Raw genomic sequence first — 72,089 nt, 5'->3', positions numbered from 1 at the left:
GAGAAGATTGGCTCCATGACATGAGGTGACACCTGCCCAGACCCACAATGGCGACCAGAAAAGCTGGAGAAGACAGCAGATTGAGGGCAAGTGTGCCCAAGTGTAGGAGGAGTCGGAAACTGGGCTGCAGAAGAAGATTGGTGGGGGGGATTTAAACCCAGACACGGCAGCCATTGAGGGTGAACCACGCGGCCTGGACAGAGTGGGGACTCTCCCTTCCTGCAGCCCTGAGAGAGAGTACCACGCAGCCTTGACAGAGTGGAGACCCTCGTGGCCCTGGGAGAGAGGACCACATGCCTTTGCCAGAGTGGGGACCCCCCTGCAGCTTTAGAAGGGGGAACCACCACCCGGTTTTAGCAGAGATCCCGGTGACTCAGCTGAGGGTGCCAGGAGCCCAGGGAAGTCTCCCAGTCGAGAGGGATTACTAACTGGGAAGAACTAGAGGACTGCCTGAGCCATGGACTTCTATTTCCTTTCCTGAGATATGGTACTCTGGACTGGGCAAAGGGGGAAGGAAGGAAGGACTGTGTGTTTGTGGGTGTTTTTAGGGACTTTAGGATTTTTGATAAAGACATGAGGTCACTACTTTAAGTTTGTATAGCATTAAATAAACATTTCCTTTCCTTTTCACAAATCTCTGGCATTGAGAGACGCCTTTCCTAGGGTGGCGGACATAACAGACCCAGGGCCTTCTTTCAATAATAGTATATTGTCCCAGGCACCCCGCCCCCCTTGTGTGTTCTGTAACAGGTTGACTTGATGAAAGAGATAGAGCCCTCTTCAAGGAAATACAGTAGACCCTTGATGAACATGGATTTGAACTGCATGGCCCACTTACATGCAGATTTAAAAATCCACTTGTAAGTGGACAAACACAACTCAAACCATGTTGTTGAAGGGTCAACTATATACATGGCCTAACCCTTGAGGGGGCTGAAGGGGAGACCTGATGAATGGTAGAGAAGCTTCAGACCTAGCTGCTACCCCACACCAGCAATGGAAATTAGCATATTAACAAAAATTAGGCATAGTTATGATGGTAACTAAATGCTACCTAGCCTTTACTTCACTGCCTCCCAAATCCCATGCCAGTTTCCTTGTGGTCAGTCCTGCTGATTCAGAACCATACAGAAAGGTGATTCTGAAATATGTGCTTCCAGATTAGGCAGGTTACATAGTGCAAAAATGTAGCAATAATAGCATTTCCTGACTCTCTTAGATAGTAATATTTGAAGGTCTAAAAAAAGTGAACACAGGCAACTCAAAGCAAAAGTGAAAATAAAAAGAACTGGTAATGATTACTTTGATCACATGAATGTAATAGCATAACTGAAAAGTCTAAAACAGCATTCTATATACAAAATGTAAATTTTGCATATATATAAATAAGTAATAATAAGTTTAGCCACATAAGGAAATTTTAATAAGCTCTCTTTTCAGTATAATAAAGTGCATCAACACACATAAAATGTATGCAAAGTTGAAATCATCTAAGTGTGTGATCCATACCCTTAGTACATTTGAAATGGTGTGTGTGTGTGTGTGTGTGTGTGTGTGAGAGAGAGAGAGAGAGAGAGAGAATGGGTGGATTTGGGGAATTGATGACCTTATCCTGTGTTAAGAATTAATGTTATGTTAGTCAGGGGTTGTGGCAGTCTTCCTTCTGGAATTCACTCTTAATCCTTCCCTCCATTATCTGAGTGACTCTTTTCCTTCCAGCCTTCACTTGAACATTTTTCCCACTAGTGTTCATTCCACCAAACCTCTTGATTCTAGTTTATAATTTATTTTGTAAATGACATTATTTTAGTTTGTATTCAATATCATTATTGTTATTTTCACCATGGAAAGTAGCAATTGGTCTGCTATAGTCTGTCATTGTGGTTTCAAACAAAGAGGTGTACAGTTGCAAGGCATCTTCATTTTGAATAGATATAATTATATGTAGTGTTAAAAACAACAATAGTATTTTGAATACTCAAAGAGCATTCTGTAGTCTATGAATAGTTCTAAGTGTTTTTGAGTATGCCTTTAAAAACACAGAAGATCAAGGTATTCCATTTTCCTTACAGGTCAAAGTGGGGTTTACAATAGTTTAAACTAAACTTGATATGTTCTTCAGCCTTAGTTATTCTTCATTTTCCTTCAAACAGTCCAATCAACGAAAACAAAAATGCTTTTAAACTCCACAAAATGATCTGAGGATGATGTAGAAGAAAGAATGGTTAATGCCTTTTTTAATTTAATCTACTAAAGGCAAAACACATATTTTCACTTTCAAAAAACTAACGTTTATGTCAGGAATATGTACCTTGATACCTTATTGTGTCCAGTTTATTGCTGTTTTTCCCTGACTATTCACACTGCATGTTACTCCTGGAATACTTATTGTGATTAGTTCTGGTGATTCTAGACACCCCAGAACTTTCTGTTTATGTTAAGACAAGATACTGAACAAAAGAGATTTGTTTGAATTGCTGCTATGATAGATAAGGACAGTGAAATAGGGATTTGAAAGTTCAGGAGGTTATTAAGAGAAACTTGAGTTTGGAGGGTAGTAATAAATGAGATTTAGATGCAGGTGACCTATTTAAAGATTCAATGAGGAACTCTTTGAGCATACTTATGTAAATTTCAGGAAATGGTGGTATTTACCTATTCATCAATTTACAGTAGTAGTTTTATGCTTCACAGACATTTACCAAAACAATAACGACAACAAAATCAACTAGTTTTTGACAGCTAGTATTACATATTATTTGCATGTTCTTTTAAAACCTTTGTATTATGGATAAACTTTTAGAAGAAAAATTTTTCTCTGCCCAATTAAGACCATTTAAATTTCTCCTATTAATTAAACATTAAAGTTTCCCCATAGTTCATCTAATTAATTCTTGAAATATGAAAATCACCATGAAGAAGACAATTTATGTAATAATTTACATAATTTAAGTCTATGCTATGGTGATCAAGATAAAGGATACATGAAAATTAAATACCAGTGGGAGGGGAGAATAGATGTTTATTTTCATATACACTTAGCACAAAATGATGGACAATCAGACTGATCATACTTTTTCCTGTTAAGTATTAAAATCCTTAACTTGTATGTATCAACTTGACAATATAAATTTGAATTAGTCATTTTATCGATGTAATAAATTGAATACTTCTTGAAAGAAATTATATTCAATATGAAGTCAAGCTAAATAGACTTTAAAAATTTTAGACACTTTAAAAAGAATAATAACACTTTGACTATTTTCATTTTCATGAGGTTCCTTTATTACCATTTACCAAATAACAAAGAAAAGAAGTTAAGAAACTGCTGAGTCTCTCCAGTTAGTGGGTTTTCTCATTGATAGTAGATCCCCAAACTAGACATGACTGGTGAAGTAGGTTGCCAGGGAGCTAGCCATCAGGGGCCATTTAGGACAGATAAACCACAGTTAATACCTTTTGTTTGCCTTAAATACTAGTGTTATACAGAAAGAATCAGCCTAACAGTCACTTTGTAAGTGTATTCAAGCGGCAAATAATTTACAATGGAAATTGAATGAAAGGTGGAGATGAACTCTATACACTTTGCCTTGGGGATATTTCCACCAGTTGCCAAGTCAACATCTCTCTTTGTTCACTTTTTTTCAGCACAGGTCATTGAAAGCTGGTGATGGACTACTGGTCTGAACTGACCAATTAAAATATGTTTTTTGCTTGTTGTAAAGCCTAGGAAGTGGTAGCATTGCTCTTGTTGGCTCATGGGATTTATCATCAGCAATCTGACTGAAGATTTGATACACAGTGTGGCAGAATGAAATCATCTGGGTCAGAGCTAGAAGCCAATTGGGAGATCAATGCTGATGATGTTAATATAGAAAGCAATATAAATTATTTCTCACCCTCAAGTCTGTCCTGGCCAACACAAGTATCATTTGTGCATTCTACTAACAATGGGGTAAATTGAGCAAAATATCATAGGGCTTTAGGGAAAATGTGAAGGAAGGGAAAAAGCAAGTTAATTTTTTAGCCATGGTTAGATGTTTGGACAATTAGGTATGTTACTTGCATGCTGGCTTATGAAGCAGACCAAAATTAGAATTGGTCATTGTTTATATATAACTGGTTCATGAGAAATCTGAGAAGTGTGGATCTGTTCTGCCTTTAATATAAGCATAGAAAAAAATATCACTCCTTGTTTGTGGTTATAATCAGAAAAAATGCAGGAGCCAAGAAAGCAGGTAATAGGAAATGAGGAGGGAAGAGTGAAAAGTATAGTTGGGCTCAGAGAATATGGGCTAAGGAGCCTTAGGTCTGATATGGTGAAAACAACTAGGACATAAGAGGCAGATTTAAAAACAGTTATGCATGGAAATCACATAGGAAGAGTTTAAATGTATTCCATCCTTCTGTCTGAAACAATGAAGGAACAGAGGTGACAGGACAAAGTAGATGTAATAACTGAGATATAATAACTAAGTAGATATAATAACTAAGTAGATATAATAACTAAGGGACCTCCACCAATGCTTGAAGAACAAATATAGGGTAAGAAATATGCTATATTCTATAGTCTTTGTTAATCCAAGCCACTTGTACTGTCTCTTATACACAAAACCTCTGAAAAAATATGGGTAGAATGATGAATAATAGATTCTCAAGTTGTTATCATTGTTAATAAGGATAACTTACATTTGTATAATGCTTAATGGCTTCCAAACTACTTTCATATAAATTAAGTTATATGATTTTACAATCCATGTGAGATATGCAGGACAGATATAATTTTACTAACCTTATAGGTAAAGAAATTGAAATGATTTACAAATGGTAATTGTCTTATGTTCCATTACCACAGTCTGCAAACAGCTGAACTGGCACCCAGATCCTGATTTTCTGATTAGGAATTCAGACATCTTATTTGAAATACATATATTTGATAAAAAATATGTATAAATTTTATAAAATATAAATGTTTGATTATACCTCTGTGTGTGTGTATATATATATATACTTTGAAAATAATAGTATAATAGAATATAGTATATAGTAGAAGATAGTTACATTATGTTTTTGGTGTTATTCTGTCAGGGCCAGAACTTGGTCTGGAGAAAATTTTTGTCTAATTCAACATGATTTCTGATTTTCGCATGAGGAGGTTGAGAAGAGAAATAAAAGTATAAGTAGGTCAACCTGGGAACCTAGTGAAATAAGATTATAGTCAAGCAGGAGGGCCCTGGTGCTCCAAACAACTTAAAAGCACATCCTGGCATGGGATGGAATCTTGGCCCTTCAAAATCTCTTAATTCTAGCCCTGGCTGGCGTAGCTCAGTGGATTGAGCGCGGGCTGTGAACCAAAGTGTCGCAGGTTCGATTCCCAGTCAGGGTACATGCCTGGGTTGCAGGCCATGACCCCCAGCAACCGCATATTGATGTTTCTCTCTCTCTCTCTATCTCTCTCTCTTCCCTCTCTAAAAAAATAAATAAATAAAATCTTAAAAAAAAAAATCTCTTAATTCTTAAAAACTGAAGTCACAGAGCTGAATAAGATCCTTTCAAGAAATAAAGCTTTGGGAGATCTGTAGGACTTCTGAACATGCTTCTGAATGAGACTGTATGAATTTTTCCAACCATGGCCAGAGACAATATAGGCTACTAGGTGAATATGGCAGGGCAGAACTCAAGACCTAGCATTGCTATTTACTGCATGTCACAATTTTGCTAATGCTCAAGTTTAACATCTCATTGAGGCAAGGACAGAAACTTCAGAGAAATTCTGTATACAATACACACAGCTCTTTAGTTTTCCTTTTATTGTAGGCCTGCTGGATAGATTTTCTGGGCTGGACAAGTTGACAGCCACTAGTGAGCGGGGGACATAGAAGCAGCAGGTGCTGTTGCAGCTGCAGAAAGTTGCTGACACAGGACTCAGTTGGGAAAGCACTGAATGGAGAGCAGTAATTTGGTGGAAAAAGGCAAAGAGAAGGCAGAGTAGTACACAGTGAAGAATGACTCAGAGAGTTTTCCCTACCCAGAACTTTATTGTGCTGGAGTTCTCTTTAACATTTTTGTTGTTGAAAATTGGAGGCTTGGGATCAGCAAGAGACCTAAAAGTGTTTCTGATGAACCTCCAGATGGAGATGTTTTGTTTTAAAGAGTTGAAATAGAGAAGGGTACTTGCATACCAAAAAGAGGAACAAAAAGTAGATGGGCATCTCTTCATAAAAGAGGTTGCTAAGTGACTACAGAGATAGTAGCACCACTCAGTATCCCCATGGATGATCTTAAAAAAATGGTTCAGAAAAAGAAAGAAAAGCAAAAGACCATGGAAATATATCCAGAGCTCTGGTTATGTTTATTATGTTAATTGTGATGATGGTATTGTGTGCATGCATATGTCCAAACTAATCAAATTATATATATTATATATGTGTAGTTTTTGTGTATCAATTATACCTCAGTAAAGCTGGAGGAAGGCGGGGGAGAGAGAGAGAGACAGAGAGAGAGAGTAGAAGAAGAAGAAGAAGAAGGAGAAGGAGAGTGAGGGGGAGAACGAGAAGAAAGAAGAAAGAGAAGAAAAGGAAGGAAGGAAGGAAGGAAGGAAGGAAGGAAGGAAGGAAGGAAGGAAGGAAGGAAGGAAGGGCTTCACTCTGTATGTTCCCATTTTTTGAAGAAGGGGCTAGAATTTAGTCCTCAACAGTATGAAATAAAAGAAAGCCTACTTCATTCAACATGTAAGCTTACTTGTGGCTCAATAAATTAGAAGAAGGAGTTCATAGCTGGCATATAAACTGCCTACCCTGTTTGTTATTGATTGGTGGAGGTTCAAAGAACATGTTTAGAGATTTAGTGCTAAGAATATGTATTCATGATTTTCTAAACAGCTTTGTTGAGATAATTTCCATAAAATAAAATTTGATGATTTAAAATGTACAGTTTTATGAATTTATCAGATGTGTACAGTCATCTAAGCTCCATCATAATCACAGAATAGAACATTTCCATCACAACAAAATGTTTCCTTACAACCCTTTGCAGTCCATTTCTTCCTCCTGCACCTGGCCCCTAAATAACAATGGTGATTTGTTTCTAACACAACAGTTTGTCCTTTTTTAGAATTTCACACAAAGCATGTCATGAAATACAGTTTTTTTTATTTTGAGATTTATCTATTCTGACTCCTAAGTCAGTCTCTCTTTAATGGTAAATAGTATTCTTTGCGATGCCTAGACCACATGTTTATCCCTTCACCAGAGGATGAACATTTGTGTTGTTTTTCAGTTTTGGGCTATTATGAGTAAAGTTCCTATGAGCACTCAAGGACAGAATTTGATAACCTGTGTTCATTTCTCTCAGGTCAATATCTATAAATGGTATTGCTAGTTCATAAAGAAGTATGTCTTTAAAAGAAATTACCAAATATTTTCCAATGTGAATTCACTACTTTGGTTTTCCACTAGCAATGTATGAGAGAGCAAGTTGTTCAATTTCTTGCCAGAATTTTGAATTAATAGTCCTTGTAATTTGCATGTATCCAATAAAGACTGATGCTGAATATTGCTCTCCATATATTATATTTAGTAAAGTGTGTGTTCCAGCCTTTTACTCACTCATTATTTGATTTTGTGTTACTGTGGTTGAGTTGTAAGATATCTTATATTTTTGACATAAATTCTTTAACTTTATTTTTATTGTTTACACTATTACAGATGTCCCTATTTCCCTCCTCCCCATTGCCCACCTCCACCCAGTTCTCACCCTGCTTTTCCTCGGGCAATCACCACACTATTGTCTCTGGGTCTACGGGGTCATGAATATGTCCTTGGGTCTGTGGGTCATGCAATGTTCTTTGGCTAATCCTTTCACCTTCATTCCCCCAGTCTCCCTCTTCCCTCACCCCTCTGACAGCTGTCAGTCTGTTCCATGTATCCATGCCTCTGTTTCTATTTTGTTTGTCAGTTTATTTTGTTCATTAGAGTCTCCATATATTTTTAAAATATTTTATTTATTTATTTTTAGAGAGAGGGGAAGGGATGGAGAAGATAGGAAGAGAAATATTGATGTGAAATGTAAGTGAGATCATGTGGTATTTTTCTTTCACTGATTGGCTTATTTTATTTTGGACATAAAAGTTTAATCACATGTAAGTTTTGCCAATATTTTCCCCAGAGTACTATATGGCCTTTTATTTTATGAGAAACAAAAGTATATTTTAAGAAACAAAAGTTACTGAACTTAATGAAGTCCAATTTGTTGGTGTTTGTTTTGTGGTTTTTCCTTTTTCTGTACTATTTAGGAAATAAATCTTGCATATCAAAGGTCATAAAGATCTTCTCTTATATTTTCTTCTATAAGTTTTATGATTTTTAGGTTTTACGTTTTGTTTTATGATTCATTTTAAATTACTTTCTGTGTATGGTGTAAAGTTAGGACAGGATTTATTCCTTTATTTTGCATATAGATATCCAATTGTCTCAGCATCATTTGTTGGAAAGACTAACCTTTTTACAACAAAACACTTTGGCATCTTTGTTGAAAATCAATTGTTTATACATGTTTGTGTCTATTTCTGCACTCTATTTTCTCTTTCACTCGTATGTTTGTTGTTGTTATGTACTGTTGAGGCAGCTCTGATTCCTGTCAATGTTATGAATGAATGATGCCCACAATGTCCTGTCCTCAATGTAAATGCAAATACTACATTGCCTTGATGATTGTGTTTTATGCTAAACTTGAAAACAAGTATATGTGTTCTTTAATTTTGTCTTTTTTTCAAGTGTTTTGGCTACCAATGTTCTATGGATCTCCACATTGATATTAAAATAGTCTGCTTCTTTAAATTACCTATTGAAATTTTGTTTGAGATTGTTCTGAATCTATAGATATATTTGGGGGGAACAGATTTTAAAAATATTATTGAATCCATGAATATGAATATTTGTCTCTTTCTCTACAACTTCTTTAATTTACTCCTGCAATTGCTTTTTATGTTTAATCATGACTATCTTGCACATTGTAATTTTATAATCTAATATTTCATATTTGATGATATCATAAATTATATATATTTTAATTAAGTTATAATTATTCCTAGTACTATATATGGAAAATTTCATTGATTGTAATATTTTGACTTTATACATGCAATTTGATAAATTAATTAATTCCTTGTAGTGTTTTGGAGATTTGGGGGAAGGGCTATCTATATTTGTCTATGAATAGATAATTTTACTTCTTTCTTCTCAATATGTACTTTATTCCTATTTCTTACATTTTTGCACAAAGACCCATAATACAATGTTTAATACAAGTTGCTTTTTTACTGATTGAGAGAAAGCATTCATTTTTTTTACTATTATTATAGTAGTTATAAGAGTTTTATAGATATTCTTTATGAGATTGCTGTAACAAGTAAACTGAGAGATTTTTTTTCATGAATAGCTATAGCTCTATTGCAATGATTATGTAATTTTCTTTTTATTCTTCAATATTGAGAATATAGTCTGGCTAGAGATATATTAATTTTATTAATCTTAGAAGTACCTGCTTTTGGTTTCATGGATTTTCTCTATTTTTTGTTAATTTTTACATTATATTTATGATTACTTTCCTTACATTTACTTCATATTCACATCACTTCTCTTTTTCTAGTTTTAAACATAGAGGCATAGATTACTTATTTGGGATAATTCTTTTTCTATTATACACCTTTAATGCTATAAATTTGACTCTAAGCACTACTTAGGTAGCATTGCACACATTTTCATAAGTTGTATTTTTATCAGATTAAAAGATTTTCTGATTTCCTTTGTGACTTTTTCTTTTTTATTTGTCATTAGAAGCATATCATTTAATATCAAAATATTTGTGAATTTTCCATATCTTCTTGTTTTCAATTTCTAGTTTATTTTATTCTGGTGAAAAAACATACTTCAGAGTATTACAATTTTTAAAACTATATTAAGACTTTTTTAATTACTAGAATAAGTTTTATCTTGGTGAATTTTCCTTATGTACCTGAGAAGTAGTATATTCTACTATGGTAGATGCAGTATTCTTTGAATGTCAAGTAAGTTGGTTGATAGTGGTGTTCAAATGTTCCATATACTTATTGATTTTTTAATCTACTTTCTGTATTAAAACCTGAGAAAGGACTGTTGAAATCTCCAACTATAATTAATAATAAATTTATTTATTTTCTTTCAGTTTTAACATTTATATGTGTCTTTCCTTCAGGTATTTTGAAGCTCTATTATTTGACATATATACAAGGGGACCTAAAAGTAGAATTTATTTATAAAAAAACTGTATTTATTCTTACATGTTTAAATTTCAGTCACTTTCAAAATACTCTCCATCTGATGCAATACACCTATAGAGATGCTTTTTTCCTCTGCCCAAAACAGTTTTTGTATGCATCAATTTTGATGCCTTTTAGTGCTTCTGTTGTTTTTTTGTTTCACCTCTTCCACATCAACAAAACATTTCCCATTGAGGACTTTTTTCATCCAGGGAAACAAACAAACAAAAAAGGTTGTTCAGGATGTGATCTGATGAATAGAGGGGGGGGTCACTGGAGGATCAAAAGTTGTTGAACATTCAGTGCACTGTGAGCAGGTGCACTCCTAAATCACCCATCGGGAAATGGGCAAACACCTTGAAAGAGTCTTCAAAAAAATTCACTGAACCCAAATATAGCCTCTCACAACAATGCCAGCTGTTACCCTGATACAGATGGGTTACTAGAATTCACCTGGTGGGTTCTAGCCTATACTATAAGGAACCTGCCCTCCAGAAGATAATTCCATTCTTTGGGGGGGTCCCCCCACCATGCACTTAGGAATATAATAATTTCTTGATAAATTGGTCCTTTTATTATCAAAAATGTCCCTCTTTATCTGGTAATGTCTATTGTTTTTAGCCCACTTTTTCTTATAGCAATACATGCATTTCAGCTGTTTTATTCTAATTTAGGTTTAAAAAGTTATCATTTACATATAACAAAATTCAAACTTTATAATTTTATGAGTTTTGAAAATGTGTACATATTTGTAACCCGCACATAACCAAGATAAAAGAATATTTCCATCATCACCAAAAGTTCCTTCACATTCTTTTGAAGTCAGTCCTCTTTCTCTGCCCCTTGCCCCTTTGAACCTCTCATTTACTTTCTATCCCAATAATTGTGCATTTTCCAGAGTGTAATGTAAATTGAATCAAACATATGTAGCCTTTATGTCAGTAATATTAAAAAGTTGCTCTTTTTATTACTGAGTAATATTCCATTGCATTTATGTACTGCTTTTTATTTATTCATTCTCTATTCAATGGATATTTGGGTTTTTCCAATTTAGAGCTCTATAAATTAAGCTATATAAGTATTTTTATACAGGTCTTCCTGTGGACATGTATTTTCATAAAGTTCTAGACCTTAGGATGTAAACAAAATGAATCTTCCCCAAGCACATAAGAAAAACAGTTGGAATACTCAGATAATTTGAAAACATGTGAAAAGAAACTGAATATATCATTTGTGAATCTGATCCTGGAGCAAATTCTACCTTCTGTGAACAAAATCTGATAGTGCCCCCAGATCCAAAGTACACTCAAGGGGAGGAGATCACACAGGCCATGAAAATGAGGAGGAAGTCATTAAAAACCATATCAGAATCTGCCTACTACACAGCCCTAGAGTAATCTAAGATCATAAATCATAGATCATAAGAAGAATACCCCTTTTAGAAAGCTCCAGTGGTAAATGTATGCCATTATACATTTGTCTAAAGTTCACAGATGTGCAAAACCAAGAGTGAACCTTAATGTAAACAATGGACTTGGGTGATAATGATGTGTCAGTGTAGGTTCAGTTGTAACAAATGTACCACTCTGGTGTGGGATGTTCATGAGGGACACTATGCACAGGTAGGTGGGAGCAGAGGGTATGTGAAAAATCTCTGCACTTTCCTTTCAATTTTTCTGTGACCCAAAAACTGCTCTAAAAATAAAGTATATTAAAAATAAAAAAATCTAATAGTGGCTGAAATAATAATAATAATAATACCACCATGTTAGGCAGTTATCATGATTTTGGAAGTGCTGGATAAAGAAGTGCCAGACAAGCTCCTAAATATAACAATGCCCCAAATCAACTGAAGAATGGTGTAGTATAAAAATGCTGAGGGCGGGTCTACTACCTCATGAAGCTCTTATGAAATTACTGCCACAATCACACCAATGCCATTTTATCCCAGGAACTGAACCTTGCAAATATTGTCAAACCCAGAGTCAGACATCACTGCCACATTTACAGGCAAGATGGATTCTCCTCTCTTTCTCTCTGAGCTGACTTTCTCAAGCTGTTTGCTAGATCATAATGAAGGTTAAGCCTAATAGGTGGGGCCCAGGATGCCTGCCTGTGCTTTAACTCCAAAGCAGGCTGGTGAGGGAAATTTTCCAGTCTTAATTTGGAGGCAGAAAATTTGTAATATTATGAGTTCCTCAAACATATTAATACTTTATAAAATACTTTGATCTCAGTCAGAAAATATGGGAAATGTCTTTCATGCTCTCTTTATTACCTGTTGTTTAAATAAAATATGGGGCCAAGGCAAAGTTTCATGCTAATGGTGAAAGAAATAGGAAAAGATTCAGAGAGTAATAACCACAAATCTAGTCCCAACAGATTTACATTACTAGGCAAAATGGACATAAACCAAAGGAAAACAGACCATAAGCCTTTGGAAAACAGGAATGGTTTTTGGTTCTGTTTTGTTTGAATTTGTATTTTTGTACCATTATCTTTTTAATATGGAGAAGCTAAGTATATGGCACGTAATAGATATTTAACAAAATTTGTTCCTGCCCTGACCAATGTGGCTCAATTGGTTGTGCATGATGTTGTGAAATGAAAGTTTGCTGGTTTGATTCTCAGTTGGGGCACATGCCTGGATTGCAGGTTTGGTCCCCTACTGAGCACATGTGAGGTAACTGATGGATGTTTCCTCTCTCACATGGATGTTTTTCTCCCTCCTTTTTTGCCCTCCTTTTCACTCTCTATAAAGATGAGTAAAATAAAATATTTTTTAAAAAATTTACCCCAAAATTAATAAGTCACAGTGGCAAATGGAAAAAAGAATACAACTAAATGCAACTTCTGATTGTTTAAAAAAAAAAGTGCCATGGGAAAAAGCTATGTTTTTAAAAGAGTTCTTACTTTACAAAATAAATTTTATATGTTCTATTTAAATATATAGTTTTCTTAGCTGAATGATATTTAAAATGTGTTTTAATTTAAAACTGTTATTTGCATGTAACTTTTCCAGATATAAAGTTATTTCTTGCATATGACAATACCTACTTTATCCTGTTGCTACTACTACTTGGATATGTTACATTCAATTTTACCATATGAATGTAAGAAAGTTAATAGTCATATTATATTACATGGGAGAGTCCAGGTGATTTTTCCTATGATGCTTGAAAGAAAAGTAGGGTGGAGTTAAAGAGTAAAAAGCAGAATTAAAGAACATTAAGAAAATAATATCTAAAAGACTATATATTTATATTGTTATGATTATTTGTTCTGTGCATAAATATACTGTTTGGATTTTTTTTAAATTTACTGTTGTAATCAGCAAGATAACCTGCTCACATGTCTTTTCAAGTGAACTCAATATGGTTATATAGCTGGTTGATAGCCACTAGCTGCTGGCTCTTCTGACTGACCACGGACCATGGACACATCTGTGCTGCTCCCAGCCAATGACTAAGCATGCCCCAGGGAGTAGGATCACACTATTCCTGCTTCATCTGAGATTCTTCTAACGAGAAAATTTGACTTGGAGATTCCCTGTTAGCCTGACTGAAACTTTCTTATAACTTCATTGTCATCTGAGGACCTTATTTCACAATTCTTTCCCTCTCTTTTCTCTAGAGGTGTCTCAACCTGCTCTTTCTCCCCTTTTCATTTACCCCTTGTAGGTATTCTGTTTCCTGCAAAAAAAATCTCTTGCTTGACTTAGTTTCTTCTCTTCTACATTCAAAACACCTAAAATGGCAGTTACATTAACAAAAAAGGAAAAACATATTTTTCCATTCAAAATAAAAATAATATCACAGGAATATTTTGGGGGTTAATAGTTTTAATTCAAATAAAACTACTTAAATAGGTGTGTGTATCACACCTATTTAAAAACCCCTAGCATTTGGGTCTACCAGGGTCTGAATTGATATAAACACTGTCTCAGCTGGTTTATCATAAATCTTGAAATTATGCACAGGAAGAAATAACCAACCTAAGGGGTTGTCACTAACCTTGCAAGCTCACAAACAGAGTGAAATATCACATGCCCTTCCAACAATAAAAAGTTAAGTCTTTTATTTTATGAAAATTAGTGCCTTGATTATTATGGATAGTTTTTATAAGATGTTTTTATAAGATGTTACTTTGTAAAGAGTTAGATTTCTTTACAAAGAGTAAGGAGCAATGACGATGGTGTAAGCCAGAGGTTACAATCTGAAAGCTGGAGTGTTAAATTGGGCCAGCAGATATGAGGGACTTAGGAGAAACTCCCTGTACTTTCTGTTAATTTTTATATAAAATTAAAACTGCTTTAAAAAATCAAGTCCATTCCAATACTAATAAGGCCTGCCCCTGCTTAACTTCCAAGATCAGACAAGATCTCACACATTCAAGGTGGTATGGCCATAGAAAAAGACCCTGAAAAACCACAGCAATTTGTAGAAAGAAGAACAAAGTTTGAGGGATCACAATACCTGATATACTATATTATAAGGCCCTGTAATCAAAACAGTCTGGTACTGGCATAAGAACAGACACATGAATTAGTGGAATAGAATAGAGAGCCCAGAAATAAACCCATGTCTCTATGGTCAATTAAGGGAGCATAAGCATAAAATGGAGTAAAGATGGCCTCTTCAATAAGTGGTGTTGGGAGAAGAACTGGACTGGCATATGCAAAAGAAACAGAAAAAGAAAAGAAAGAAAAGAAAGGAAGGAAGGAAGAAAGAAAGAAAGAAAGAAAGAAAGAAAGAAAGAGAGAGAGAAAGAAAGAGAGAGAGAGAAAGAAGAAAGAAAAGGAAAGGAAGGAAGGCAGGAAGGAAGGAAGGAAGGAAAGAACTAGACCACCAACCTACACAATGAACTCAAAATGGATAAAAGACTTAAATATGCCACTATACCATAAAAATCCTAGAGAAAACATAGGCAGTAAAATTTCAGATGTCTCACATAGCAATATTTTTGCCCACATATCTCTTAGGGCAAGGGAAATAAAGGAAAAAATAAAGAAATAGGGCTACATCAAATTAAAAAGCTTCTGCACAACTAAAGAAACCATCATCATGAATAAAAATGAAGGGGACCTATTGTATGGAAGAACATTTTGCCAACAATACATAAAAGAAGGGTTTAATTTCCAAAATAGTATATAAAAACTTATACAACCCAATACCAGGAAGACAAATGACCTAATTAGAAGTGAGCAAAGGACCTGAATAGACAGTTCTCTAAGGACGAGCCTCATAGAGAAGGCCCAGAGACATATGAAAGGATGCTCAGCATCAGTAGCTATCCGAGAGATGCAAATTAAGACTGCAGTGAGATACCACTTCACACCAGTCAGAATGGCCATCATAAACAAAGCAACAAACAAGTGCTAGTGAAGATGTGGAGAAAAGGGAACCCTAGTGCACTATTAGGGGAAATGCAGACTGGTCCATCCATTGTGGAAAACAGTATGAAGTTCCCTCAAAAAGAAAAAAATGCAATTGCTTTTTGGCCCAGTGATTCCACTGCTGGGAATATGCCATAAGAATTCTGAAACACCAATTGAAAATAATATGTGCACTCTTATGTTAATAATATTGTCATTTACAGTAGCCATGGTCTGGAAATAGCCTAAGTGCCTATCAGTAGATGAATGTATAAAAAACCGTGATACATTTACACAATGGAATACTATGTAGCCATAAAAACAAGGAACTCTTACCTTTTGTGACAGCATGAATGGAACTGGAGACTATTATGCTAAGTGAAATAAACCAGTCAGTGAAAGATAAATACCTTATGATCTCACGTATATGAGGAATCTAATGAACAAAATAAACTGACAATCAAAGTAGAAACAGAGGCATAAAAAAACAGAATAGACTGATAGCTGTAACAGGGGTGAAGTGAGGTGAGGACTCGTTAAAAGAAGGTAAAAGAATTGGCCTAAAATGTATAAGCATGACCCATGGACATCGACAACAGTGTGGGGCTTGACTGTAGGAATGCGGGTTGGGCTCAGTGGAAGGGGGCAAAGAGGCAAAACTTGGGATAACTGTAATAGCGTAAATGATAAAATATTTTTTAAAAATAAAACAAACTAGAAAAGTGCATTAATTAAAAAATGTAATGATTATAAATGCTTTTAGAAAGAGCCAGCCAAATTAGACCAAGCTCCTGCTATCATCCCTGACACCTTATATAAGATATAAGCTTCTCCACATATTTAATACCTGCCCCTGAAGATATTACAATGTTTCTTAAAATAAGCCTTCAGTGAACGAAGCAAATTGGTTGGAACAGAAGATTTTGGAGGAAGATAATTCCTTTAAGCCTTAATGAACAGGATGTTTAGAACTTTTGGAAGACCATGAAAGTTAGATCCAAGGGGAAAGATATTTTAGTTTGTTTTGGTTTGTTTATTTGGTTAAATGAAAAATTAAATATATAAATCAGAATAATGATATTTTAAAAATATATTTTATTGATTATGAAAGGAGAATGATGTTTAATGCCAATGAACAACACAAAAAAGAATACAACATTTCTAGAATGAAGTGTATAGTTGTAAAGCAGTTTTAAAATAGCTTATTGATTTGTGGTGTAAAAGAAATTAGTAGAAAACAAAGTAACACCCCCCCCCAATGAATTTTACAATGTATTTGGCTCTATCTTTATTATTAAAATCATGATTAATGGATAAATCAAGAGGTAATGTAACACTCAAATACAAGATGAGAATTAAGTTGATTATTGTTATCTAGAAATGACTTAAACACCTAGAAATTAACATCTTTCCTCTATTTCAAGCCAAATTTCCTGTTTAAACAAATTACATGAGAGCTACAAATCACAAAGATTTCCATTTCAGTTCTGCAGTCAGACTTCTATCTTCAAGTGATGGAAACCATTATTAAACCTTTGCTCTGGTGACAATTAAAGAAAGCAGAGGCTGTTCTGAGACTGTCCAGAGAGGCAGCAAGGGGATGCTTTTCAGACAGTCATCAGTCGTCTCAGCCGCATCCAGATTGACATTGAATCTCTCAGTGATGACCCAGAGGACAGAAATTTTCACTGTAGCTCCAGGAGCTAGTTCTTGCTTTGTTTATTTGAAAATAAAGAAGAATGTAAAACCCACCAAATGAGCAGGAAGAGGAGAAAGGCTCTGCAAAATCTATGAGAAAAGGGTATATGAGGGATCCTCACGAAGCTGAATTTGTCATGGAATCAGATTTATGGGTGAAGTCAATAAAAGCCCACAAAGGAAATATGGAGTAAGAACATTGATATAAACTCATTAGGAGTGTCTCCAAAGAATGTCTGAGTAGTGATTCAAATTCTAAGGATGCATAGGTATGATATGAGCTTCAGATGTTGGGAAATATGTAGGGCATTTGGGGAGTTACCATAGGAAATCAGAAGACGGCTATTGGAAGGAAGCTGCTTTACGTAAATTAAAGATTGAGAATATGCACATGAAGACTTGAGATTAAAAGCAATACCTTGTATCTGGTATGATGCAATTTCCTTTATCCCAATACCCAAATCAAGTTTTCTTTTCTAGTGGACTGATAACCCTGTGCTGGTCACAATTATTTGTAAAATTGCTTCAGATTTCAAGCATCCACAGGAATACTTATTTGTATTGAGGACAGAGTTAATTTTATATAGGAGTATAAAACTGGAGGAAAATAGACATATGAACTAGTACCAGGATATGGTTATTATTTTTCTACTCTATACATTTTTAATGGACAAGACTGTAAAATAGAGAGAAGGAATTCTTTGACTACAGAAAAATTTAATAATCTTTTTGGTACTATAATTTCTCTTAAATTTATGCCTAGTTTAACCTTATGCTCTTGGAACATTTTCTCCTTTTTTTTTTTTTTGGCTTTTATTCCTATGTTAAAATCTGTTTTCCTTCATTTTTTCTGGGTTGGACTTTATACTTCACCCCACCAGGAAGCATTCTTATCTCACTGCCTGGTCTCCTTTTACTAAGTGCTACTTCCCTTCCAAACAAGGAATGTTTATTTAATTTGGAATTATTGGTAAAAAGAAACAGAAAAATCAAATACTGGAAATGCAACTTTGGGACCACATATTTTTCCCACATTAATTGGCTTCACTTAATATTCTTCTGTTTCCACTAGGATCTTAGTCACATCTGCTCTAAAACATGGTAACAATTCCCATAATATTTCCTTTAAGCCAGGCTCCTCAAGGCAACTTGACAACACTCACCTTAAAATATTTGGATAAAGAATGCATGTGGAAATAACTCCCTGCCAAATTCCACTTTCATGCCCATAACAAGGCAAGGATATGTATCATGCCCATAACACACATCTTTATGTGTGTTAGTAATCATTTATAGTGTGTCTTGTTTCCACTGAGCAAAGTGCTTTGAGTGTTTCATATGCATTCTTAAATTTTTAGGACTGTGGTAAACAAAATTCTAAATAAGTTCCTCCAATATTTTTATTCCTAGTTATTTAAGAATGTATGTTTCTAGAAACTGCTCTGAAGGGGCTTTGGAGACAGACTTAATTAAGGTTACTAATCAATTGACCTTAAAACAGCAAGATTACCTTGCTGGGTCTGATGCAATCACATGAGCCTTAAGTGCAGACAAGTGAGGCAGAGAAATGTGGCAGAATAGGAAAACAGAGGAGATATGAGCCATGAGGGGAAATCAGAGAAATTCAAAGTATGGGAAAGATTCTACTCATTTTTGTTTTTGAAGATGGAAAGCTAAGGAATGTAGGCAGCCTTTAGGTGCTGAGAATGGCAGCTGGCCAAGATAGCAAGGACATGGAGACCTCCATGTTACAGCAGCATGGAACTGAATTCAGCCAACTATCTGAATGAGCCAATGCGGGGAACCATCCACAGGCTCTCCAGAAAGGAAAACCTTGATTTGGGCCATATAAAGCCCAGAGCAGACACTTTGTACCTGGATTTCTGATCTATAGAAACTTTGAAATAATAAATATGTGCTGTTTTAATTAAGTTTGTGGTAATTTGTTAGAGCCAAAAGAGAGAATGAGATGCAGGCAGGAAGAACATTTTTATTGAACACATTATATCCAAGTATTTGTGCTAGCTCCTAGAAGGAATAGAACAATAAAAGACAAGGACAGTTTTTGTCCTTTCTGTGCTTTTATTCTAGTGGGTGGTGCGGAGGATACCAGGCCAGCAGTATCCATCACAGATGCAAATGCTTGTCGAAACATGAGAAAAACATACACACAGACAACTGAATCCTGTGGGGCAATAGGTATGAAACAGCCACTCTCTCTAATGGAGAGCACCTTGTTCTCCCGCCTGAGCAGGCTTTTATTGAGTTCGTTTACACAGGAATTCAGGTAAAGCTCATTAGTCACTGCCAGGAAGTAAGAATCAAACAATAGATAACAAAGAACTCTGAGGGCCTGTTTTGAGTCAGGGTCAGATAGCTAAAGAGCTGTAAAACTTTGAGGAACAAACGTACTTCTTGCTTGGACCCTTATCATTTCATTGAGATCATTCTAAACAAAGCAGGTTTCACAGGATTTTACATATTCTTTCTTAGGCCTGATTGCCCGGGGAACCCGCCCTTTCCAGCACAGGGCTGCACCACCCTCTGTCATTGTTTCAGGCTTAGGTGGAGCAAGAGAAGTAAGGCAGCCAAGAGGTTAGGAGATTTTCTCACAGACAATGAGGACTCAGGCTATGTCAAAGCTGAGGGGTGAGGGTCCATCACCCCCTTTTGCTGTACCCCTCAAAGTCCTTCCTTGGGGGGCCTACCACATGATTGTGCCTGTCTTAGGTTGTTCCCCCCTTGGGGAATTTTACACATCATAGGCTAACCAACCAAGCATTGGGGGCCAGTTATGGATGAAGTAAAAGGAGCAGAAATGGTGCTCCTGCCAGGGAGATAAGCTTTTGTCTCCTTGGTGGCTTACAGTCCAAGGTCACTCCCTCAGCCTTAGCCTTGGTGGGGGTTACAGCTTCTGAAACCAGGCAGGGAGGTTCCCAACAGGGTGGGACTATATTTGCATGTATATTTGCATATACATATATTATATGTATATCATGTCATTAGTTAGTAATGATCTGTTTGGTGAGTGTTGAAAAAGGACAAAGGTATAAAACAGAGTAATTTGAGCAGTTGTTCTTCCTGAATGGCTAGTGTAGGCCCTTACACTGTGCTTCCACATCTTTATGAAAAGACAAGTTGCTTCTGACTAATGTATTGGTTTATTTCTAAAATGCATTAACTTTTTTGTAAAAGTATGCACACACTTAACCATTTTTATTTTTGTTTTCTCACTGTTTGGGGGGATTTATATATGTGTGTGTATTTTTATGTATATTTACATATATATCTATAAAAATGGTACCTAAATGCATGAGCATATGTATATATAAGAAAATATATACACATAAAAGCAGACATCTATAATTATATGCCTTTTGAGGAGACAATCATCAACTTCTGAAATAGCTTCTAACTTCAAAAGTGGTGAGGTTTTATCTAAAATCTGTTGATTTGGTCTCTGTGGTTTTGTTCAGGCAGCACCTGCACAACAGTGCACAAGATGTGGTGGGGCGAGTGGCCCTCAGTTAACCAGTGGCAAGGAAGGACCCACAAAAGAATGACTCAACAACAATCAAAACCCAGTTACATCCAGAAAACCAGCATAAAGGCATAAAGGACATCCCAAGAGCATCAAGTTCAGGTGATCAAGGAGACTGCACCACTGAATCCCATAGGCCATAGAAGTTCACATCACAAAGTCAGAAAGTCAAAACAGGTCAATTTAAGAAGCAGAAGCAAACAAGAACAGTCCTACAAACAATGGGAAGACAAAGAAACAACCTCCAACCAAAAGGAAAGGAGGAATTCTCAGAAAGAATGCTAAATGAAATAGAGGCAAATCAACTATCAGATACTGAGTTGAAAACAATGGTTATAAGGAAGTTCAATAAACTCAGTGCAAATTACCAAAAACTACCAGGAAACTATGAGGAACTTACTGCAAACTATATCAGCATGAAAAGGACATAGAAGCAATCAACAAGGGCCAAGAAGAAATGGAAGAATACAATTTCTGAATTAAAGAACACAGTAGAAGGAATCAAAAGCAGGCTCAATGAAGCAGAGGATTGAATCAGAGTAATGTGATTGGATAACATGCAAGACAGAACATCTTAAAACAAATTCCTCACCCAACTACCAACACTTAAAATTGTAAAGATTTGCATCACTCTATTCGTGTAGTTTGGGGTAAGTTGATGATGATATTGATTAAAATGCAGATATATCACATAGCTAGGATAAACTTAGTTCACTATAAACAATGATTCATTATCTTTGATTAATTTATAGGATTACTTATGAAACTTAGAACAGGTGTGTTTTCAAATTAATTAATTCAACTCTAATTGCATAAACTGCAAAAAATCTTAAGTGAAGAGCCTAAGTGGACAGCATCCCTGGAAACTTCTCTTTCTCCCCTCTAAATCAGTAGCCCCTCTCCAAAGTTAACACCTCTTCTGATTTCAATCATGAAAACAGAATTTTGCTTCAAAAGAGGTAATTTAAATTGAACCTGGGAGGAGATAGTTAATGAAAATGAGGAGTACAGGCTTGGGCAGAGGTTTGCAGCTACTCAGGTATGAATCTCAAATGGAGAAAGAAAGAATCAAAAGCAATTGTTGCTTACATCCCTGCTGCAGAGTGGTATGGGAGGATTCCAACAATAGGTGGAAACATTTTGCAAAGACCACATAGTGTGCTACTGAAAGATATAACACATCTCTACTTTCAACTCTACCCCAAATGTTCATTTATGAACTCATCACTGGGAACTTGGAACCTACTTCCCCATAGAAGCAGTGTCGTCCATGTCATAAATGATAGTCAGGATCCTAGGCTACTCATATAAGCTGACATTTAGCATAATATATCTGACATGTTGTACTTTTACTTCTTTTTACTTTTATTTATTTATTTAAATTATATTTTATTGATTATGTTTTTACAGTTGTCCTGATTTCCCCCCTTTGACATCCTCTACCCAGCAGGCCCCTCTCCCTTAGGCAATCCCCTCACCAGTGTTCATGCTCATGGGTCATGCATATAAGTTCTTAGGCTACTCCATGAAATGTTGTGCTTTTCAAATGAAAAATAGGTTCAAATTCACTACACACATAACTAACCCAAATAGAAAAAAAGGAATACTTATTTTTATTTATCTTGTTTTTGGTACTTTAGAAAAACCAGGTTTAATTACAGAACTTATGTGACATTAATTTATTTGGGTTTTGAAAGGATTTTAGAAAGATTTTCAAATACTTCAGATGATGTTTTCCTTTATTGTATTTCTCTAATTTTACTCTGAAAATATCACTTGGTGCCCTGATAGAGGTGAATTATTAACCCTAGGCCTTTATTCATCTAACACAAATGAAAAATAACAAGTGGTGTAGGCAGGGATTTTAGAAAAAAGAGAAATGGTGCAACATTTTCCTCCTCCGTATTCAAAATCCCTTTCCTCTTCTGAAAAAAAAAGGGGAAATTAGACAGGCAATTATGCCTGAAAGCTCTCCAACTATGCAAGGCTTAGTTGATCAAGGGCCCCAGTGTGGGGCTCTGAAGTATACCAGTGCATTTGTGCTGAATCTGTGGTTGCCTGCTAATGATTGCACACAGTTATGGTACTTACGGTCCTGGAAAAAAAAGGGCAGCTGTGCTTTGATGGTCAACCAGCTAGAGGATGCCCTGATAACACTGTACAACTTGCTCTTAACTGCAGAGCAGAAAAGAAACTTCCTCCCAACATTCTTCCATCTCTCCTTCACTCAGGCTCGACCTAACTGCATTCTGGCAATTATCCTGACCTTCCCCAGCTCCTTTCCCATTTTTTTTTTCTCACAATGTTTCCCATTAAAAACAAAACAAAACACTTTTCTATGATTTATCCCATCTTGGCATCTGCATCTGCTTCTTGGAGAACGAAGACTAGAAATGTTCTCTGTTTAGCAGTTGTATTACACTTGGAAGTGGGTTAAAGTAATGAGTGAAAACAAGTTGGGAGCAGAGTAATGGAAATAGAAGTATATATTCTATAAGGATTTAAGAAGAAAAAGTGCAAGGTATCCTTAAATATTCTCTTTCCCCCAATCTACAAAGTTAGGAAACAGTCAAGGATGTGAGCAAAAGAAAAATATCAGAAATAGAGAAAAAGATTTTGGTGGGCATGTGCCCACAACTATACTGTCTGCCAGGGAATTAAGCAAGGTGGGTGGAGTGTTGGTCAGACAGAAACATCGTAACTTTGAGGTATGTGTAAAGGGATGGAAAATGAAAGGAAATAACAAATTACATTTGGAAATTAGGGGAGTGAAGAACTTCAGAAAGCAGCTTTACAGTTTTAGAATTGAGTTGCAAATAGATGGAATGAAGCTCACAACCTGGAAAAGGATCATGGTGTATGTGTTTTGTGTTGGGGTGGGGAGTTGTATATTCATCTTCTATTGGATTTTTGTTAAATATTCCTCTTAGACAGAAAGTAATTAATCAAAAGCAATCTTCACCAGTTATAGTTTAAAAAATAACAAAAATGTCTAATACCGGAAACAATACTATGTCATTCTCTGAGTTTGCTAATTTTTTAAAAGATTTTATTTATTTATTTTTAGACAGAGGGGAAGGGAGGGAGAAAGAGAGGGGGAGAGAAACATCAATGTGTGGTTGCTTCTCACACAGCCCCTACTGGGGACCTGGCCTGCAACCCAGGCATGTCCTCTGACTGGGAATCTAATCTAACTGGGGACTCTTTGGTTTGCAGGACAGTGTTCAACCTACTGAGCCACACCAGCCAGAGCACTAATGTAGTTTTAAACTGCGTGTGAGTTTTGGCCAGAGAGAGAGCCTGCATTTTCTTATGAATAGGACATGTCAAAGTCCTAAATTTCTGGCAGTTTACTTGCTCACTCTTCTGTTTCTGCCAGGTAGGACTCTAATGTCTACTGCCTTCACAGAAGGATGTTAAGAATAGTATAGAAAATGGAGAAGCCAAAGAACTTATATGCATGACCCATGGACATGAACTAAGGGGAGATTGCTGGAGGAAAGGGGGGTACCGGTCAGAAGGGGGCCGGGGAGGGGAAATTGGGACAATTGTAATAGCACCATTAATAAAATATACTGAAAAAAACAAAAACAAAAACAGAGGAATAGCTACTAAATCAGTGTTGGAAATAAAATGGAATCATAAAAACAAACAAACAAGCAAAAACCTGTTAAATCCAAAAGAAGTCAGAAAAAAGATAAAGGAAATAGCAAAGAACAGAGAGGATGAAAAGAAAGCAAATGGCAAAATAACAGAAAAAAAATGCAATCAGTTTAATAACATTGAAGGCCAATAGTCTAAACATTGCAATTAAAGAAGATCATCAGGATACAAAAAAAACAAGACCAAAATAGAAAATGTACTTTAACAATAAAAACAGCTAAGTTACCAAAAAAATTCTGAAAAAAATGTATACTGTAGAGAACAGTCATAAGAAAATTGGAGTGGCTGTATTAATAATAGACAAAATTGACTTCAGGGCCAGAAATATCAACAGAGATAATGAAGAAATTCTGATAAAAGTATAAATTTATCAAGAAGACTTAATAATCCAAAATGTTTATGTACCTAATTACAGACGCAATATTGTTACTTCACAATAAATTAGAATGTACCTGAGAGGTATAAAAAGAAAATCAACAAGCCTACAATTATAATTGGGAATTTCTACTTTCTGCTTTCAATAATTGATAGAAGTACACTGGAAATCACTAAGGATATAGAAATTTTAAACATCTCTATCAAAAGAAAGAGAGCTAGTTGACATTTTTAGATATTAACTTTAAAAAGTCCCAAGAAGTTTAAAAGACTAAAATACTTTATATGCTCTGACCATGATGACATTAAATTAGAATTTGTTTATTTATTCTCACTGAAGTATATTTTTTCATTGCTTTTAGAGGGAGAGAAAGGGAGAGAGGAAAGGAGAGAAAGAAACATCTATGCAAGAGAGAAGCATCCATTGGTTCCTTCTGGTACTACAATGACAAATGATTCTGAGTGCCCTGGTCAGGGATCACACTGGCCCTGACCAGGGATCAAACCTGCAACATTTCAACACTCCAACCAATGGAACTACACCAGCCAAGGTGGCATTAAATTAGACTTTAATAAAAATGTATTACTTGCTTTCTTTTTTCCTGTTTATTCCTTTTTTTATTATTGTTCAATTATAATTGTCCCGCTTTTTCCCCTATTACTCTTTCCTGCCCTGCCCATACACACTCTCTCACATTGAATCCTCCCCTCCATTGCTCTTGTCCATGGGTCCTTTACACATGTTTCTTTACTTGACCCTTCCCCTTCTTTGCCCCATTATCTCCCTCCCTCTCCCCTCTGGTCACTGTCAGTTTGTTCTTTATTTCCATGCCTCTAGTTATATTTCGTTTGCTTGTTTGTTTTGTTGATTAGGTTCCACTTACACATGAGATCATATGGTATTTGTCTTTTACCACCTAGCTTATTTCACTTAGCATAATGCTTTCCAGTTCCATCCATGCTGTTATGAAGGGTAGGAGTTTCTTTTTTCTTTCTGCTGCATCATATTCCATTGTGTAAATGTACCACAATTTTTTGATCCACTCATTTACTGATAGGTACTTAGGCTCTTTCCAGCTCTTGGCTATTGTACATAATGCTGCTATGAGCATTGGGGTGCATAGGTTCTTTTGAATTGGTGTTTTAGGATTCTTAGAAAATAAAAAAAAACTTGCCCTGGCTGGCGTAGCTCAGTGGATTGAGCTTGGGCTGCAAACCAAAGTGTCGCAGGTTCGATTCCCAGTCAGGGTACATGCCTAGGTTGCAGGCCATGACCCCCAACAACTGCACATTGATGTTTCTCTCTCTCTTTCTCTCTCTAAAAATAAATAAAGTCTTTAAAAAAAGAAAATAAAAAACTTGAAAAATAAATTCTATGTATGTGTGTATATAAAATATATAATTCATATACAAATAAAAATATATATTATACACAACATATAATAGATATCTTTATATTAATAAATATATAAATCTTATATAATATACTGTTTATTATACATTATAGTATACATGACATATAAATAAATATATAAAGTATATAATATATATGTTTGTATATAGTATATATTTATATATCATATGTATATTGTGTTTATATATTATATATAAAGATATAAAGATATAGAAATATATATAGAAATTATAAAGGGTATATAAGTACATTTATATAAAATATATACAAATATATATTTATATCAAAATCTAAAAATTTATTTTACATTTATGTTTATATAATGAATATATATATGTTAGATATACTATATCTAACATATATATAATTATATATAAAATATACATGTAATTATATAATGTATATAGTTATATATGTATAATTTTAAAATAATCTGTGTGTGTGTATATGTGTATATATACAATTTTATCCTCACCTGAGATAATTTTTTTTTATTGCTTTTAGAAAGAGAGGGAGAAAGAGAAACATCAATGCATGACAGACACATTGATTCGTTGCCTTCTGTACGTGCCCAGACTGAGGACTGCACCAGACTGGTGATCACACTAGACTGTGGATTGTGCTGGACTGGGGATTGTGTGTTCCTGGATCCAAACCAGGATGGAGACAGAGGATGGAACCTGAAACCTGGGTATGTGCTCTGATCAGGAATTGAACCCACAACCTTTAAGTTATGGGATTATGCTCCAACCAACAGGGCTACACTGGCCAGGGTTAAAAAATATATTTTTAAAACAACTGATGGGTCAAAGGATTATAAAAGAAAAAGTTTTCTGATTGACTAACATTTAAAATACAGCATATCAAATTAGTGGGATGCAGCTAACACAGTGTTAGAGAGTCATAGCTTTAAATGATATGCTATATTACAGAGATGGAAGGTCTAAAATCAATAATTTGTCATTCTTTCTTAAGAAGTTACAAAATAAAAGCAGAATAAAAATTATAATTAGAAATGAGGAACTGATAAAGATAAAAGCAGAAACCAATTAAACAAAACCCAGGAAAAATAGTAAAAAGGAAGTATGAATCCAAAAGCTTTTCCTTTGAAGAGATAAACAAAATTGATGAGCCTCTAGTCAGGCTGTTCAAGAAAAAAAGTAAAAGGACATAAATTACCACAATTATAAATGAGAGTGTTTCACTAGAAATGCTACAGACATTGAATGATAATAAAGGACCATTATGAACAACCTCATGCTAAAAAAATTAATGATTTAGATGAAATAAAAATTTCTTAAAGGAATCATGATATTTGTGAACCTAGCCCAAGAAAATGTAGAAAAATCTGAATAGTTCTACATCTATTAGAGAAATTGAATTAATTATTAGAAGGTGCTCCACAATATAAACTTCAGCTTGAGATAGCTGGAATTAATTCTATCAGATTTTTAAAGAAGCAATAACAGCAATCATACACAAACTCTTACAGCAAGCAGAGGGGTAGCATGGACGTTTTGATGATGTTAAATTCTTCCAATCCGTGAACACAGTACACGCTGCCATTTGTTTGTGCCTTCCTTATTTTCTTTCTTTGGTGTTGTATAGTTTTCTGAGTACAGGTCTTTTACCTCCTTGATTAGGTTTATTCCCAGGTATTTTACTTTTCTTGCTGCTATATCAAATGGGATTTTTTTCCTGATTTCTGTTTCTGATATTTCATTGTCAGAATACAAAAATGCCTTTGATTTCTGAATATTGACTTTGTCTCCCGCTGTTTTGCCAAATTCACTTATTAGGTTGAATAGTTTTTTTGGTGGAGTCTACAGGATTTTCTATGTACACTGTCATGTCATCTGCAAACAATGACAGTTTTGCTTTCTCCTTTCCAATTTCGATGCCTTTTATCTCCTTTCTTGTTTGATGGTTGTGGCTAGGACTTCCAATATTATGTTGAAAAGAAGCAGTGAAAGTGGACTTCACTGCTGGGACTATACCCTAAGAACTCTGAAACACCAATTCAAAAAACCTATACACCCCAATGCTCATAGGAGCATTATGTACAATAGTCAAGTGCTAGAAGCAACCTAAGTGCCTGTAAGTAATGAGTGGATCAAAAAAGTATAGTACATTTACATGATAAAATACCATGCAGCAGAAAGAAAGAAGGAGCTCCTACCCTTTGTGACAACATGGATGGATCTAGAGAGCATCATGCTAAGTGAAATAAGCCAGGTGGTGAAAGGCAAACACCATATGATATCACCTTTCAGTGGAACTTAATGAAACAAACAAGCAGGGAAAATATAACCAGAGACAAATTAAGAACAAACTCACAGTAACCAGAGGGGAGGTGGGAGGGGATAATGGGGAGGAAAGGGGGAAGGGTTTTCAGGAAAATCTAGAAAAGACACATGGACAAAACCAAAGAGGGGTGGAATCAAGGGTGGGAGGTGGGGATGTCTGGGGTGGGGGGAGTAGTGGGGGAAAAATGGAGTTAACTACTTGAACAACAATATAAAAACAAATAAATTAATTCATTAATTAATTAGAAAACAACAAAAACACATAAAAACAAACAAAAAGAAAGCAGAGAGGAAGTCATTATTTCCCAATTCATATTCTGAAGCCAAATACTGATGTGAAATCCAAAGATATCACAACAAAGAGCAGAACAGATATAAATCCCTCATAAACTCACATGTAAAAATCTCTAGTGTCACAGGTTCGATTCTCAATCAGGGTACATGCCTGGGTTGCAGGCCATGACCCCCAGCAACTGCACATTGATGTTTCTCTCTCTCTTTCAACCTCCCTCCCTTCCCTCTCTAAAAATAAATAAATAAAATCTTTTAAAAAAATCTCTAATGCCTGGGTGGCATGGCTAAGTGGATTGAGCACAGGCTGCGAACCAAAGTATCGCAGGTTTGATTCCCAGTCAGGGCACATGCCTGGGTTGCAGGCCATGGTCCCCAGCAACCACACATTGATGTTTCTCTCTTTCTTTCTTCCTCCCTTCCCTCTTTAAAAAATAAAAAAAAATCTCTAACAAAACTTTTTAAGATTATATTCAACAATATATAAATTAATAACACATCTGACTAAATAGGATTTTCCTAAGGAAGGCAAGGTTGATTTGACATCCCAAAATTGTTTATTGCAATTTAGTACATTAATAGAATAAAGCAGTAAAAGTGTATGATAATTTCAATAGGTCCAGAAATGCATGTCAGAAATTCAATACTCATTTATTTTAAAAATTAAAATGCTAGCAAACAAGAAATAGGAGGGAATTTCTTCAGCCAGATTAAGGGTATCTCTAAAACCTTGTAGCTAACATTATACTCAACAGTGAAAGGCTCAATGACTTCCATTTAATATCAAGTCCAGTCAAGGCTTTAATCAACATTGTACTATCAGTTCTATCCCTTGATATTTGTCAAGGTAAAGAAACAAAAAACCCATAACAATGGAAATGGAAGAAATAAAACTCTGAAGAAAACATAATTGTGTGCAAAGAAAAATGTAATAAACTGATATGCTACTAAGTTAGTATATCAAGGTTGTATATGCAAGGTTAGTGTAGAGCTGTAAACTGTGTTTAATATACTTGCTATCAATGATTAGTAAAAAAATTAAAAATCAACTCCAATTACAATGGCACTAAGAAAAATAAAATACTGAAGAATAAATTCAGAAATTAGAATATATAAAGAATACATATTCCAACTCAATAATAAGACAAACAATACTAATTAACATGGGCAAAATTTAAGCAGACTGCACAAAAGAAGATACATGGATGGGCAACAAGCAGATGGCAAAAGGTGTTCAAGTCTTTAGTCATTATGGAAATGCAAATTCAAACCATAATACATCCACTAGACTAAAGTCAAAAGGTCTAACAATGCCCATTGTGAAAAAGTATGTGGAATGATTGGAACTTTTATAGCTTGCTGGTGGGTTTGCAAAAATGACAGAGCCACTGTGGAAAACATGGCAGTATTTTATGAAGTTAAATACATAATTCCCATGTGACCCAGCAATTTCCCTTCTAGACATTTGCCCAAGGGAAGTGAAAGCATTTATCCACATAAATATTTCTATCTAAATCTTCATAGAAACATATTTATAATGGCAGAGAACTAGCATTACTACATAATGGAAGTAAATATTTGCAATACATATATCTCAATAATGACATATCTAGAATACATAAACAATTCCTCTAAAGTAACAAAAAGACAACTCAGTAAAATTTGCCAAAAGACCTAAAGAAACATTGCAGAAGTACATATTTTATTGTCCAGAAAGCACATGAAAACTGCTCAAGGTAATTAGTCAACTAGAGAAATGCAAATTGAAATCACAATGAGATATTATTTCATAATCAGTAAAATGACTAAAAATAAACAAGAAGCAAATAATAAGATATTTTGCTAACAGATAATATGATATAATAACAAATAATAAATTACAACAAATGTTGGAAAATATGTGATAAAGTGGAATTCTCATACATTGCTTATGGAAAGCACACCTATCAAACATCTAGTGATTCCAGTCCACACCTAAGTAAATAAGAACAAACAAAAGCATGTATCCACAAAAGGTGCTTGTAGCATCTTTTTCGTCTGTGCTCCTTTTTTTATTACTATTTCACAGATTAGGAAATTGAGGATCTGAGGGATTAAATAATTTGCCCAAGGCCACACAACTACTAATGGTGACATCAGAAATTAAACCTATATGATCCAGGTCCACAATGTAAACTCTGAACTATGATGCCTAGGGTCTCTTGAAATTAGTGTAGACTCATAAAAAAATGAAGTCAGATAGTAGAGAAGAATAATCAAGTGAAAAAAATCTCATCTCCCTATCCATCGTATCTATTAACTATAGTTAATAGTGTTTTTAGCTCTCTTGAAGAACATATTCTATCATAAACACATTTGTATTATATCACATTACATTGTATTACAGTATATTATATAAAATCTTATATGTCTCATATACTTTTATACAAATTAAGGATTTTTATAACTATAGTACTACAACTTACATTTTTATACTTAATATGTTTGGATACTTTTTTTGGTTAGCACATGTTAGATATACCTTTTAAAGTTATCTTTGAAAGAGTATAATATTTAAGTATGTGTTGGTTCACACACTCTGAAGCTTCCAGGTAAAATTTGAAATGGGCCCCCTATACACAAGGGTAGGGAGAGACAGAAGAGGCAGGTCATTTGAGATTTATAGATGGCAGGTTTAATAAGCAAGGGAACTTACATTTGAGGCTTGGTGTGGTGACCACAGATGAGTAGATTTCTTCACCCACCTGCCAAATCTAAAATGTTTATATAGAGCCTGAGATGGGTTCTCTCTTGTATTCAATCCAGGTTTCTCAACACCACCTTGTTCTCTCAAGGCTACCTCCTTGTAAACAGTTTTCACTATGGGAACGGTGGGTAGAAAGAACCTTCCAAGGGACTGGGAGAGGGTGAGGAGCCTCTGATTGCCTGAGCCTGGCTGGAGGGTCAACTGGCCCTCATGGCTTCTCTATGAACCTCATCCAACAATGTGCACCATCATATACTTACCAAGTTCTTTCATGATAAACATTGAAGGCTTTTCAGTTTAATCTTTTTTTTAAAACTCCTATTAATAGTGTGATAATGAATATATGAGGTCTGTCCAGAAAAATTCCAACCATTGTTAATATAACAAGAACAGCCTCTGCAACATTGATATAGCCTGGCAGCCAAGAAGATTGGACTAGAATGCTCAAGCATGAACAATGACAACTTCAGAGTTAAAGAGGTAAAGGGTATGTAAAAAACAAACAAACCATGGTACCTTCATTGTATTAGTCAGTGGGAGCAGTAGACACCATTGAGTGAGCATGTGTACTATGTGGCTATCACATTCAAAATGACTGAGTGAGCAGAGCAATGAATCTGCATCAAATTTTGTGTTAAGCTTGTACATTCATCCACAGAAACTATTCAGATGATTCAGAAGGCTGCAGCTATGGGCAACTGATGATTGGCAACTTCATCATGATGATGTGCCCACTCATGCATCACTTCTAGTGCAGACTTTTTTGGTGAAACATCAAATCAGGTGACTTGACTCCCCCTATAGTCCAGATTTGGCAACCTACAACTTTTGGCTTCTCCCAAGACTAAAATAACCTTTGAAAGGGAAGAGATTTCAGACCATCAATGAGATTCAGGCAAATACAACGAGGCAGCTGATGGAGACTGGGAGAACTGTGTGAGGTGATGCCTATTTGAAGGGGACTGAGATGTCACTGCCTTAGGTACAATGTTTCTTGTATATTTGTATCTTCAATAAATGTCTCTATTTTTCATATTACATGACTGAATAACTTCTGGACAGACCTTGTACTTGTGTGGATGTTTTAGGGAACTTTGGCTGATATATCTGCAGAAAACTTTCTTCTTGGAAGAGAAAATGCTGAGGTAAGTAAGGTATGAGTGTTTAAAATTTTGATAGACATTACTAAATAGCTTTCCAAAATGGCTGTGCTAATTAACACTCTCCCCTATAGTATAGGAGAGTATATATTTCTAGCCCAGACTTTTGTCAACACTATTATAATTTTAATCAGTTCAATTTAATAAGATGATTGCCTAAAATTATGTATTTAAATATGAATGAAACTGAGTATCTTTTCAGATGTGTACATTTTTATAAATGTACATCTACATCTTTGTGCTCTATGCACATTTTATTATTGATTATTCATATTTTCTTGTTGATATTAAAATACTTTTTTGTTAAGGAAAGTTTGCCTTTGTCATAAATGTTGCAGATAATTTCCTCATTTATTTACATTACTTATTCCTTCAGATATGTCTTTCTACCTTTATGAAATCATGTTCAGGATACTTCCCTATTGAATACTTGAACATAAAGTCTCCTATATTTTATTCCAAAACTTTCATTCTATTTTTTTATATTTAAAATTATAAACCTTTACTATATCTCAAATATATTTTAGTGTAAGTACTGAACCAATAATATGCTGGAGTTCCACTTTGCTGGTACCAGTACTGGCCAATCGCACCAAGAAAAAGACTAATAATATACAGGGTCTGGCACAAATACTGCACCCCTTTTTTGTTACACAATCTTTTATTATAAAATCATGAGCATGTAATTCTGTAACATAGCAATATCACACTCAAGCACACCACGTGACATTTTAGGTGAAATGTTCAAATTAAAACTATAAATTATTACACCCATATTATTACCCTACCAACCACATTCAAGCAGGTGTTATTTCTTCTGAATTCTGTATGTTTTCTCCCACTAATTTAGATTATACTTTGATATATACTAAATTTCTATTTTTAAAATTTACATTTGGAGATCATAAAATCTCCAATGACTTATTTTATCCCACATCCTAAGTATTTTCTAGCCTTTTAATTTTCTTCTTTGTACTTTTGCCTATTCTGTTTCTTGTATTTAATATGTCAAAATAAACTTATCATTTCCCCCTTCTTTTGTATTCCTGGTTTGTAATTTTAACCTCCTTGAATTGAATAGTTAACATATTTTCTTTTTTGTTCATTGTTATAATACGTAACGATACAAATCTTCCAACAGACACAAAGTGAGTCTTGACCTATGGGTTTTGATATATGATATTTTTACTAATGTTGTTTTCTAGATAGTTCATTATCTTTTGATTTCCACTCTGAACTAAAAGTTAAAAAATTTCGTCTTTTAATAGTTGGTCATTTTGTTTTTGTAGCTGTTTGTGTTTCTGGTCATATTATAATATGGTTAGTAAATGTTATCTGCACAATTTCAGCATTTTTTATTTGAACTTGTGGTAGTGTTTTTAGATTAACATACAGTAAATTTTTATAAATGTCCTTTGACTATATCATATGTTCTATTATCAGAGATTTTAAAATATGTAATGTCATATTAATCAATACTATAGGGTTTAGATTTTTATATATTTTTATTATGAACAGGGAAAAGTAAATTAAAATGTTCTATCGCTATTCTCTAGATTTGATTTTTTCCTTGTACTTGCTGCAGTCTTGGCTTTGTGTTTTAATGTTATGTTAATTTCTGGCTTAAAGAAAAATGACAGCAATATACTAACTGTTAATTATATTCTTTATTATTGAAAACTCTCCCTTCTGTTACATTTAATGCATTAATTCCCTGAATCAAACTTGTTTGATCTAGTTATAAAGATGTCAGCTTTCCTTGCAATAGCATTTGCCTGGTTTATCTTTGTCCTCCTTTTGCTTTGAATATTTTGATTCATTTATCTTAGATGTATTTGTTGTCTATGACATATAGTTTTGCCTTTTTTTCTTTGGTAAATACAAACTTAGTACATATTTTTATAGGGAAATTTATCAATTACATTTATCTGTATTGTATTTGACATTAATTAATACATATTTTGTATTTTTAAGTTTTATTATAATACATCTTACTATTTTTTCTATATTTTGCCATATGCTGTATGTTTTGCTTTCAATCCCATTTCTCTCAATTTGAAAATCATATGGTTATTTTTTCTTATTACTTCCTGTGATGGTTTTATTTATATATTTAAATAATACACTAATGTATTTATTTCATACATTTTAATTTTAAATATGAACATTATATGTTACATTTCTTTTCTCAAATATGAGGAATTCATTAACTCCCACCTCTTTTCTACTCCTCTCCTTAGACTTTTATTGTAATGCTGGAATTTTGGTCTAATTCATTGCAGTATATTATTATTTTTATTGGGTGTATTTTTTCTCTCAGTGTCTATCATTTTCATCAAACATAATTCACACATTTATGTAGCCATGACTCAATATTTCCATAAGCTATGGTATTTTTATTCCCAATCCTTTTGTGTTATAGTGGCTCCATTTCCAAGTTTTGTTTTTGTTTTATTCAGTCTTTGGTTAGAATCCCTCCATTAAGTTGATTTTCAAAGATTTATGTTTACAATATATCTTGATTTGTTATACGATATCAATCTTTATACATTCAAAATGATTTAATTATATATAAAATCTTGATTTGTATCTTTTCTTTATCCACTCAGAATTCAGAACTTATAGATGTTATTCTTATGTTTATTTGGAAGTAAATACTAATGTCCTAAAGTCTGAGGACTTTTTTTTTAACTCTTGATAAGTGAACTGCTTTTTTTCCTATCAAAATGACATGAGAATTTATCTTTAAATTGAAGTCTAAATACATTAAACAAAACTTTCAATGAAAGTGATAGAAATTAAATTTGAACTGACATAAACACAAAAAAGAGTTTGAAAGATCGCACAGATGAACTGGAAAGGGGAGGGATATTAGTACTTTTAAGGATGACTGTCATAAGTACTCAATTTATCAGGTTTTTCTTATTTGTTTCTACACTATGCTTTGTGCTGAAGACTTCTATGGGGAATATGATTATGAGCAGCTCCAGACACACATTCTCAAGGGTTAGCAACAAAAAAGGAAAGCTATTATCTTCTAGATCCACCTTGAAAAATATCATGAAGTCTCTGATTTATCTGAGGGTAACCTCCTTATGGACCTGTCAGGGTGGACATTATCTGAACAAACTAGCTCTGTGATCTTGCTCCACCAAGCACCAAAGGTGCTATGCTGGTGCATCCCCACTGTAATTGACTTCGCAGAATATATTTAAAAATTTTGAGAGTTACTTTAATCAGAAGAATAGTTGTGAATTTCATTATGTTCACCAAATATCACTTATTATTTGAGATTTTTATTCACTTTTTTACTGAAAAATAGCATAGATTATGAATCTGCAGATTCAGATATTATTTTGCTTCAGAATAATTTTCTTTGATTAAGTCCCATCACTTTTGCTTGGGTTCCTTTTCTTGCTTGTAAATATATGTCATTTTATTATGCCAAGAAATTCAACCTTTTCCTTTCTGATGCCCCTTTGAGACAATGCAATAGGTATTCTCTTTATTCTCAAAGGTTTATGAATGTATTTTGTTAAATAAAAGACAATGTATAATTTAACTATTACCATACAAATGTGTCAAAATCTTAGTTCTACACAAAAATAAGTATTTTATCCTCATGGATCTTAGTTATGCTTGGACAGACTTGGTTGGGCTAAACTTCAAACTGAAGGTTTTATTCAGATCATCTTCAAGTATCACTCACTCTTCTTGGACCCCAAACCTACCCAAGGCATATTCTTCACAAATTAAAGGCAGGAGTACAAGAATGCAAAATTCAGTTGAAAAGAACTTAAGCCTTTGCTAATGTCACATCCACTTACATCTTATGCTCAAAGCAAAGTTTGTGATCAAGCCCAAAGTAACAGTTGGTTAGTTCAGTCCTTCCAGCCATGACAGGAGTGTAAATGTATAATATTATTGCAGGAGAGTTAAGAATTGAGAAAAATGATTCAATGTTTTGCAGCTTCTTTGTTGTTCAAAACTATTCACATGTAAAATATACTCATCGCTATGCAAAGACCGCCAAAATTTTTGTGTAATCATAGCAGCAGGCTCAAAGTCTAGAATCAGAGGATCTACATTATGTCCAGATATAGTTTCTTGTGATCCAGAAACCTATGAACTAATTAAAAGTTCACCAGTGTCCAAATTATTGCTTATATAACATGGATGGGGAAAATATCATAACAATTCCCATTCAAAAAGAATGATAATGGGATGCACATATCAGTCAATGGTCCATTGAAATTTTATATTCCTGTTGAACAAATATTGCCAAGTCCACCTAGCCTGGGTCAGGCAACAATCCTTAATTAGGTCCTCTGTCTGTTCTCTGGAAGTTGTTCTCACAGCTCCTTTCCTGTCATTTTGGATGTCTTTCCTTTTCCCAAAATCTCCTTGGTTGCTTCTGAAGAACACATAGGAAAATATGCTTTTGTTTAGAGCACAAGTGGTTTTCGAACCTTCTTTCTCCATGTAAAAAGTAGGAGACTTGAAGGTCTTTTTATATCTTGAACATTTTCAGTCTCTTTTAGTCCAGACTAGAGAGATTTTGCCAACACAACTCTTTGAAAAACTGTAAAATTTCCATGTATTTGAATTTAGTCTCATACAATAGCTACAACCACAATTATTTCTGAGATGTGCCTCTCATTTTAATTGTGATTATAGTTTCCTCAGAAGTATAAGATGCCTGGTAGACCACACTTTTGAGTTTTCTAGGAGCTCCCCTTTCTTGTTCAGTTACAGAGATTTACTAAATGTTCATTTAAGTTCTCTCAAACATTTTAAAAATAGTATTGTAACTATATATCTAATTTTGTCATACTTTGAAGCTATATTTTATTGGAAGTACCAGAGAATCATTCTTTCTCCTGAGGCTATATATTAATAATCATATATTTTATATGGTGAAAAATGTAAAATTTAATTTTTCAATTTTGCAATCCTAGCATTTCTGGGTTCTTCACATTTCCTCTGAATTCTATTTTTACCTTTCCAGTTTTTCCTGTCTTACAATATTTTATCAAATGCAGAGTCTAGTGACCTCTTTGGAATTTCAGAAGTCACTTCAAAATTTCAATCAACATGACAAATTCCTTAGATGCATTCTCTGTTTTCCTCATTATTAGTAGTGACAGTTTTGTCAAATGTTTGGCCACTATATGGCACAGGTTGACACTTTTTCAATTTCTTATTACTTTCCTAATAGTCTTTCAGTCTTTCTCACCTCCTATTATAGTGTGCTTGCCACATGCTACCCAGTTCCCCAATCCCTGCCACCAGTTTTTTTTTTTTTCAATAGCTGCTCTCCTTGGAAGAAATTGTGAGACTGATGATGCATAATCAACTACCCTAAAACTCAGTGGCTTACAACAATTAGCATATTTTCTTACCCATGCCATTGTGGGGTATCTATAGTTCTACTGATCCAGACTGGGTTTGGCTGCTCCAAGCTTCAGATTAGATTGAGGTCTGCAAAATGTGACCTTCATTTCTCATAAACCAGCAGCACCTACCTAAGGCATGATTTTCTTATGACTAAAAGTGAGAGTTCAAGAAGGCAAATCCACATATGCAAACACACTTCAAGCTTTTGATTATGTCACATATGGTAACATATGTCACATCTTATGGCCAAAGCAAGTTAGTTGTGCAAGTTCAAAGAAAGGAGGTGAGAAATTTTACTGTTCACACAACAAAGGTATAATGGTGATATGGATGGATATCAATATTAGAGGGGTTTGAATACTTTGGAGCTATAATTCAGTCTACATAAAGGTTTTGTTTTTAAGGGGAATTCAATAGAGAATTTTCTAAAATCCTAATATTTTCCTCTTGTATCTTAATCAAGGCTTACTTATATTCAAAATTTTTGAAAGTAGATAGCAGTAAGAAGAGCATTATCTAATTTTCATGTTAATACCATATAGATTTTCATATATCAATCTTCTCATATGTCATTGTGACTGTTCATATCTCTATAACTGGCTTTTATGTTTCTAATGAGAGCTAATCAGAACCAGTTTAAGAGCAATTGTTGGAGTTCCAGTATTTCATAAGATGGTAACAACAGTCCAAGTCAAGATTTCTATACATCCTAAAAAATAACCATTGAGATCAAAAGTAAGAATAATTAAAACCACCCAGGACACAGAGAATACTACAAATCTTAAGTCATGGATAAGTAGGCTGATAAACACCCAAATAATACAGATATAGCTTCAGAGTTTACGCTTATGGGGGGATAAAGGTGGGATGAAGACACATAAACAAGGAGACCAAGAATAATGGAGCACAGATAAAACTATACTCAGAAATAAAGTCCTACATTTAGTAAGAAAATATTAAAGATAACTTTGTGACCAGTAACTCAGACAGTGGTTATTAAAGAATTGAACACAATTCTTTGAAGACTCAAGGTGACAGGCTCAGAAGGTACTGCTTCTGGTAAAAAAAAAAAAAAAAGGGGGGGAAACCTGGAAAGGGGATTCAAACTTTTGAGACTTTGTAGTTACAGTGAAAAAAGAAATATATGGTAAAGAGTATTATTAAGAAACTCAAGGACAGTAAGTGTGAATCAAGGATTGTGTATCCATCCAAGCTTTTTTTAAAAAAAATATCAAAGGTATATAAAAATAGCTTTACTCTATAGAACCAACCAAACAGCATCAGAAAAATCAAAAAACACAGCTACCTTATCCTAAAAGAATATATTTTCTTATATTAAGAGACCATATTTGTCAATGAAACATTGGACAGGGTTTAATCTCCAAATATAAGAACTCATATGACTCAACACCAAGAAGACAAACAATCCAATTAAAAAATGGGCAAAGCACCTGAATAGACACTTCTCCAAGGAGGACATAGAGATGGCCCATAGACATATGAAAAAATGTTGAACATCACTAGCCATCAGAGGGATGCAAATTAAAATCACAATGAAGCCCTGGCTGGCGTAGCTCAGTGGATTGAGCTTGGGCTGGGAACCAAAGTGTCCCAGGTTCGATTCCCAGCCAGGGTACATGCCTGGGTTGCAGGCCATAACCCCCAGCAACCGCACATTGATGTTTCTCTCTCTCTCTCTCTCTATCTCCCTCCCTTCCCTCTCTAAAAATAAGTAAATAAAATCTTAAAAAAAAAATCACAATGAGACAGATGCCAAATAGGAGAGGAAGGAGGGAATGGTGCAAAGAAAGGAAGGGGATTAGTCAAATAACATATATGAATGACCCATGAGCATCGACAATAGTGTAGGGATTGATTGTGGGAGTGGGAGGTGGGTTGGGTAAAAGAGGGAAAATGGGGGAAGTTAGGGAAACTGTAATAGAATAAATTAGAATAAAATTAAATAAAAATAGAAAATAAAATAAAATAACTTAGAAAAAAAGAACAAGATCAATCACAGAATTCGCAAAGCTATCTAAAGATTTTCAGTCATCTCTGCATATAACTGCTTTCTAGTCCCAGAAGATAAGAGATCACAAATGAAGTGGTCATCCCTGTCCATAAGAAGAAAATAGAAAATAACAATAAATATTTTAAGTTTATAAAAATTGTCCAAAAGAATGTTCATGAAACAGAAGTAAACTATAACATAATACCTTAACATAAATTAAATGTTAAGGTAGCATTTGCAAATATGTAAAAATGATTTAAATCAGAAATTTTAAAACTCAGAAAACATTTGAAATAGTAATTAGAAAGCTCTGAAATAGGAACCATAATCAGTAATGAAATTGAAGTAAAATATAAAATTAATAAGAAATGAAGACAGAGCCCTGGAGGATGTGGCTGAGGTGGTTGAAGCATCGTTCTATACACCAAAAGGTCACTGGTTTGATTCCTGGTCAGGGCACATACCTGAGTTGTGGGTTTTATACCCTGTCAGGGAGTCAATGAGAGGCAGCCAGTTGATATTTCTCTCTCACATCCATGCTCCTCTCTCTAAAAGCAATTGAAACATGTCTGCAGGTGAAGATTTTAAAAGTGGTATAAAAGAATCAGATTACTTCTTGTCAGTCCATTTTTGCCTATGAAGTTTCCTTTGAGAAACAGCTGATAGTCTTATGGGTACTCCTTTGTAGGTAACTCTCTGATTTTCTCTTGCTCCTTTTAAGATTCTTTATCTTTAACCTTTAGCATTTTAATTATGATGTGTCTCAGTGTGGTCCTCTTTGGGTCCAACTCGTGTGGAACTTTCCATGCTTCCAGAACTTGCATGTCTATTTCCTTTGTTAAATTAGGGAAGTTTTCTTTCATTATTTTTTCAAACAAGTTTTCAATTTCTTGATCTTCCTCTTCTCCTTCTGGTACCCCTATGATTCAGATGTTGGCACACTTGGAGATGTCCCAGAGTCTTCTTATACTATTTTCATTTTTTTTTTTCAATTCTTATTTATTCTTTCTGTTCTGGTTGAATGTCTATTTCTTCCTTATGTTCCATATCATTGATTTGAGTCCTGGCTTCTTTCCCTTCACTGTTGGTTCCCTGCAGATTTTTCTTTCTTTCACTTAGTGTAACCTTCATTTCTTCCTTTATGTTGTTGCCTTACTCAGTGAGTTCTTTGAGCATCTCGATCACCAGTGTTTTGAACTCTGCATTTTATAGTTTGGTGTGTTGCAACCTTTCCAGGCCAGACAGGTTCACAGAAGGTAAATGGAAGAATATTCACGGAACCATCGGGATGTCTGACATGCCTTTATTCAAGGGTGGGCAACCCACACATGCTGCAAGCCAAATGTCTCCACATGGCGCTACCTAGCTCTGCATGTCACCTGTCCCTCAGCAGGAAATCCCAACTCCCTTGTATATTACATGCACACAAAGCCATTGGGAAGCCCGTATATTGTATAATACAGCAAAATTCGTATGCAAGCCCTCTCAAGGCTATGGGAACTGTTTATAGGACCAATTCTCAAGGCTATGGGAAGACAGCTTATCTTAGTTCCCCACACATCTGGGTGAGGCGGCCCCCAGCCCCTGGGGTCTGTGTGTTGTGGAGGCAATGAACAAATTCACACTGACTACAGAAGTCCTATGGAGAAAAAAGGACAGCATGGCTACTCTCTGAGCAAGAGAGAGGGCTCGACCCCTGCCTGGACAAGCTTTTATTGCTTTTCTGGGCACATTACATTGAGGATGGTCCTCATTTACTATGTACAAGTTCCCTTTAGGCGGTTACCTTTTACAGATAACAAAGGAGAAGATGTTGCTAATTATATCAAGGAAAAAAGATATTTGCAAATGCAAGGGAACAGGTGGTTGAAATGGTTACACTTCATCCTTGGGATGTTTAGCATAGATTTTAGGATGTTACTTAAAATATATGTAGTAAACATTTGCTGCCTCAATCAGGGTGAGGGAGTTTTAGCAAAAAGCAAGACTGAAAGCAGCCTAGGTACAATGCAGGCCCGATTCCCCACTGGAGAACCTATCCATGGGTGTGGGTCTTGTGTGCTGACCTCCCTCCCTGTCAGTTTTCTGATTTAGGGGCTGGGTTACATTCCCCATGACACATAGAATGGTTCCCTATATCTGGGTGAGGAAGCCAGTCTGCCTCCATTAACCCTACAGTTGGTTATTTCTATTTTGTTCAGTTCTTTTTTTATTGTTGTTCAATTACAGTTGTGCCCATTTTCTGCCCATTACTCTCTCCCACCCTACCCACCTCCCACCTCCCACATTGAATCCTCCCTCCCATTGTTGTCTTTGTCCATGGGTCCTTTATACATGTTCCTTGATGACCCTTCCCCTTCTTTGCCCCCTTATCTCCCTCACCCTTGTCCCCTGTGGTTAGTGTCAGTGTGTTTTTTTATTTCCATATCTCTGGTTCTATTTTGCTTGCTTGTTTGCTTTGTTGATTGGGTTCTACTTATTGGTGAGGTCACACGGTTTTTGTCTTTCACCAACTGGCTTATTTTACTTAGTGTAATGTTCTCTAGTTTTATCCATGTTGTTGTGAAGGGTAGGAGTTCATTGTTTCTTTCTGCTGCATAGTATTCCATTGTGCAAATATACCACTGTTTTTGATCCATTCATTTACTGATAGGCACTTAGACTCTTTCCAGCACTTAGATATCATTTAGTTCTTTTTCTGGCAAGAATTATTCAAAATGGTGAAAAGCAAGGACCTACAACCTAGATTACTCAATCCAGCAAAGCAATCATTTAGAATAGGACAGATAAAGTGCTTCCCAGAAAAGGTAAAGTTAAAGGAGTTCCGAATCACCAAGCTCTTATTATATGAAATGTTAAAGGGACTTATTTAAGAAAAAGATCAAAACTATGAACATTAAAATGCAACAAATTCATAACTATCAATGACTGAATTAAAATAAATCTAACTAAACAACCAGAACAGGAACAGAATCCTAGGCATGGAGAACATTTGGAGAGTTATCAGCTGGTGAAGATGAGGGAAAAGGTGCAAGGATTAAAAAGCATAATTGGTGCATACAAAACAGACAGGAGGATGTTAAGAATAGTATAGGAAATGGAGAAGCCAAAGAATTTATATGCACCACCCATGGACATGAATTCAGGTCAGGGGTGGGGACTGCTGGAGAGAAGGGAGGTGCTGGAGAGAGGGGGGCAAAGGGAGAAAAATTAGGGCAACTGTAATAATATAGTCAATCAAATATACTCTAAAAAAAAGAGTCAGGTTAAAAGTGATTAGCTGTTTTCTGCAGGGTGTGGTAGTGGTCATTTACTCAGAAGGGGGAATGGCTTTGGCCTTGTTTTTCCCGCTTATTTTCGCCTCCCTTTTTACTTTGTCAGTAGGGCACAGTTATGGGTCACAAAGAAGTAGCTGATGCCATGGTGCTGGTATCGTAATAGAAATTTTGATGACAAGAAGATCTTTATATAGCACCAAAAAGCAAAACATTTTAAATGCCATGTATGTCATAAGAAATGGTACATAGGACCTGCCTTGGCTATATATTGCATGCAGGTGCATAAAGAGGCATTAGATATTGTACTAAATATAATATCTGGAGAACAAACATAGAGCTGGAAATATATGAAGATATTTCAGAAAAAGACATGGATGAAACAAGATGACTTCTTGAACAGAAGAACACAGAAGAGTACAAAAAGAAAAAGAAGAAGCAACAAGATGATTCTGATGAATATGATGACTTTGCAGCTTCAACTTTATTTCAGCCATAGCCCGTTCAACCTCAGTGAGGTTATATACCCCCAGTGGCACAAACAGGACTACCACCAGTTCCAGGAGCACCAGGAATGCCTCCAGGCATACCTCCATTAATGCCAAGTATCCCTCACCTGATGCCAGGAATGCCACCTGTTATACCAGGCATGCTACCTGGAAAGACACCAATGGGTGGAATGATGCCACCTGGACCAGGAATACCACCTCTGATGCCTGCTATGCCACCAGGTATGCCCTCCCCTGTTCCACATTCTGGAATTCCTCCAATGACTCGAGTACAGGCCATTTCAGCACCAGGTATTCTTAATAAACCACATGCACCAACAGCAACAGTTCTTGCTCCATAGCCTCCCATTTCTAAGCCTCTTTTCCCCAGTGCTGGACAGGCTCAGGAAACTGTTCAAGAACTTGTTGGTACCGATTTCAAGCCCTTAATTAGTACCCCTGTAACAACTGAAGAACCCCCAAAGCCTACATTTCCTGCTTATGCGTAGTCCAGGGCTTCAACCGCTAGTAGAACAAATAGCATTGCAGCTAAACCAGCAGCTTTAATAACAAGTAAGCCCACTATTCTTAGAATAACCAGTGCAACCAGTAAATTGATCCATTCAGATGAGTATATATCATTGGAAGAGAGAAGAGCACTGTTATTTAAATATCACTATAATCTGTCTTATCCAGGGCAGGCTCCCATTGGTAACCCACTGGTTGGACCAATTGAAGGTATGATGCTATCAGAGCCAGGCATCCTACCACAAGAAACAAGACCCCTAATGCTGCCTCCTGGTCAGTATGGTGGTAATCATCAAGGCATGCCAGGTTACTTTCCTGGTGCTATGTCACCATATGGGCAGGGACTACCAGTAGTGCCCCCTTACCAAGGTGGGCCTCCTTGACCTCCAATGGGAATGAGACTTCCTGCAATGTCACAAAGTGGCCATTACTGATATCACTTCATCCAATCTACTAGGTTTAGAGATTAAATCTTTTCTTAACTTGTGCTGTTTATATAGCCAAATTCCATCAATAAGGCTTCATTATGACTTTAACACACATTATCTTCCCACATGTGCCAAAACTATTGGGCATTTATTTTACATGGGAAAAATTATTTGGGATAATAAAGCAGGAAATTTTTGTGGAATTGTAATTTATATTGTATGGCTTCTTTTTCATGTTTTATCTAGGTTCTTAGAAGTGAAGTATAGGAAATTGGGTTTGTTAAATTGTGAAGGCACTAGAATTACATGAACATATCACCTTAAAAAAGGTAAGTTCTGTAAGCTTACATTGCTATTTGTAAAGTTATGCCTTCACAGAATTTCAGATGCGATTGGACTTCATGTCCCCACCCTAGCTTGATGAGGACAGGAACTATTTCCAAGTACCTGTACATTGGAAATCTAAATGTGTAACAATATTTAACATATTTAGAGTTCCTCATGTTGCAGGGTTTATAAAATCTGGCCCACTAAGGTCATATGACTTTTCTATACTGTTAAACTTCATGTAATACAATGGAAGAAAAAAGAGTGATTGACAAATAAATTGGGGAAATAAAGACTAATGCATAATTAGATGCATTAGACTATAAGACTATAGTCTTATAGTCTAATGCATAAGACTGCATATAGTCTTATGCATACAGTCTTATAGTCAATGCATAAGACTATAATTGAAGTCCCTGAAAAAGTGGAATAGAATTATTTTTTAAATTATTTTTCAGGAAAATATCTAGAGTTCAAAGACCCGAATTTACTTATTAAAAGTGCCTACTATTTCTGGAAAAACTGGATCAGAAAAAGGACAAAACATATCCTAATACAATTCTTGGCTCTGAACTTCACAAGTGCTTTTCAGTTTTTTTCTCATGGGTGGGACAGATTGGCTAGAGTGGATTGCAGTTGGGTATTTCCCTTTCCCTGGTCTGTTAGGCTGTGATAATACCCCAGCAGCTCAACTAGTTTCTCCTCAGGACAGGCCTTGTTAACAAGAGCACAATGCTCTGCAGTATTTCAAAATGGTTCCTTTTTTCCTTCACCCTGTCAGAAGCAAGAAAGGATTATTCCCTGATATTTTATGTGGGAACTGGTTGAGCTCTTGGATGTAAGGTTTACAAAACTATGGGGATCTTCATGATTGGGCTCTTTGGTGTTTTAACTCTCAGAGTTGTCTGCAAGGAGCCTCCAGAAATTCATCACAGTTAAGGTTTTTCTAACCCAGCACTGGTTCCTGTGGTGGTTTCACCTAGTGAGTTTCAGCTCTGGTAAGCAGAACCTCCCTGGATTCACCTGTCTGTCTCTCTAGTCATGGGGACAGCAGTTGGACCTGTGCCCTCCTCTCTCTTAATGATCCAAGAAGAGTTGTTGATGACTCATTCTACTCAGCTTTTTATTTGTTGTGAGGAAAAAGTGGCAACTTCCAACCTTCTTATATGTAGAACTGGAAACCTGAAGTCTTAATACGCTTCTTTTTAGCTAATATTAGGTTCTCTAAACTACGTTTACCTACTTTTATCCTTTATTAAGAAGAATGGAGTACTCTAATATATTTCAAATGGGTTTTTTTTCCCTCTCTCATTGTTGGAAGCAGGAGGATTTTTTCCCTGATATTTAGTACTGTTGAAATTTGGCCAAGCTCCTAGAGTTGAATTTCACAATATTGTGGGAACCATCCTGTGTCTGGGTCCCCTGATGTATTTTAACTCTCAGAGTTGTCCACACAGAGCCTCCATCAATTTGTCAGTTACATCTCAGGGGTTCCTACTTGGCCCTAGTTCCAGAAGCAGTCTCTCCCAGTAGGTCTTGGCTCTGGTAATCCACTACACTGCACCTTCCTGTTTCATCTCTCTGTCCAGTCTTGGGGACAGTGGTTTGCCCTGTGCCCTCCCCTCTTCTATGGCCAAGAAGAATTGTTGATTTATAGTCTGTTTAGCTTCTTACTTGTTAGGACAGTGGTGACTTTCTTCTTTCCTGCAGAACTGGAAATGAAAGTCCCTACCACTGGGGTTTTATTGTTCATTTTACTGATGATTAATGATATTTTCAACACTTTCATGGACTTACTTGCCATTCACATTGCTCTTTTTGAAATGCCTATTCAAATATTTTGCCAGGTTTTATTGCATTGTGTGTATTTTTACTTTGTATAATTCTGTGCAGTTACATTATAAACTTAGGTAACCAGAAATTTTCCTAGGAAGATGCAATTAAGTCAAATAATCCTGCTGCACACAGAGATGAAATAGACTAGTTTCACAGGAGAATAATAAAAGTTGCACAAAAATATCCCCCCAACAAAACAGCACCAAACCTAGAAGGTTCCAAAGGGGCATTATATAAAATGGTTAACATCTAGATAATTCGAATGCTTACCTAAATTGTTCCAGAGCTTCAAAAGTGAAGGAAAACTTCCAAATTACTTCTTATGAGACAAATATAGCATTAATTGTTCAATCTAATGGTAGCAGAACAACTAACAAAATAAAAACCATATATCATTTGTGAATGATGATGTGAATATACTAAATAAAATATTAGCAAATGGAATTGAACATTTTCACAAAAAATAATATATCATGACCAAATAAGGTTTATTCTTGAAAGGTAACAATGGCTCAATATTTGGAACTCTTTTAACATACCTCTTCATATTATTGAATATAATTTATTCATATTAATTACTGGGAAGAAAAATCATAGTTACTCAGAAGGCCTCTGACACATTGATGCCTATTCCTTCTGATAACATTTAACGGGATGAGAATGTTCACATTCACAAACACACATACACACAAGATAGAAGCATTTATACTGAGATCAAGAATAAGGCAATGATTCCTACTTCCCCACTACTATTTAATATTATATGGAAGTATTGACCAAATTGGAAAAGAAGTAAAATTATACCTATTTGTAAATGATAGGATAGTGCTTTCTGAAAATGTAAGAGAATAAATTATTCTAAAATTTGTATAATAAAAATTCCATAATGTAATAGAATGTGAAAAAATTAGCACCAATAAATAAATAGTCTTTGACTACAAAAACAATAACCAGTAAAAACGATATAATAGGAAAAATCCCATTTAAACAGCAATAAAATACATAAAATGCTTAGGGAAAAAGACTCATGAGAGACACAAAAATAGATTTGAACAAAAAATAAAACCATTTCTTGTTTTTGGAGTCAATACAAATAGCATGTCAATTTTTTTAAAGTTAATATATGTACCTAAAGAAATTTTAATAAAATATTTCATAGCTCTACAAGTTGAAGTCAGGAAAATTTATGTGGGGTTGGGGAGTGGTGCATACTTATTGGATACTAAAACATACTGCAAATTTTCTGTAATTAAGTTGTGTATTGGTAGAGTAATGGACAGAAAGAACAGTAGTACAGAACAGGAAGTTTAGGAAAAAAGTACATATAGAAATTTATTAACCATTGTAGAAAATATAAGGTTATTAAGAAATGTGATAGACCAACTGCATAGTCATTTGGGAAACATAACTTCAAATTTATATTTTATAAATTATACAAAAACCAACTCCAAAAGAATCAGATACTTAAATGTAAAAAATATGAAACCATACATGGAGTAGAAAAAACATGGATGAATTCCTCTAGTATCCAGAATATAGCTAAAGGTTTTCTACTTGAGTCTCAAAATCCTGATTCAATAAAAGAGAAGACTGTAAATTTAATGACATTTAAAAAAAGACCACCTTCTTAGAAAAAAAAAAACAAAAATAAAGTTAAAATATAAATTACAAACTGGGAGGAAAAATTTGTGTAACATTACTCATAAGATCTAACTCCTGAAAAATATAAAAATTCATCAGAAATAACAGGACCCAAGGAAAAGATAAAAGAGCAAGAAGCATAAGATATGAAAATATTAGCCTTCTGAATTAAAGGTTCATTTCTTACCTGTTAGATTGGCAAATATTTTCCAGTTTGATAACACATTTTGTTGCTGCTCAAGCTATGGGAAATTAGGTACTCTATTATACTGATAGTAGAAATACAAAGTGGTACAACCCCATATGGATAATAAATTGGCAATATATAACAAAACAACACACTCTTTGACCCAGAAACCTTAATTCTAGGAACTCACTCTAAAGATACATATTTAGTTACAAGATATATAATTTATTTTAATATTATTTGTAACAACAAATTATTAGGAAGTTACCTATATTCCCACTCATTGGTGATTAGGCTAATCAATGAGAACATACCCACCAAATTAAATAATTTCAATTATAAAAAGATTTTAAAAATCTTTATGAAGTGATATGGTATATATTTTGCCTAAGAAAGAAGAGAAAATAAAAATGCTTGTGTATGTTTGTGTTCATGAAGATGTTTATTTTTGTAAAAGAGACACAGGAAGGATAAGTCAGAGAATGATAAAATTTGTTACCTTCAGTAGATATGTGAAAACAAATTAGTAAAGATAAGACAAGAAATGAGATTTTAAGTATTTTAATATAGGTATTACTTTTTAACCATAGTATTATTATTTCTATATTCAAGAAATACTAATTCAACAAAATATAACAAAAATTTTTAAAATAAAACAAAATCCCTAAATGCATATCAAATAGATGATATGAACACAGAGAAAATAAAAATAATTAATTTACCTAAGTAACTTTTATAAAATATCCTGAGTAAATTCCTAGGAGATATATTCTAAGGACAGGAGGAAACCTTGACCTTTAATTAATAGATGTGCTGGTGGTTAATGGTATGACTGTAATAAGTCTGAACATTTCTTTTATATTGTATGATTGAACAAATAAATACATTTATATTCATATTGATGAATTCACATTCTGCTTCCAACTGTGTAAGAAAGGAGTTACAAATATGGAATGGGAGGAGAGGAAGACTACTATAGTGTTGGATCAATATAAAGTAATGATTTTTAAAATACATATTTCCTATTTCTGTTCAGTGATAAAACTAGCAGCAATAAGTATATCAGTAGCAATGAGTATACTTAGCACCAAGATCTTGACTTTATAAGTGAAATCCTTAGGTAATGGCTGGGTCTGATAGGGAAAACAAGGTCTGGGATTTTTTTGTCAGAAAGTAAAAAATTCTCAAAAATTGATAGGGGGATGTTGAGAGGACATAAATTGTATTTGAAGAGGCTTCCATTGGCCATACATGGGATCATTTGAGCCTCAAAAAGAAATAATTAATTTGAGCCTCAAAAAGAAATGAAAATGGTTTATAACACATTGGATAAGAAATAAATCTACAAATAATTATAACACTAATTTTCAAAGGACAAGAAAGGGAGTGAAGGAAAATGTCTTTTTTTTTTACAGAAAAATGCCAACTAATAAATGTAGAAGGAATAATAAAATTGCAAGACTATCATTTTGCAACCAACACTTGAGATATTAATTCTGGCATGAGTCTCCAATGTATGCTAAAACTATTGGGTTAAAGATTGTTGGGGAACAGGATTATCAAACATCTTCATCATAGAGCCTCACAGATTAGTTATTCATTATAAAGGGGGATAAGACAATGCTCCAACAGAGAAGTTTGGTGAATTTTACCTTTAGCAAATGACCAAATTTAATATCACCAGTAGGAAGACAAACTAAAATCATCCATTTCCTGATATGATTCACTGACAGATACAAAACCATCTATGCTATAGTCTTGTTAACAAAAAAAAAAAAAAAAAGCAAGCAGATGTCCAGCCAAGATGGAGGCATAGGTATATATACATTGCTTCCTCACACAAGCAAAAGAAGGAAAACAATAGATTTAAAATAAAAAAGTAACTAGAACTGCAAGAAAATAGAACTGTATGGAAGTCCAACAATTAAGGAGTTAGAGAAGCAGCATTCATCCAGCTCGGTGGGAGGGAGTGGAGATGGGCACCTGGGGTGTGGAGGACTCAAGGCAAGGTGGTGGCTGGCAGACCTGGTGCTTGCACACTTGCATGAAGATAAGCCAGGAGGAACAACTGGGGAATGAGACAGACTATGTAATCCAGGGTTCCAGCATTGGGGAATAAAGCCTCAAAACCTCTGATTTTAAAAACCTGTGGAAGTTGCAAAACTCCCAGACTCACAGGAGAGTTTGTTGGAGAGACCAACAGGGTCCTAGAATGTACACAAACCTACCCACACAGGAATCAGCATCAGAAGGACCCAATTTGCTTGTGGATAGTGGGGGAAGTGACTGAAATCCAGCCTAGAGCTGAGCAACGGTCATTGTTCCCTTTCAGATTCCTCCCCCACATACAGCACCACAAGGCAGCAAAGCCCTGCCCTGGTGAATACGTAAGGCTCTATTACTTACTATGTAATAAGCACACCAAGACAAAAAAATATGGCCCAAATGAAAGGACATATCAAAGGTCCAAAAACAGAACTAAGCGATGAAGAGATAGCCAACATATCAGATGCAGAGTTCAAAACACTGGTTATCAGGATGCTCACAGAAATGGTTGAGTATGGTCACAAAAAAAGAGAAAGAAGTGAAGGCTGTGCAAAGTGAAATAAAAAGTATATGTACAGGAAACCAACAGTGACAGGAATGAAACCAGGACTCAAAGCAATGATTTGGAGTACAAGGAAGAAAGAAACATTCAACCAGAACAGAATGAATAAAAAAGAATTCAAAAAAATGAGGAGAGGCCTAGGAGCCTCTGGGACAACTTTAAACATTCCAACATCTGAATCATAGGAGTGCCAGAAGGAGAAGAACAAAAGCAAGGTATTGAAAACTTATTTGAACCAATAATGAAGAAAAAATTCCTCAATCTGGCAAAGGAAATGGACTTCCAGGAAGTCCAGGAAACTTAGAGTCCCAAAGAAGTTGGACCAAAGGAAGCACACATCGAGGCACATCATAATTACATTACTCAAGATTAAAGAGAGAGAATCTTAAAAGCAGCAAGTGAAAAGGAGACAGTTACCTACAAAGAAGTTCTCATAAGAATATCAGCTGATTTCTCAAAAGAAACCTTACAGACAAGAAGGGACTGGAAAGAAGTATTGGAAGTCATGAAAAGCAAGGACCTACATCCAAGATTACTCTATTCAGCAAAGCTATCATTTTGAATGGAAGGGCAGATAAAGTGCTTCCCAGATAAAGTAAAGTTAAAGGAGTTCATCATCACTGACCCCTTATTTTATGAAATGTTATAGAGACTCATCTAAGAAAAAGAAGATGATCAAAAATCTAAACAGTGAAATGACAACAAACAACTATCAACTACTGAACCTAAAAACAAAAAAAACAAAGCAAACAACAAGAACAGGAACAGAATCAAAAATGGAGATCACATGGAGGGTTGTTGGTGTAGAGGGAGAGGGGGAGAATGGGGGAAAAGTTACTTGGAATAAGAAGCATAAATGGTAGGTAGAAAATAGACCAGGGGAGGTTCAGAATAGTATGGGAAATGGAGAAGCCAAATAACTTATATATATATATGACCCATGGGCATGAAATAAGGAGGGGAATCCTGGTTGGAGGGGGGTGCAAGGTGGAGGGGAATAAAGGGGAGAGAAAAATGGGACAATTGTAATAGCATAATCAATAAGATACACTAATTAAATAAATACAATTAAAAAATAAGCAAGCAAAATATAACCACAGACATTGAAATAAAGAACAAACTGACAATAACCAGAGGGGAGGAGGAAAATGGGGGTAATGGGGGGAAAATTGGGGTGGGTTGTCAAGGAACATGTATAAAGGACACATGAACAAAGCCAAAGAGGGTAGGCTCAAAGGTGGGAGGTTGGGATGAGTTGGACAGGGGGGAGGGGTGTAAGGAAAATAGAGACAACTGTACTTGAAAAAATAATAAAAAAATAAACTATCATAAACATTAGAAAATGTTTAATCTGTATATAATCAAGTGGAAACAGATCCAAATGAAATAATTCAGCAAACAAAGAGCTTGCCTTTTTCAAAAATATTAGTGTTATGAAAGAAATAAAACAATGAACTATTCTTATTATAGTAGACTAGACAGTGATAGCAATGAAATGCATTGAGTCCTGGAAAGAGGGAAAATTCCTATTTCTTTTATTAGGAGAATAATAATTTGACATATGGACACTATATGATAATAACAAGTCAATGTTAAGTTACTTTAATGTGGATATTATATTATGATTATGATATGTAAGAGAACATCCTTAGTCCTAGGAGCTAACTCTTAATTATTTAGAGATCGTAAAATGTTAAAAATTGGTGAATGTAAATGAAGGATACCCATATAAAGGTGTTTGTTCTTCCCTTTTAGCAACTATTCTAAATTAAAATGTTGGAGGAAAAGAACACTCCAGAGGACAAATACCTATATTGAACATTTTTGATGGTTTGTTTAGAAATTAGGGTAAATGTTAATGTCTTTGAAACTTAGAAAATTGTTATTTTATAGCACATTGGTCCCTCAATATTACCAAGAATTGGATAAAGATAAAAACTAGATATGATGTAAATAATTCTAAGCAATGCTGGTGCATGGAACTAACATTCTCTAAGGTGCAAACCCTACACTCAGAACACAGTTTTGAGGTAAGCCTTCCTTATTTCCAGCAGTGAAACTCCTTCCTTAGAGAAGATGGAACCAATAGGTCAAGAACCAAATGAAGGATAGAATGTGCACAGAGGTAGACTTCGTGGGTGAAATGAAGCGTTACAAATATTGCCCCCTCTTTTGTGTTTAAGCCTTTCTTTTCTGACACTGGGTAAGTCAGATAGGAAAGTCTATCTTTCAGAGATTTCCTCAATTCTGGAGGGTTCACTAAGGCAGAATGTTTAAGCCTAGACCTTATGGAAATAGTAAAGGAGAGTGTGGCAGACAGGCATTGGAGATTGGCCCAATCAATGTACTCTTAGGGTTGTCCGTGTGACAGAATTCTGGCTTATGAGATACAAATGGATATCCAGTGCTCGTGCTGCTTTTTAATTTTTCTTGTCTGGATGTGATATGATGGCAAGAGGCTCCACAACCATCTTATAACTATGATGAAAAGGCTAAAAGAAGTTATCCCTGATTGCTAAGTTACTAAATCAGTCCTACACTCAACTAGTTTTGGACTTCCTGATAAAAATAAACTTATTTGCTTAAGCCAATATGTATATTCAGTTTATAATATAGCCCAGGGGTGTCACACTCATTTTCACTGGGGGCCATATCAGCCTCAAGGTTGCCTTCAAAGGGCCAAATGTAATGTTAGGATTGTATAAATGTAACTACTACTTAACTAGGGACAAGGAGCTCGGCACTGCTGCTGGGTAGAAACAAGGTGCCTGGCAGGATAAAACAAGGTGGAGCACCAGATTTGGCCCACGGACCTTGTGTTTGCCACTTGTGACATAGCCCATCTTGTCGGGGTAAGAACAGGAATTTTTGGCAAAAATCTAACATAGAATAAGAAGAATTTAATTCAGCTTGAATGTCCCTGTGTCACTTCCCTCAGGAAACTGTGTGACCAAATATATTACACTGCCTGCAGAGATAAATCACACTGTTAACAGGTAAAATAAAAATTTTCCACAGTAGAATTAATTGAGCTATGCCAGGTGAAAAGAAGAAAGCCCCTGAGGAGAGAGAAAGGAGATACCGTAGTGTGGAATTTAGCTTGGACCAGAATTTCTCATATCACTCACCTGGAACCATTAAAGACCAGGAGGTGTAGTGTGAGACAGATTGATGGTGAGGAAGTGGCCTCTTAGTTGTGAGGCTGAACAGAGGACACACAGCACAGTCAGGTGTTCAGAGAGGGAGCTGTCAAGTAATTATCCCAAAATTATGCTGTTTTTAGTTGAGAATTTGAAGGAAGTGGGCTTTCTTCAGGCTAGTTAATAAAATATTTAGAAGTTATTATATGATAACTTGAAAAAAATAATAACTCCTGATGAAGACCATTGATCTTGAGACCTAGCCAATATTAAAGCTTTTGCCAAAGCAGCCCTGACATTTGGCTTCATCACAAAGGCAATCCCGTAGATGAGGAAGCATCTGCTCTCCTACTTACTGCTTATGTTAAAATGAAAGCTATTCAATAAAATATTTATAAGTATCGCCTCCACTGGTGGCTGGGTGGAAATAAAATGGTGATAAACCAAATTTCTAATAAATATATGAATAGCCACTCAGCTGACCACTTTTTGACATGAACATCATTCATACTTCCTGATTCTTTTTCAGTGTGTGCTCTCTTGCCAGTAAATTAAAATAAAAATATTCTAAGTCTCTTAAGTGTCCAAAATAAATGAGTTCTGTTAATATAGACAACCACTGATTGGTGTGTTTTTCCTCTTTAAAAATTAGATTGTTAATGTAAGCATTATATTTAGGTAATACATTAGACATGGGTTTTGTGCCAGATATAGAGATAGGCTCTGCAGATAGCCAAGCAAACTTGACCCTCCTACAGCTTACCTATAGCTGATGAAAGGGAGCACAAAAGGGATTTGAGAAGGCGAAGTAAAAAATGCTTATTCTTTTGAAATTTGCATAACATTAGGTTACTTGGACCTTGCCTTGAAGCTAGTCTCAGCAGAGACTTACTTTTTAAACAAGTGATAAAAACAATTTGGTCATTTAATATAGTCTCTTTCAAAAATGTTAGTAGAAAGAGCTTAATTCTAGCATACCACAAAGTTTTTAAAAGTCTACCTTTTCTGGCTCTCTATGTCAAAGCTGTGCATGAGTATTTCCTGTTATTTTGTGAACTCTTAAAAAACAAGCCCTCCCTTCACCCTGTATGTAAAGGTTCAGAATGCCTTTTGCCTCCTTCACTGCCTCAGTGCGTGATGGTGTGGATCGTCTTAGCAACTTAGGCTTCCCTGTTTACTGAGTGGTGGATCAAAAGGTGAAGTTTTTCACATATTTTTGTCAGCATTTTATAGGCCTCTATTAAGAGGAGCAAAATTTTATATATATAAATATTATTATTATTATTATTGTATATATGATACCTTTTGCTTTCTACCAACACATCTCTTTAATTTTTCTTCTTGTTTGAGTAGGATTCATGTAAGATAACTCCAGAAACCTTTCCAAATTCAGCTTTGTATTACCCACCCCATTTCTATCTAGAAATTCTAACAACTTAGAGAATTCAAATTTCATTAGAGAGAGGGGCCAGCTAGGATCGGTTGGATTGCTTTTACTCTGAGTATGACCTTAGAGAAGAAAACAAACAAAAACTAGAATTTGGAGACAAAAGTTTAATTAGGAGAAGTTTGAGCCCTGGCTGGTGTAGTTCAGTGGATTGTGCCAGGCTATGGATCAAAGGTTTGCCGGTTTGATTCCTGGTTGGGGCGCATGCCTGGGTTGCGGGCCAGGTCCCCAGTTGGGGGAGCTTGAGAGGCAACCACACATTGATATTTCTCTCCCTCTTTCTCCCTCCTTTCCTCTCTCTCTGAAAAAAAACAAAATCTTTAAAAAAGAGAGAGAATTTTGAGTCTTGATTACTACTCTCTCAAAAATTTCACAAAGGGTGTTGCAATTACAGTGTTTCTCAACCTTTTTAGAAAGCTCCTCTTCTGATCACATGCTAATTATTTCATGTGTCTGGCAACTGTCTACTTCCCATTGCTTCCAAGTGTCATTTCATCTCCCAACTCCATTAATCTCTTCATCTACCCATCCTCCATAAATGCCTTTAGGCCCTCCTCACCCTCCTGCTCCATTAGACATTTTGTTAATATTTTTCCCCACTTCACTCATTACTTGTATTCTTCCCAATAAAGGAGGGCCTGATGTGGCATAGAGAGGACACTCAGAGGAGGGTAGATAGCTAACACTTACACTAGCGTATTTTTTCCCCTGTCACAGCCGAGAAAATCATGTCAAGGAAGGAGAAATAACATTTCTGAATACCTATTGTTTTTTAAGAACTGTATTAGATGAGTTTTGTAAATTATGTCACTTAGTGGAAGTTGGGCCTTTAGAAATGTTAAATGTGGTAACCTCGATATTTATGGGCCATGATTGTGATACGGCTGTGGATTTATTCTGAATCCTCTTCTCAATGCTCATACCAAACAAGAAGTGAAGAAACCACTTCTATAAAGAAAAGATCTCAACCTTTTATTTATATTTTTATCAAAACATACAGGGGATAAATGGTGATGGAAGGAGACTTGACTTGGGGTGGTGAACACACAATACAATGTACAGATGATGTGTCATAGAATTGTACACCTGAAGCCTATATAATTTTATTAATAAATTCATTTAAAAGAAGACACCCTTGATGGACAATTCCATGACACTTTTGGGGGTAGGCCTTGGTAAAGATAAGCAGAGTACTGAATGAGATTCTATTTTTAGTGTCCTTCTATTACCCCAACCTCTTTTCTCAAGAAGGTATATAGGGATGTGAAAGAGACACATTTATTTATTTTTTAAGATTTTATTTATTTAGTTTTAGAAAGGGAAAGAGAGAAAGAAAGAGGGAGAGAAACATCAATGTGTGCTTGCCTCTTGAGCACCCTCTACTGGGGAACCTAGCCTGCAACCCAGGAATGTTTCCTAACTGGGAATGGAACCAGCAACCCTTTGGTCTGCAGGCCAGAGCTCAATTCATTGACCCACACCAGCCAGAGCTGAAGGAGACACACTAAAATAAAAAAATCTCTTCTTATATACATCAAATAAATGAAACATTAACTGTCACATTATTATCAATAAAGTACTTGTATCAAAACTCAAAACAAATATATTGGTTCAAAGTATGTTAGTAGCAAATGATCAACACAAGTACACTTTATCCTGCCATTTCACAAATATTTTCTGAGAGTGTATCAGCAGAAAACATACCTGCCCTCGCAGAGCAGGAAGTCTTAGGCAGTAAACAAATAAGCAGATAAATAACATTGAGTAATAAAAAGTTGGTTTCTGGGGGGAAATGGCAGAGGAAAATAAAGAGTGAGGGTGGGGTTGTTGGAGGAGTTCATGGAGAGGATGTGACAGCTGCTTAACCTGGAAGCTGCTCCCTGGCAATTGGAGTTTCCTCACCATCTCCATGTCCTTGGAATGTACATTCTGCCTCTGTTCCCAACATGGGAGCTGTTGTCAAGAATGTAGCCTTGAGAGAAGTACATGGTTGAGAACTTCCAGACTGCACACATGACTAAACTCAGTTAAGGCTTCTGTGTAAACTGTGAAGATTCTGGCAGCAGGTGCAGAGATCTACTTGCTGCCATTCGAGCAAAGCTGCTATATAAGTTCCCTTCTTTATTAAATGTGCCACCTAATAACCTGGAGTAGTCTGTCTCTTTCTTTAGTCACTCCTTGATCTTTGTGTACCAGAGCCAGTTTGCAAACCAAATAGGATGTTGCTATTTTAGGGAGGGTAATCAAGGAGAAAGTCTCTGAAGAAGTAATAGTTAAGTATATACTAGGGAGAGTCAAAGGAGTAAGCTATGTGGGAAGAGCATTTAAGAGAAAAGAGTCCTATCAGGGAAGGAGCTGAGCAAGCACATGCTCAGAGAAACTGGGATGTGTGTGAGCAAATAAGAGGGAAGGAGGGACCAGGTAAGGTAAAGAGCTTTGATCTCATACTAAAGTGATGGAAAGTCATTACAATGCTTTCCACAAGGGTGTAACATGATCAGATTAATGTTTTTAAAGGATCACTCTGGCTACTCTGCAGAAAATAGCTGTTGGGAGCAGGAGTACAGGAGTTCAGGAAGCTATTGCAGTAATCCACAGGGGAGATAGTGCAACTAAGAGGCCTTGGAAATGACATTTTAAAAAGTACATTTCAAGCTGCAGTGGTGAAAAAATAACATGCTGATCTCACGGAGGGATTTATTGGAGTTAGGAGTAGGGTAGACAATAAACTGGTCCTTAAAGTTTTTGACAATAACTGACAACTGTGGAATGGTCTTAGAGAATGAGGGCAGTTCTGTGGCCAAATATACCTTAATGAAAGTATACATGATCACATATTTAGGGATATGTGTAACTTTACTGGAATGGGCATAAGTTCTTCATAAGAGGTTAGCAGGTATCACAGAGAAGAAGGGTTTAAGTGGAAGGTAGCCCCACAACACCAATTATTCATATTTCCAATAATTTTCTCTGGAATCCCTCTATTCTTTTGCCTGTCTTGGACATATTGTCTTGCTTGATTGTGACCTATTGTTTCACACTTGTTCCTTGGTATTTGTATTGTAGCTCCCTAAAAAGCATCAGGGTTCAGCAAACTTGCGTTTCCCGTTACAGCACAACAGGACAAGTTCTCTGAAAGCAGAAAGATATGTGAATGGGTATGCTGGAAGATTAAGAGATGCAAGTCTTAAGCCATTTGCAAAGAAAAGCCACATGTTATGTAGGGATTGTTATTGGCTCAGGTCTCATGTGAGTCTGAGCATTTCAGAAGTGTGAAGAACACAACAATGTCTTCAAATGTAATTACTGTCTTAAGTCACAATATTTCATACGCAAGTGGTGTTGGTACCTGCATGCCGCTGAGATCCTCAGGGCCTTAATACTGAGCTCTAATGTCCAATGCACTGGCAACCTGGATTCTGGTCTTGAATCCAGAACCATCTTCCTGGTTGATCATGCTCAAACAAAATAACCTGACATTTCTAAGCCTCAGTTCCCTCATCTAAAAAGTGTAATCTGGATCAAATGATTCCAAAAGTCCTTTTCTGCTCTAGCTTCCTGTCTTTTGGTTGAATAAAATTTCATGGTGGACTTAAATCTCAAATATTGATTTTGTCCTTTGTGTAATTTCACACTCTTCTCATCCTGTGAAAGCCATTTTCTTTATCTCAGCCTATACCAACACTGAAACAAAGAGCTACAAAAGAAATTTTTTAGCAGTTTTTCAGATTAGGCTTTCATCTCCAAGAAACCAAGTAAGACTGAGTGCTGTTGTCTAAAAGCTTGTGTGACCCCCCCAATTCATATGTTGAAATCCTAGTTCTCAATATAAAGTATTAGAAGGTGGTGCTTTTGAGACATGATTAGGTTACAAGGGCAGAGCCTTGGGAATGAGACTGATGCCTGTGCAAAAGAAGCCAAAAGAAATCTTTGGCATCCTCTACCATAGAAAGACAGAAGAGGAAGTCAGCCTTCATCCTGGAAGAGGTTCCTCACCCAATTATGCTGGAAACCTGATCTTAGACATCCAGCTTCCAGAACTGTGAGAAATACAACAGAAATCTATTGTTTTTAAGCCACTAGTGTGGGTATTTGTTATAGCAGCTTGACTCAATTGACATGCTGAGTTTGGATAAAGGGAAAGAAGACAAAAGAGTTGTACATTGTATGGGAGAAATAAGAGAAACTGAACTTTGGGCATGGGGGGTGGGTTTCAAAGGAAAGGGAGAATTTTTCCTGTTGGGTTTGGAAGTAGAGTGGTAAGGACTCTAAATTCTAATTGTCTTCTAGTGTGACAATTCACTGAGTTCATCCATCACTTTAGAAATCTGCCATTCAACTATTCTAAGCACATGTAAATTTCCCCTCTGACCTGGGGTTGACACATTTCTAGAGAGGAGAATGAGGGAGAAGCATTGTCTTCTCACCAAGGTAAACTGAACAGAACAGTTGGGAATTTCTGTCTGGTCAAGGCAGCTGAAGGCACAGGGCATGTTACAATCCTTTTGTTATGGGAAGAGAAACATAGTAGTAGAAAGACTAGGAAAAGAACAACTTAATATAATATATTTATATTAGTCACAAGTAACTTAAAGTTTGTTTTAATATATAAAGATGTCAGAGTAAATTGGTGGCATGGTGCTGGTTTGAAAATGGTGTGAGCCTAAGTTCACCACTCACTAATTGCATGACCTCTGCAAACAACTTCACTTACTTGAATTTCAGATCCCTTATTTATCAAATGAGGGAATTGAAATTGATAATATCTGGGATTCATTTCAGATATTTCATTATAATATCAGTTATAATGATCTCTGGTGCTATGTATGGAAACTGATAAGGTATGTTCTATAAAGATGGGAGGTAAGAAATGTATTGCACCTAGACTCAGCTCTTTCTTTTGAGCATTTCTTGTCTTCTAAGTTGAAGTCAAATCCTCACTAATGTAAAATTTTGCTTAAACATATTCAGAGGGTTAAAAGTGAGACAGAGAGAAAATATACCAAAATGGCATAAATCTTGTATTTGAGAGGTGAGTCTATTGGATTATATTTTACTTTTAAAAAAAAAATTCACAGTATTTTCCATTTTTCTTTTTATTTGACTTGTAATTCTTTAAAATATTTAAATACAATTATTTACTATAAAGTTATTGATATTCTCTGTGTCTGTGTGTATCTCTCTCTGTAATTAAGAATAGCTAAAATATTTTCTATCTCAATCCAGCTTTTATATTTAGAGGTCAGAGAACCTAGTGTAAAGTTCCAGTGTCTTTTTCAGACTTAGTCTTGAGCTTAGTGATGTTCATGTGGAAATTTCTTGTCTCCAATGTGAAGTTACACATTCTGTAACTTTTTATATGGTTGGTCCCAGATTAATTTTTTAAAAATCTGATAATAAATTAGCCTTTTTGATCTGCTCATAGTTTATTTCTGGGAAGAAGGTAAATTACTGGAATAAATATTTTACAAGACTCCTTTCTGCAGTAGCAGAGTACTAAATCCTTACACAGATGCATTTACTTGTAAAATAACTTCCTTTTTACATCAGAAAAGTTAGATACAAAGCCAAAAAGCCTGCCTTAGTACTTAGCAACTTTCTCCTTTAGAGGCTAAATATTATTTCACAACTTTCTGTAATTTCTTATTAAACTTTCTCACTATAGTTGGTCACTCTTGGTGTCAAGACCTCTGCAGGGAGTAATGTAAACTCAGGGATATAGTTTCCATAGCAGCATGACTCTCTAGTGCACTCTTATCAACAATTGCAGCCACTTCTGCCAACTTAAGCTTAATACCTTCAGATGAGAACAGATGGCTAAGTTGTCTACTTCAACTATTGGAATGATCCAGTCAAATCAACTTTCTTTTCTCCTTGAAAACTATCCTTGAATTCCAACTCCACAAAGGCATTTTTGATTAAGTGGGAATAAGATGTGGTTTAATAGCTGGTCCTTACACATCCTTACAAATAACTTTCTGACCCTTTTCCTTGCCACAGATGTAAATAAACACTAGAAAAATGAAAGACGCAGGAAGAGATGTAACATTAACAAGCACTCTAAAAACAATCTCCTTTCTATATCTCTCTTGTAATGCTGATAGGACCTCCTTGAGAACAAAACTCTGAGCAGTTATGTCTAATATATGGAAGTGCTTAAAAATTCTAACTTAGATAAGCTACTTTAAAGTTAAATTACTTTTTGCTCTGTATTTGAGTATTATTAATAACTCCCTCTTATGTTCACAATGTACCTCCACTGTGTTCTGAAACTGTTAGGCTAAATCAGATGCCATGATTTGAGTAAACAATGCCACCAGCTTTTACAATTTGGGGCCTATATTTTGGAGTTGGAGGAGAACCATTAAATTAATATTTATTAATTGCTATGTCCAACTGCTTTTCATTAGCCAGCATCCTCTCAAAAGGCCTAGGCCTGAATGTTATGTGTGGAAATGGACAATCAAAAATTCATAACTATCTTGGACTGTTATGTCATGCTGACCCATGAAGTGTGTAGGAATTATTGAAAGGAAACTTTAAACTAGCAAAAAGATACAGGTTTTCTGACAAAAGAAACTTTTAATCATTTTAAAGTAACTCTCCTCAATTAATAACATAATCTTCCTCAATTTGTCTTTAGCAAGTTTTGAGATTTTTTTGGATTAGAATCAGATTCAAATGTATATCACCCCAAAACTAATTTCTATCAAAAAGGAAAAGGATTAGGCTCCCTGGATTTGAAGGGCAATTTATACAAGGGATGACCACAGCTCCCTCAAACTTAGCTGACAAATACCTGCTGGTGATTTTTCAAGAAATACTAGAATGGGTCTAATTTAGGTTAAGAGTAATCTGTAAAAGTTGGGCAATAATTTTTAAAATGTTTTTGCTATTTTTGATGCTTTCTAGGTGTTGGTCTAACAGCAGTTCAAAGATGATGGTCTTATAATCAGTTTGTAATTTTGCAATGAGAGAATAAAAGAGAGGACCACTCAACAACACATTACAGGCAAATGAATTAGGATCTAACATTCACGGTTCTTTCTTGCCTCTCTAATTACCCACTTAGCATTTTGTGAACTGACTGTTCCAGAGAAGGGAGATTCAAAAACAGGGATAACTGCAGAGTGACTAAAAACTGGCCTCTTCAGCAGGGAATTTGTCTTATCATTATTAATTATTGTTGTTAAAAATAATAAATAATAAAATAATAATACCTTTATATTTCCATAGAATACGTATTCCTAGCCCAGGGTCTTAGACCCATTGAGAAAGCTCATAAAGTTAATAGTTATGACTTGTTTACAATATTTTGAAACAATTTAATTAGGATACTATTGTAACTCTTGATTATTTTACTACACAATTAGTTATGTATTTATCTGTTACTAATAAATATATACAGTTTGATTTGATAGAGAAGCTTTTCAAAAGATGATGGTAAGTAATAGTAAGAAACATCTTTAGTGGTGTACAATCATTAGAATAATTTATAGTTAAATAATTTCATTCTGTGAAGTGAGCAGATGACTATAGTTAACTCCATTTACTGGACCAGGATACTGAAATTTATTACTCTTATCTATATTATTGGTCCTTTCAGGTTTCATATGCTGTTTTGTGTACTCTTTTTTTTTTTTTTCATTTCATTAGTACATTGTTGAAGTCAGAATGTGTTCATGAAAAACACAATGCCAAATCAGTATAATATTATTACACTGATGTTATTATTATATAATGCTTAATTTTTGCTCACCGTGGAGCTTATAGTCCATATAGTGTAAAAGGTAACCCACATGGAAAGTCACAAAAATGAGGGGATAAAGTATGAGTTGCTCATTTCTCTATCTCTTAATGGTTTCAATGACGTCAGATTGATAACTTGAGAAATCCTACACAAATACCAAAAAATGCAAAACATATATTATAACAAAAGGATAGTGTAAGGCAGTATGTGAGGTCTGTCTGAAAAGTATCCATCCATGTAATATGCAAAACAGAGACATTTACTGAAGAAGATACAAGATAAAAGAAACCTTGTACATAAGGACAATGATGCCTCCGTCCCTTTGGGACCACATACAGTTCTCCCAGCATCTCTTCCACTGTTCAAATTCTATGCAAAATTCTTTCTTGGAATTGCCGTCAGCTGCCTGCTGTATTTTCCTGAATCTCATATATGGTCTGAAATCTCTTCCCTTTCAAGGGTGATTTTAGTTTGGAAAAAAGCCAGAAGGCACTAGACACCAAATAGGGGATGTAGGGGGGCTGAGTCACCTGGGTGATTTGATATTTTGCCAAAAATTGCATGAGATGTGATGCGTGAGTGGGTGCATTGTCATGATGAAAATGCCTATCATCCGTTGTCCATAACTACAGCTGTTTTCATTATATTTCATCTCACAACCAATGAAGAACATTGAGGTAATACTTCTTATTAATTGTTTGGCCTGGCAGAGCACACTTGTGATGGACAACACCTTCCCAATCTAAAACACAGCTAACATGGTATGTATATTATTGCAACTTTGACATGCCTTCTTCAGGCATGGAGAACCAGGTGACTTCCATTAGGATGACTGAGCCTTCATTTCTGGATCATACGTGTAGCTATAGACCCATGATTCATCTCTGGTTATGACCTTCTTGAGGAAATCTGGCTCATTAGTAGCAGTTTGAATCACATCATTAGCTATTACAGCATGATGTTAATTCTGCTGTGGTAGCAGAAGCCACAGAATGAGTTTTGTCACAACACATTTTGTGCTAAGATCCTGTGTCCAAATCTCAGACTCAGTAGATTTGGAATCCCCAGATCAGCTTCTAGTTCTTGTATTGTCAGTCAGGAATCTTTACTGATTACAGCCTGTACACATTCAACACTCTCAGGTGTTCTACTTGTTGCAGGCCTTGCAAAACATGAATCACTTTCAACAGGTTCTCAACCCTCTTTGAAGCATTTGTGTCCCACTTTTAATTGTGTTGTACTCATTGCATCATCTCCAAAATCCTTATGAATCATTCAAATAGTTTCCATGGAGGAATGTTCAACCTTAACACAAAATCTGATGCAGATTCATTGCTCTACTCAGTCAGTCATTTTGAATGTGTCAGCCACACAGTACACATGCCCATTCAATGGTGTCTATCACCCCCACTGACTAGTACAGTGAAGTTGTCATTGGTCACACATGCACATCCAGTCCTCTCTCCTTGGCTGCCATGTTAAATCAATGTTGCACAAACCCTTCTCATTATATTAAAAATAGTTGGACTTTTTCTATCATATAATTATGAGAAAAATAATGCAGACAATGTGAATTTGTAGGAAGGAGAGGTGACCAAAGTGTAGTTATTTTTAAGATAATAATTTGCTGGACATAAGATTGACCTTGAGTGATTGGTCTGCAGTGAGGAAAAAGGGATAGAGAGGAAGATATTTGGGGCAGAATATGGACTCTGTCATGCTGCATGTTCTTTCTCTATAAGATGTTACATTTCAATATGTTCTAATGTAATTTTTGCCATTTTTAACTATTGAAAAAATACAAAGGAAAAAGTAAACTGGGAAGAAATAAGTAAATGTATGAGGAATGAAAAATTTAAAACAGAAATGAAGGATTAAGTCTTAATTTCATAAAATCTGTCTTCACCCTACTAAAAGAAGCAAAGGAAGAATTGGACCATGTGTGTCACATATATTAAGATGAAATTGTGTTCAAGTCTTTAGACATCATCCAAGAGACAGCAAAGAGAGTGAGCACAGCCAGACAGAGCTGTTAAAGAAAAAGTAGTGAAGAACATGAGGGTGAGGCAGAAGAGATAGAAATCTAGTGAAAAGGACAAGAAAAATAATGATCCCTATTACATATTAAATAATGGTTCCTATTATATATTAAATATTATATAATGGTCCCTATTAAATAATGGTCCCTAAAGCAAAATTTGAAATAAAAAGTCTGCTATGCAAGGTCACAAGACAAAATTGGGATGGGTTCTGCCAGTCACCAAGTAACCAAGGAATAAGGAATCTGAATTCAGTTTGCTCAGTCTATCAGCTTGGCCAGGTGTGAGAACATTCATCAAGCTCTTGATAGACTATGGCACCCATCCATGAGAAATCTCATTTCTGGACATTCGGCAGTCCTTGACCTTGACAGCAGTTCCAGATTGATAGTCAGTCTAACTTGATAAATGATGATTCCTCAAAGAGAAATGCAATTCTCCCACTCCACTATGACCACATACATACATGGCATTAAAATGTATAGCTACATACATGAAAAGACCCATAAATGTGTGACATATTCATTCCACCAGTAAGACATTGATAACTGTCGTGCACCTGATGCATTCTACATAACTACAGATACCAATGCCTGTGCCTGTCCTGCTCTAAAAGCTCCCAGAGAAATCTTGGCTTTCTGACAGCAAGAAGTACAAGGGAGTCCTTGCCAAAGAGTAAGAATACAAATGGTTATTACAAATAATACCTGGGAGTATGGTTGTGTTCTACACAGAACTACAGTGGCTTGACCAGAGCACCTAGCCAAGGCATACTAGAATGTGCTGCAATTTTGTTTAAATATATATATTTTTAGTCTAAATAGGGATGATAGCAATATTTTCTTCCTCATTTTTTACATTACTATGATTGATTTGTTGTATTCTTGCTGCTCCCACTAAATTGTAAGCCCCTATGAGGGCAGAGGCCATGTGTCCCCTATCTTTATTCTTTGTGCATCTATTACAACTCTCTCTCTCTTTCTTAGAATGATACGTGATCAATGACTGCTTGTGACAGAATTTATTCATAGTCTTCCTTCATCCCTGAAATCATAAAAATAAGATGAATACGAAATCATTATTTGTTTCTACAACCAACAGTAAACTTAGACATATTTTATAGGTGGGTAATATAGGCACCTATTCATTAACAAAATGTCAAATTTGGGAATACATCTGAGGCCCATACATGGATTCCCTTTTTGTTGTTATAAACATTCTTTGTTCTGAGGGATCTGGGTTCTTATGAATTTGATATAATAGATGTAGAGTGACAACTATCTCTAGATTTATTTGTGTTACAGGAAAAGACCCAACCATACTTACCCAACTCATCAATTAACCAATATTCTGTTCCCCCTATTTTGATGAAGACTCACTGATTAGTAGACCCCCTTAATGCACCATGCTGTTCTTTTCCCATCAGTCAAATTATATGTTTATCAAGTGTTAAGTATTCCTCCAAACATATTTATGCCAGCTTTATATGCTATTGCAATTACATGATTTAACTAATTACTATTTAAAACAAACAAATAAAGGGTACAAAAAGAAAAACTTGGTGTTTAAATGAAAACTATGCTGAATGCTTTGGACATAGCTGTTAAAGGTAATCTAAAAAATGCTGTTGAATTAGGTGGGGGTAGGATAAGACAACTGCAAAAGACTTAGGGAAAATTATAAAAATCTAGAAGAAATCCCATACTCAGATTTTTCAGACGTTTCATACATTTTTTGAAGAAAGATAATGGGCCTATTTGAAGAAAGAGCCTTGGGCTTACACTAAAATTATGGTAAATAAATGTACATCTGTGAGCTTTAAGTCAAAATAAAGTGTCTATATACTTTTAGAAAAATAATAATCTTCCTTAATAGACTTTTAAAAATTGATTTACTCTAAGATGGTTAGATATAAGACTTCTACTCTTTATTGGCCCTTTAATTTATTAGATTTTAAATAATATCATTGTTGTTCACATAGTTCAGGAGATTCTCTCAAAACCTCAATTTTAATGCATTCATTCATTTATTTATTCATTAACCTTATTGTGACTAAATGCTTAAAACAATACTTAGTGTTACAGCGAATACATTCAGTAGCATGGTCATTGCCTTCAGAGACCTTACAATTGAACAGGGAAGGTATGCTATCTGTGCATACAACTATAGTCAATTACTTATAAATTGTACAAAGTAAAGCAAGGGCTCACTTCCAGAAGCATAGATGAAAGACTAATTTTTTTATTCAACAGATATTTTTTAGATATATTTCTTAGATACAGGAAACTATGCTTAGTTCCAAGGACATAGTGGTGAATAAGATAGACAAGTCCTTGCCTCATGGAGGTAACTGAGAAGATGCTCCTTGAACATAAGGTAGGATTGCTATAGGTAAACACAGGGTTTGAAGGAAATAAACAATGAGGTAGGTAGGGGTGTTGAGCAAAAAGCTCTATTTGTTGAGGGATTAGTGAATAATTTGGCTAGAGGATGAGGTATCTGTGGAAGTGTAGTGAGAGATAAGCATGAAAATATGTGCAACCTTTTCTTTTCACATAAGCACAATTCTTTGAAAATCATCCTTGTGCCTCTCTGAGCCTGTTTACTCATCAGGGAAGTACAGGCAATGGTCAGACTCTATGATCATCAAGGTCCTTTTACTAGTTGCAATGTCTGTCTTTTCTAAATTCAAATCCCCCTTTGTGGTTTTTGGAACACAATCAAAAGCCAGAAAACCTTCCTTCCAAGTTTGATTTGTTCTTACGCTCTCACCATGGATTGCAATTAACACAGGCAGTGAGGATGAAAAAATGGAATTTCTAACTCACATTGCTCAATGCAGGTTGTTAGGTCCTGCTACGGCACTCCATTAATTGCTAAAAGTACAATATTAAAAAGGGCAGAAGGAACAAGAGAGAAGAAACCAGAAGCCTTTTAAACTCCATTTGGTTCCTAAAAATCTCTGTTAAGAGTGTGTTTTGACCCTCTGAGTTTTACATACAAAAGTGTCATCTAGATTTGGAATTTATTGCTTCTTCTCCTTTTATGTTATTTGCTTTTATAGTTTAGGCTTTACAAATTCTAAGACTATGTCTATATTATGCCCCAAAAGATTTATTGGGCAACAAATTTGCTTGGCCATTTGCATCCTAATGGCAAAAGCAATTTCTTCAGCCAGAATACTTTATTTTCTTTTCAGTTGCAAATGGGGATATTTTAAGGGAAAATAAGTTGTTTTGGTTCAAAGGGGGATATTATAGCTTCTCATTCTGACACCTGTCAACTTTCATCCTCAGCAAAACTTCTTTATTGGTCAGGAATTATGCCATTACTCAAATGGCCTCAGGCTGTATTACCTGGTGTTTATCTAAAACAAAGTAATCTTTGGAGTTTTGTTTAGGTTTATCTAAATAGTTTAAAATTATACTATACACAGGAGAGAAGTGTTATTTTATGGGAGATCGTTGGTGGGAAGCCTTACCTTTACTGGTATACTTAGAGTACAATATTAAGAAGCAGAAAAGCTAAGTTCTATATTGTTTGTTTAGCTATATGACTTTAGATATATTGCGTGAGTTTTGGAAGCCTTAGTCTTTCTCATAAAATTGGAGGTGGAGTGGGTTTAAGGAAAGGCAGATGATGGGTGGTGGTGCTTGACGTAGTCTCATGATAAACCTTCAATGAGTGCTTCAACTTATATGTGATATTTCAATAGATATTCACAACACCCTTAAGGGAAGAACTAGACCTCAAAACAGTTGCGATATTTACTCAGAGGTTAGAGGAAGTCATGGAGAGGATATGAATGATGGTTGACCCATGAGCTAGTCCCAGGCAATCAGAGGAATCTTACTCCCAGCTCCTCTCAGCCTCTGGAATGTAGGAGGTCTGTCCATCTGGAAAAAGTCCAGCTATTCCTAATATAATGAGAATGGGTTGTGTGACATCATCAATGTAACCTGTCAGCCAAAACGAATGGACTGGAATGAATATGCGTGAACAATGATGCCTTCACTGTACTAGTCAGTGTGGGCAGTTAATGCCATTGAATGAGCATGTGTACTGTATATCCATCATATTCAAAATGACTGAGCAAGCAGAGCAACAAATCTGCATCAAATGTTGCATTAAGCTTGAACATTCAGAAGGCCTCAGCTATAGGCAAATGGTGATTGGCAGCTTCATTATGACAACATGCCTGCTCATGCATCACGTCTCCTGCAGAGTTTTTGGTGACACATCAAATCACCCAGGTGACTCATCCCTGCTGATGACCCAGCTTTGGTGCTCTGCGACTTCTGGCTCTTCCAAAAACAGACCATCAATGAGATTCAGGAGAATACAACAGGGCAGCTGATGGCAATTGGGAGAACTGTGTGAGGTCCAAGGTACCTACTTTGAAGGGGACTGAGGCATCATTGTCCTATATACAATGTTTCTTGTACTTTATATCATCTTCAACACATCTTCCTATTTTTCATATTACATGGCTGGATAACTTCTGAACAGACCTTGTACATTACACCAATCATTACCATAACTGGAGCTGTTTTCATGGATGAAACCTTCAGAGAGCAAGATGTAATTGAGACTGTCTGGGAGGAATACATGACTAAATGCAGTTTTAAGGCCTCTGTGTAAACTTTTAAGATTCTGGCAGGTGGAAACAGAGATCCACTTCTCTTGGTGCCAGCCAAGACAGCTCATATATACGTTCCCTTTGTTTATTAAAATTACCAATCTGAAGTCATCTACTTCTTTCTCCAGACTCTCATTATCTTTAGTGTATAGGACCTAGTTTGCAAACCAACACCAGGCTCACATAGTGAGTGGAAAACCCCATTTATATTTGGGATTACAGCTAGATTTTTCTTCTACATCATACCAATACCACACCGCCTCATCAAAAGTCCCTTCATACTAAAATTCTTTCATATGAAGTTCTACTGTTTGGGCTCTTGACAAATCAAATTCCAGCTTTTCCTTTTTTAGTTGTAAACCTCTAGGGTGAAATACATCAAAGACGAGAAGACAAATCCCCACCTCCTGAAATTTTCTCCATTGCTGTGTTAATGAGTTCATGCCTGTGAAGTAGCTTCATGACCTTAATGTATTATTATTGTTAGATGAGCACAATTACCCTTTCTATGCATTTTTGACTGGAGCTGGACTTCTTTTACTTCAGATGCCTACAGAAATCTGCATTCTTGATCCACTCATTTACTGATGGGCACTTAGGCTGTTTCCAGCACTTGGCTATTGTAAATAGTGCTGCTATAAACATTAGGGTGCCTAGGTTCTCCTGAATTGGTGTTTCAGGGCTCTTAGGGTATAGTGTCAGCAGTGGAATCACTGGGTCTAAAGGCAGTTCCATTTTTTGTTTACTGAGGAAATTCTGTACTGTTTTCCAAGGTGGCTGCAACAGCCTGCACTCCTGCAAACAGAGCACCAGGTTTCCCTTTTCTCCACACCCTCGCCAGCACTTGTTGTTTGTTGATTTGTTTATGATGGCCATTCCAACAGATATGAGGTGATGTGTCATTGTGGTTTTATTTTGTATCTCTCTGTTGGCTAGTGATGTTGAGGATCCTTTCATATGTCTATGGACCATCCAGAAGCATGTAAACAACAAACAGACTGGCAGTGACCAGAGGGGGAAGGGCGGGGATAAGGGTGGAAAGAAAGGGAGGGGACTAGTCAAAGAACATATATGAATGACCCACAGACATAAACAACAGATTGGGAAATGACTGTGGGAGCAGGGGGTGGGCTGGGTGGAGGAGCACAAAGGGGGAGAAATTGGGAAAATGTCATAGAATAACAATAAAATATACTTTTTAAAAAATCTGCATTCTTGTTCTTCATTCTCTGATTCCACATAAATTATTTAACTAGTTCCAAGATCTGTGAAAACTGCTCTGGCAGGCATTAGGACAGCCTGTGGGTTGCAGGCTGATTGCAAAGCCTGTTATGGAAGATATTGTGCATATCATCTTCTCTTGCCTGAAGTTAAGTACTGGGAGTACAATATAGGCAGGTATGAATGGCAGTTGTATACTAATACAGGATGAGACTTCTTTTGTTAAAAGGGAGAAAACCAGCTCTGATGTAGAACAGGTAAA

At 35.5% G+C, this 72,089-nt stretch overlaps 1 pseudogene; it reads left to right on the top strand.

Moving 5' to 3' along the window:
• The first annotated feature begins 26,892 nt into the window (after nucleotides 1–26,892).
• Nucleotides 26,893–44,998, top strand: LOC114488784 (annotated as a pseudogene).
• The last annotated feature ends 27,091 nt before the right edge of the window (nucleotides 44,999–72,089 follow it).

The sequence above is a fragment of the Phyllostomus discolor genome, chromosome 2 (assembly GCF_004126475.2).
Source record: "Phyllostomus discolor isolate MPI-MPIP mPhyDis1 chromosome 2, mPhyDis1.pri.v3, whole genome shotgun sequence".
Lineage (NCBI taxonomy): Eukaryota > Metazoa > Chordata > Mammalia > Chiroptera > Phyllostomidae > Phyllostomus > Phyllostomus discolor.
Note: the sequence above shows the minus strand (reverse complement) of the source record. Positions and strands in the feature narration are given on the sequence as shown.